This window comes from Lygodium microphyllum, unplaced genomic scaffold, assembly GCF_053477565.2.
Source record: "Lygodium microphyllum isolate KBCC unplaced genomic scaffold, Lygodium_microphyllum_v1.1.10 scaffold_48, whole genome shotgun sequence".
Lineage (NCBI taxonomy): Eukaryota > Viridiplantae > Streptophyta > Polypodiopsida > Schizaeales > Lygodiaceae > Lygodium > Lygodium microphyllum.
The window spans coordinates 177,901-249,989 of NW_028229531.1; the positions used below are offsets into that span (position 1 = coordinate 177,901).

The window sequence follows — 72,089 nt, forward strand, 5'->3', positions numbered from 1 at the left end:
GCAGCACGATTGTTTTTGAAAACTGCTTTCACTAATCATGGATTACCAAAAGTTATTATTTCTGATTGTGATTCTAGATTTTGTAATAATTTTTGGATTACTTTGTTTGCTAACCTAGGAACAAAGATTGATTTTTCATCTGCATTTCATCCTGAAACTAATGGTCAAACAGAAGCCACTAACAGTACTATTTTAGATCTTTTACGTGCTTACACTATTTCTAAACCACACACATGGAATACATATCTACAGTTTGCATACAACAATACACCACACACAGCTACAAAGAAAGCACCATTTGAAGTGATTTATGGTTATAGATTGTCAGCACCTGTTGCATCTTTATCAAATAGAATTCAAAGTGCTGATGATATTGCTTACATGCACACTACTATTTTTTATGAGGTTAAAGACATGATTGCCAAAGCCCAGCAATCATATACAAAACAAGCCAATAAGAAAAGACAGGCCATGAATTTCAAAGTTGATGACTATGTTTGGTTAAGAATAGAAAAACGTAGATTACAAAGTGTAGATAAACACCCAGTTGTGAAATTAGCACCTAGATTCTATGGACCATTTAAAATCATTCACAAAATCAATGACAATACATTTAAGTTAGAACTACCACCATATTGAAAAATTCACAACACATTTCACATTAGTTTATTATGACCCTTTAGAGGCCAATTACCTGTACACCTTGTTTATGAAAATCCACCTTTGCTAGATGAAGAGACTGAAATCCTTGAGCATGAAGGTATCATAGATACTGACTTTATGACCACTAGAACTGGCCGTAGATATTCTAGATATTTGGTCAAGTGTAAAAACCATTCTGTTGAAGAGGCCCAATGGATGCACGCTAGAGACTTAAATGCTTTCCCCACTCTGTTAGCTCCACATTGAGCTAATAGCAATTGAGGACAATTGCTATCCCACCCCGGGGGTATGATGCCATGAGGCATATTACACGGTGGATTTCGTGCCACGGTGGATTCCGTAAACTTTGTTTATCGGGGCTCATACACAAAGTGGATTCTTTGTGCGAGAAGTTGATGGGGACGCCTATCCTTTTCAGGCATTTTGTTAATTTAGTGTATACATGGGTGATTCCATAGCGGGTGATTCCGTAAAATACATATTAAATTAATAAACATTTATGTGTTTAGAGTGCGCACTCGTGATAAATTAAGGTTAGGATTGATTTCTAACCAATTGATTTATTTATGTAGCTGAAGACTACTAGGTATTCACTTTTGTCGATTTAATTGTATTATTTTACTAACGATTGTGAATGCTTCAGTTGATGTGTAGAGATAGCAACAGTGGCGGAGGAAAGCATTGGAGGATAGCGTGTATTCGAGTTATCACTTATAATTTGATGGGCGCATACCTTAGGCATGGCGCCTATATTTTGTCGCGCCTATTTATTAAGGCATTGGATATTTATTTATTATTTTGTATGCACATGGGCACACTATTATGATATTTGTATTTGGACATTGTATTGGGTATGCCTGACTCTTTGGGCACCCGCCCATTAGTTTTATTTCTATTTGGCACTAAAGCAAACTCAAAAGCCAAAATCGTGCTATTTTGTAATTTGGGCTATTATTTGAGCTTGAAGATGATTAATACATAAAATACATGCTTTGTGGAGCGCTCACACAAGGCATGGGGGGAGATTGCACCCAATTGGTCTCTTGTTCATGTCGTGCATGCTTTCTACCTTGAGTTTTGTGCAAAAAGTAGAGTTCTTTTGTTCTTGGGGACCTTCCGACGCTCACTATGCGAGCATACATCATCCGATCTGTGCACCAAAGGCCATATTTCCTATTGAGTTGGAAGTTCCTACTTTGTGCATTGCATTATCTAATTGCCTCAGAGAGTAAGAATCTCTTGCTACTCGATTACGTAAACTAGTTAAACTTGACAAAGATCATACATTTGTCTTACAGCGTATAGAAGCATGCTATAAATGACAAAAAGCTTAGTATGATAGATGCTTGAAGTGTAGGGACTTCTAAAAGAATGATTTAGTTTTGTTGTATGATAGTCATTATTATAAATTCCAGGGAAACTTTATATTCGATGGTTAGGTCCATTTCAAGTAAAGAAGTTTACGATAATGGTTCATTGGATATTCAATACTTAGAGGCAACACATGAAATCTTTCAAGTTAATGGTCTTCACTTGAAACCTTTTGTTAATTGAGAAGTATGAGTCAAATAGTATAGGTAAATAGCTAGTATGTTTCTTTTTCTTGCTCATTTTGGTGTTTTATTTTGTTTTATGGGGGGGGGGGATTCTTAATTGGATGAAAGTATGGAGATTCTACGAATGGATGCTCTTACCCCTCGCTAGACTTTGATAGTTCTAATCCTGCTCATGCCAAACCTTACAGTGTTCCATGATTTCAGATGCATGTCAGGTTTTTATATGCTCGGAGGGGTGAGGCATGTTGTGGTTCTTCTTTTATAGTCATTTCTTGTTTGTAGTACCATCCCCATCTTAGTTGTAGACCCTCTTAGCAACATCTTTATGTGTGCACACAATCGCTATGTTGGTAGTGCCATATTTATTTTCAATGTTATGGTAACACTACCATGCAGCAAACTATTGGGTACACTTATTAGCGCCATGACTATGATAGTGTATTTTTTCTTGATTGTGGCATTGCCCAGTATAGAATGGATTGAAAGCAGTAGGAGTTTGCTCAATAATGGACACTCAACAAGATATAAAAGATACTACTTTTTGAAGACAAAAAACTTATTTGACTGGTAGGGAAAAGATTGTACTTGCTCTATGGCACTCTTTTTGCATTCATTTGCCAATTCAAGAACTAACAACAGTTAAAGTGCTATCCACACCCCACGCATGAGAAAAACCATGAATATGTAATGCACCTAAATTGCTTGATAATATGATATAACTCTCTTTCATGAAGAATACAACTTAGGCCCATTACACACCTATCTAGATGGGTTAGTCTTTCCTAATAAAAATGAGCTATTTGGCTTTCATACTGTCTTGATAGCTACAAAATTTATTAAAAGCATTATGCCAACATATCTATTAGTGATTGGTGAGATAATAATGCAACAATCTCCTACCATGAAGGTCTTGAGTTCAACCATTGGTTGAGGTAATTATTGCTTTTTTTTTTCAAGGTGGGGAGGTCAAGTCAAGTGAAAATAACTAATGTGGACAACATTCTTCTTTCTCTTGCAATCAAGTCAACATGATGCCCCTATGCCATTTGCCCATTCGGGCATGTGTGTAACTTGCCTTAACTAGACTTAATTGCATGTCTCCTAGGTGTATACAAACGCTTAATTGCATTGCTTTGTGAAACCTCTCACATGGAACCACTCTTAGGCTGGTTACACACCAAATGGCAGACGCCCACTTTGTAACTATTAACCAATCAAAGTACTTCTTTAGGGGTTGGGCATCCATAATCCTTTACATATCGGAAAGTACATGACCTATTGTTTACCTCTTGAACAAGCGAACTCCGTGCCCCTTTGTAAAGTGATGGACAAGGGTGCACTTTTTGCATTTACAACCAATAAAAAAAACTATAAACATATTATATTTAACTCTTTTACACAGTGTGTCCTTTTGGCGTGTAAAGACTTTGTTCCCATGTCTGCACCCAATTTCAAAAATTGCGTGCCCACACTCTGGGGGCAAGGGTTGGACGTCCGTCATTGGTGTGTAACCAACCTTAGAAAGTGCAATGTGAATTTGTTTGGGAGGCTGCAAGTACGTTCACATGTGAAAAGTATGCGTTTTGGCTATGGTAGAAAACTAAATAGAAATATGCATATTTAATTACTTTAAGATTATTGGGAGAATTGGCTTAGGTACCGTCCCTAACCTTTGCGTCCATCGTTCACCATAGCCAAAGAAGCAGGACACCCCCCCTTAATGAGAGGCCATCTCCCCTTAATGAGAGGCCATCATCAATCCATCGTCTGAGAGAGGAAGTGAGTGATTCAATGTCTGCTTTACTCCAATTGATGATGACGGCAAAACCTCTCTCTAGGTAGGAAAGGGGTCTCTCTCTCTCTCTCTCTCTCTCTCTCATCCAAATTGCCATCTGCCATGCATTAATGCAAGTCATGCACCTTGAGCTTTCCTAAGGAGAAGTCCCCGCCTCACGTGTGGGCCATGGCAACTGACGCAGAGGAACATGCAGGGGAAGGAGGGGCCAAACAGGGGACTACCTTCTTGCCAGAATCAAAGGCGATCTCATCTAAGGAGGATTTGAGCACATCAAGGATTCATAGCAGGGACATGGGCTCTGAAGACAAGGCCCCGGATCAAGACCTTTTGGCGGCAAACAGAGCATGCTGGGAGAACAGAGCAGAGCACCTAGTAAAGAAAGAAGAAGATGAAGGGACAGAGGCAGAGGCAGGGGATGATGATGGGGTGAAGAGCATCAGCCCTTCTCTCCCATTAATTAAGACAGAAGAAGGCCAGCTCTCAGGGAATTCCTCCTTTGCTGGTGATGGGTCGCCCTCCTCCTCACGTGCCATGGACGTTGGTCAAGTGCCTCTTTGGATCAAGGTATCATCGTTTCTCTTTTGCTTGTTGGTTGCATAATCTGGCAAATGATCCAGGATTCCATCAATTAAATTTCATGCCTTTATGTGTGAATCTTTTAAATATATACAAAGGGGGTCCCTACCTGGAATATATTACAAAGTCCATGCGTCCCTGAAATAAATTGATTAGGGCATGGGTTGGTAGGTTAACAAGTGAATCCTTCATGAACGACCCAAAGAATCTTGTAAATCCTTTTGCAAAGCAAAGCAAGCTTCAAAAGCCTAAAATTTCTCTGATAATGCATGATCGATATCGTTGCTAGTAAATTGCATGGTACCGTTGACAGCTTTTAAGAACTAGGTCCTTCATTCCCTAGATTGCAACTCCGGTATGCCAAGAGCATTCCATTAAGAACTAGGTCCTTCATTCCCTAGATTGCAACTCCGGTATGCCAAGAGCATTCCATTAGAACCTTTATCTGTAATTTTTCATTGGTTTTCATAATGACTTGTAGTGTATCTTCCATCTTAGCAATGGCTACTTAAGTACTATTCTCAATATTTTCAATGAAATGTTGGTGTCAAGCAGTAGGCATCTCTTTTCATCACCTAAAGTACACTACTTAATTAAATATTGAGGAAAGTTTAGTGAATGCATTAGCGTGCTTTCACTTTAATTATTTACTTTTCTTACATTACTTCGTTTGCCATCGCCACAAACATTTTTCTAGCAGTGCCTTGTCCAGGTTCCTCTTATCCTCCTGCCACACTTGACATTTTGTTGGCAGATGGACATTGTTCATAATGTCCCACTCTTGTAGTAAGCTGGTCAAAAGAGTGCCATTTCATAAATACCTTATATGAGATGCACTGCGGCTCATTAAGAATTATGATTGATTGCAAGTTGCCTAGAACATGCTGTAGGGTTTTATGTGCAAACTGTAGCTTTACCCTGCCATAAAGCTTTGAAACCCCTTTTTTATTCCCTCCCTTGGGTTCTCCAGCGGAAAGTCACTCTTGTGCACGTCTATGTAAGCATGCATGTGAAACTTGCCATGCTGGAAGCATATGCAATACAAGCCTTCAAACATTGTTGGCAAATTACCAATGATCATAAACACAAAGAACTAATGCAACATCTATAGCCAGTTTGATCACAATTGCAGATGGTTCTGATGTTTCTTTAGGTGTTATGATATGTGCCACATCAAATAGCTAGATGGAGAATGTTCTAGAGAAACTAATTCTGTGACATCAGACGAGGCATGCACATGCTGGAGGCTGTCATCATTTTAGGCTTTGGATTTTAACTCAGTAACTTAAAAAATCCTCCCTAAGTAGTCATCACGAACCATTGGTGTAATGCAATATGATGAGAGATGGAGACTGGTTTGTGCACTCTGGCAGAGACATCTTCATGAAAGCAGCTGTTCTTGTGAGAGTGCGCAATGGAAGAAGAAAATGAACATGGAGCGAGAAGGGAAGAGAGAGACTGAAATAAATGCAAAGATGGAAGGCAAAAACTGCATTTATCTGAAAATGGAACGTTGACCGTGTAAGTTTAGGGTTAAGGTTTGGGGTCATCCGTAGGTCTGTAAAATAAGGCCCTAACTTGAAGTTCGCATATCACTCATCATTATCAATTTACACTCTGTTTTGTGTACGTGCAAGAATTCTTTTTTTTTGGTAATGTAATTGGTTTATTAAGATGCCAAGACCTCCTTTATGGGTGAGACAAGGCAAGATTGAGCTGTCCTAGGGAATCAAACTCAGGTTGAATGCATCCATCCTCCCGCGCCCCCGCGCCCCCCCCCCCCCCCCCCCCCCCCCCCCGCGAAAAGAAGAAAAAACCTCCTTGGAGTTCCATTTGCCATAGCTTGCTGGCCTTCTTTCGAGCTCCATACCCAACATGATTGAAACACAATGAACACAGACACTAACTAAAAAACATAAACTTCAAGAACGAAGACAATTGAATGAATGAAACATACTGAACAATGAATGAATGTGTATAAAATATGCAAGGGGTAAGAGCTGTCCGACAGTTGTTGGCTCTTGTGGGAGCGGGTTGAGGGAGGTGTCGGACTGTGTCATCCATTGGAGACTGATCACCACTAGTCACAGCTGAATCTGATGCAGCGGTGGGCAGGCAGCAAAAACACAACCTATTGGACTGTAGTTGGAGCAGGATGGCCATTAGGAGCAAGACAACAATACTGGGACCTAAGCTGAACCAAGATGCAGCTGTCCTCCAAGTGGATATCAGCAGGGTGGTAGCTGGAGAGGGTAGATTAGGTGCTGAAGATGTTGTTTGACAGATGCAATGAGTGACTAGAAATCAGCCGCTAGCTGGAACAGCAGAAACACAGACATAAAGTGGTTGTGATGATACTTGAACTGATGATGACAGTAGCTAAGGCAAAACACAGCTAGTAGGCCCTTTAGAATGGCAGGTGATAGCTGAGGATGGCCATTGCAAGATCTGGAAACTGGTGATAGCTGGCTGATGAGGCATGTAATCCAGTAGCGTCGAAAGGGCAGCCGAAGGATGTGCATGGCAACAATTGAATATTATGAGGAATGAGTGGGCAGCAGCACATGAACATTGAAACACAGTGAGTACATTTGAGTTTTGGGGCTGTTTAATGAGCTAATGAAGGTCCAATGTGTAATGTAGCTTTTTTAGTTTAATGCCCCCATTGAGGCCCAAAACTGGAACCAAGAGGGACTACCAAGCAAAGCTCACCCCATTTTACCCCAAGAGGTCTTGTCTCAAAGCAGCCAGGGCATTGGTCAATGGGTAGATGTTGTTAGCAATCTAGTTAGCTCATGTGTGAGTGTGGGATGTGCCAGGGATTTTTGTATTATTTGTGTAATTTTTAGTGGTCTTTTAGGAGATTATTTTGGCATTTTATGCTGGTCGACCAGCATTAAATGCTGGCCAACCCGATCATATTTATGGCACTATTTTGTCCTATTTAGTCTCGCTCCTCCTCCATACTCATTCATCCATCACTTGTAGATCTAGTGCATGCCTTGTGGAGAGAGGGAGTTGGTGCGAGTACCCATGTAGCCAATGACTCATTGTTGTACATGATTGTCTTGTATTTGGTATATGGATTCCATTTCCTGAGTGCATCTTCGAGTTCTCCTTTGCAGTTTTCGTGTGTTTTCTCTTTTCTCTCTCTTCTGTTTTTTGTTCAGCAATCTATTTCAGCTTTTTTTCATACTTCCATTGCTGCATCCACTTCTGACATGGTATTAGATTTCAGGATTGATGCTCTTGTTGCTGTTTTTTGCTTTGTTACAAGTCTTTCATCACTGTTCTTTGCTGATCCTTGGTCTCTTTTTGTTTGCTGGTGATTGGGTGACTTAATACTACTCCAAATCGGCCTGCTTTCAACCATCTACAGCTTGCGTTTTGTTTCAAGCAATCTATGTTAGTATTTTCTGTATTATTTTATTCTGGTATTGCTGCATTTAATGCATGTTTTGTCTGCGTTTTGGCTCCTATAGGCTGGTCAACTGTATTTTCAGGTTTTGCTGGCTGTAATCTTCACCTTCAGACTGTGTTTGATCAGCTTTTGTCCTTTTGCAGCCATTATTTTGTGATCAGCTCTCTCTACATGGTTGTAGTGTCTCTTTCCTCTTCTTTTCTTTATTTTCTCTTCTTATCCTCTCTAGATGGCTCCCCCTTGCTGTTCTATTGATGACAAATTTCATGCCCCTGATCACCTACACGGAGTGCTGTTATGAAACCATGGTTTGTGTAGAAGCGGTTATAGGGCATTGTTTCTGGAGCTTTTGAGTGACTTGAGTGCCCCACTCCCCTTCTAGTTGGTTTCAATGAAGACAGCTATGTATAAGTTGTGCTCACATGATATAATGATGAGGCATGCACATATTCTACTATTTTTTGATGGTCACCTCTTGTAGGATAGCTTTAGCGATATGGGTGAAGCTTCAGATGTTGTATAAGGCTCCCTCGACCATGCATGCAGTCATTATTTATGGACAGCTCTAGCAGATAAAGTTTGAGCCAAAGGATACTATCCATTCATTCTTGCTTCGTGTTACACAAGTACAAAACTAGCTTTGACACATGCAGTTCGCCCTTCCAAAGGGAGCTTGATGAAGTCATGAGTGGCCAATGCTTTGCGGTCCCAGGTGTCAATGAGCTTTATTCATATGATCTCAATGTTGCTTAAGCATGAGGCGTCTTTGCAGTTACAGGAGAGGCTTCCATCTCAGTATGGTGGCTCTAGTGAGACCTTTGTAGCTTCCAAGAGAGGTGACAAGAAAAAGAAGTCAAAGGTGCAGTGCTATCACTATGTTAAGAAGGGATATTTGTGTAAGGATTGCTGTTGGTTAGCAGCTTTGAGGAAGGAGGAGGAGAAGAAGAAGTAAGATATGGAGGACTCCGTCGAGTCATTCGCCTCCTTTGATTCCAACTCAGATTCTCTAGCCAAGACAAAGGCCAAGGCACAGAAAGGGTCATCTTCTTCAAAGTGTAGGAAGGGCTTGGTATCCCCCCTTCTTCTCCTTTCTAGTGTAGGTGATGCGGTCATCCTCGTGACTTTCGAGTGCCAAAGAGGGAGTGTGAGAGGGTGGTGAGGTGGGCTTGGTGAGCCTCATCTATATAGGTGTATGTGAGAGGTGAGAGGATACACAGAGATCGAAGCTCAGCTGAGAGTACAGTTGATAGTCAAGAGTGTATAAGAGTGAAGACACGACTCCCAATGTAATAATTAAAGAGTGTAATGTACAAGTACAAAGTACAATCCTTAAACCTTGGGGTTGCTAAAGTGTGTTTACACCCAAAAGGTGTAAAACATGATAAGTGCCCAAACTGTGTAACATAGACATATAAAATAAAAGAGAATAAATATGGGAAAAAAAATCTCTCGTAAAGGAGAGTAAAAAGTGTCCCAGTGTCCTACTGAGGATCACATACACTCCTATGAGTGTAAGCGTGAGTCAAAGCCAACAACCCCCCCTAGAGTGAAGAAAGATCAATATACAAGGATTATCCACCAAAGGAGATAAAATCTATAGTATTGTAGAATGCTTCAAATTTGTCACGAGGAAGAGCTTTGGTGAAGATGTTTGTCACATTATTGGTGGTAGGACAATAGACAAGGTTGATATCTCTTGTCAGTAAACAAAGAAGTAGGCTCCACGACAGATAATCTAAATTAGCCAACAAACATCGTAGCCATACATATTCAATTGTGGTAGTGATGGCTGCCTTGTATTCAGCTTCACATGACGATGTAGCAATAGTGGATTGTTTCTTGCTAAGCGAAGAGATGCAAGATGAGCCAAGAAAGAAACAATTACCACTCGTAGAATGACATGAATCAAAATCACGACCCCAATTTGAATCACTGTAAGCATGTAGTTGCAGTGGTCCTCCTTTTTGCATAAAGCAATCCAAGAGTCCTAGTACCTTGCAAGTAACGAAAAACACACTTCACATCTTGCCAATGTGACATACGTGGCTAGTGCATATATTTGCTTAGGGTTGAATGAAACCAGCCTTCCTTCCATGGATGGGTGGTAATTCCCTAATTACAACTTAGTTACAGCAGTAACATTTATTACAAAACTGAGAAATGCAAATTAACTTACAATCTTGGACAATGGACACCCTGTTGGTCCCAAAACTGGCGCCCCTTTCGGTATTTATTTAACTTAATTGAAGAAGTTGATGTACAATGGGATTCTCCCAATCCCTTTTGGTATTCCAACTCCCCTTGCTGTCCAAAATGACTAGCAAGTCTTTAATCTGATTTGCCCCTTGATTCGAACAGGCAATTGGCCTTTACTTGCTATGATAGAGATGGAAAATACCCCAAATTCATTGATTTGCTAGTTCCTCCACTTGAATTTGACTAAAAAAGGCTTTAGCCTTGTTGAATTCAAGTCTTGGAGCTTCCATTTTTTGGCATGCTTCTTGAGGCTACTACTAAACCTTGATTTCAGATGCAGATTAGGGTTTACAACAGAGAAATCTGAAATTTTTTAGCCTTTCGTGATCTCAATGCTGTAATCTTCGGAGCAAGGCTGTAGAAAGGTTGGGAGATGAGAGAGAATGCTGAGGAGAGAGAAAATTCAGACTTTCTTTGTAAAGAACTGAAGAAAATCAGTCATTTACTGCTGTTCCCTATCTCAATAGCTTGTAGATGCAAAGAACTGAAAAAAACTAGTCATTTATTGCTGTTGCCGTGTCTCAACAACGTGTAGATGCTGTCGCTTGCTTGTGATTGGTCTTCTCCTACCCCTGGCTACCTTAGAAGGTCCTCCAATGGTTAGGAATCAGAACAGTAGCATCTCCTCCCTCTCTCTTGCAGGCTCAATATACTAAAATGTCTCTCTCAAGCCTCTAAAGACGTTTTTCAGCTTGCATGGGCATTTTTGACAAGTGGCAACCTTCCCAAAAGGTTTTTCTAGTATTATCCATAGTTAAATATTAATTTTCAGTCTTTAAATAAAAAAATACTCCACTGCCTTAACCGTAGCATCAATACTTACTGCCCATCTAAATGACACATCCTTCTTACATTCCTTAGCATTCAGCTTATACCAAGCAGTCCACCTCAAATGTACTTGTCAATCAATTTGATGCAAACATTTGCTTGAATTGTATCCATGTTGCTCTACCTTGCATCAAAAGAGTGGACCACCATTGTAATGTATTTCATTTCAAGAAAGTGGCTGCCTTTCAAATCTTTGAGGACTCTGTGAAGTTCTCCACTGAATAGGTTGCATCAAATTACTGAATGAAAGTCAAAGCCTTCAGCCTATCTTGTACACCACTGAAGGACTCAAACTTCACTACTTTTCCACCCTTATCATAGTCTTTTGTTACCCCTTTGGATGTCAAGTTGTCATACACTGGCTATTGCAAAAAGGGTGCATTTGCTGAATTTACATCAAAACCAATCCTAAACGGAGCATTTACATGACCAACATTTATTCCTTGAGCCCCATAAGCATTCGGGGGTGCAGATGTAGTACCAAACATGTTACTTTGTGTCCGAGGTATCATGCCAATGTTGCTTTACATAGGGTTTTGCATATTTTTAGCCATACCCTTTCCATAACTTGGAGCAACCTATTTCCATAAAATGCATATTATATTATGATGACTTGAATCATTCATTGAAAAGGAACTTTTGACAAGTAGACATATTTTAACATCACCTTTATATACATTAAAGTGTACCCATCTATTGCTTTGAATCGGAAACTCAAATTTTAAGTTGTGATTTCTAACTATCTTGAGGTTAAGATTTGACTTCATAAGTGTTACAAATAACATGGATTTAACGGTTGCATGCTAGTGAAGTTTTTCTGGCATGATCTATATTGCGCTCCTCAAAGGACATGGAAATTGAATGCTAATAGGTTGTGTCCATTGGTGCTTGTCAAAAGATGTTGACAAATGATAGTAATACAAGTGATGTGTAGACAAAACTGACCTTTATAGTTATATTTACAAGAGACCAAGCACAATCATCACAAAGCCAAAGACATGTGTTATTGTTATTGCATCCTATTCTAAGGTACATAATGTTTGATATCAAATGATGAGTGACATCCTATCTTGCACACCATGCATTGGTTGCTGCATATCATAGAGATTTGTGCCATACATTCCCGTATGCGGTCCTTGTCCAACCATAAAATGAAAAATCATGCTTCCACCAAAATGTCCTGGCTGCCCCATCATAGCATGCATGCTTGGCTGTCCAAAATCCATTGGATTGGCACTTTTGTGATGGCGTTGCATTTGCATTCCTTGCCTCGTAGGAACCAACTCTTTTATTTCATTACATATTTGGGAGTTTCAAATGCATGGTTTGGCATTATCTTCTATGCATCATGCTGTCCGAAAGGTGTAAAAGATATCTTCTTTTTCTTGCATTTGCTTTCCTTCTTTGGAGCATTCAAAAATTGGGTAAATTGAGATCCTTTGCCAATTTAGCAAAGAGATTTGCTGTTGTCCTCATCGGATTCTTGAATTGGTCATCAAATTCCTCTTTGCTTTGCTGGTCATCAGCCTCCTTATGCCTTGAAATCTGTGCATCTTACCCAACAACAACATTTTCAGCTTGGTGTCTATGGTTTGAGCCTTGTCCAAGGTCAGGCAGTGCATTTCCTTCATTCCCATGTGAATGTTCATGTTGAGAGGCATCATTACTGCTTGAGTCCATCTTATTGTATGAAGACATATTGCTTTAATTTCTCAGCCGAGAGTAAAAATCAGCACTAGTACAAAGCTTTGGCTTGCAATCAGGTGCCTCGGGCCCATCAAATCAAAGGATTGAGTGGTAATCTAGGCAATGGAACCATGAAACTAGCCTTCCTTTTGTGGATGGGTGGTAAATCCCTAATTACAACTTAGTACAACAGTAACATTTATTACAAAATTGAGAAATGCAAATTAACTTACAATCTTGGACAATGGACACCCTGTTGGCCCCAAAACTAGGGCTCCTTTCAATATTTATTTAACTTAATTGAAGAAGAAGTTGATGTACAATGGGATTCTCCCAATCCCTTTTGGTATTTCAACTCCCCTTGCTGTCCAAAATGACAAGTAAGTTTTCAATCTGATTTGCCCCTTGATTTGGGCGGGCAATTGGCCTTTACTTGCTGTGATGGAGATGGAAAATACCCCAAATTCATTGATTTGTTGGTCCCTCCATTTGAATTTGACTAAAAAGGCTTTAGCCTTGTTGAATCCAAGTCTTGGAGCTTTCAATTTTTGGCACGCTTCTTGAGGCCGTTGCTAAACCTTGATTTCATATGTAGATTAGGGTTTATAGTAAAGAAATCTGAAATTTCTCAGCCTTTGGTGATCTCAATGCTGTAATCTTTGGAGCAAGGTTGTAGAAAGGTTGGGAGATGAGAGAGAATGCCGAGGAGAGAAAATTCAGACTTTCTTTGCAAAGAACTGAAGAAAATTAGTTATTTAATGCTGGTGCCATGTCTCAACAACGTGTAGATGCTGTCCTGCTGTAGATTGGTCTTCTCTTGCCCCTAGCTGCCTTAGAAGATCCTCCAATGGCTGCAAACCAGACCAGCAGCATCTTCTCCCTCTCTCTTGCAGGTTCAATACACTAAAATGCATCTCTCCAGCCTCTAAAGATGTGTTTTAGTCTTGCACGGGAATTTTTGACAAGTAGCCGCCTTCCATGGTTTTTTCAGCATTATTCATAATTAAATATTAATTTTCAGTCCTTAAAGACTGAAAATTAATGTAGTTTTGCTGAATTGGCAAAGGATCCCCAATTTACTTGATTCTTGAATGCCCCAAAGGAGGGCAGCAAAGGCAAAGAGAAGAAGACACCTTCTACAGCTTTGGGACAGCCACAAGAACCGAAGGAAATGCCTAAGCTTTCTTTAGAAGAGCCCAAAATGTCCGATGAGCACAAACAATTGGTATCCGTGGGGTAGCAAGTGCAAATGCATGGCCAACTTGGTAGTGCCAACAATCCATGGGAACATGGGCAACCCCCAGGGACTATTGAAGCACAAGGATTTGGTGCTGGTCATATAGGTGCTTTAGATAGTGCTGGTTTTAATGCAAATACAGCCAATGCACCCTTTTTGCAGCAGCCCATTTATGATAACTTGACTCTCATAGGTCCGCCGAAGGACTATGATGAAGGTGGCAAAAGCGTGAAGTTTGAGCCTTTTAGTGGTGCACAAGATAGACTGAAAGCACTTGTTTTTATTCAGTAGTTTGATGCAGCCTATTCTGGAGGTAACTTTACAAATTCATCTAAGATACACAAGGCAGCCACATTTTTTAAGGGAAATGTATTGCAGTGGTGGTCTACACTTCTTATTCAAGGGAAGTCACCTACCACTTGGGTCTAGTTCAAGCAAATGTTTGCTTCAAATTGGTTGATAAGTACTTTTGAAGTAGACATATTATGACAGCTTGGAATCAGTTGAATTCCAAAGATTGCAAGAACTTGGATCAATATAATAAGAAGTTTTGGGATGCATTGTTGCCAGTTACTTCTTATCGCATAGTACCCCTCTATGAGCAGGTGGAGAAGTATATTTGTGGTTTACCAAAGGATATTTGGGATTTTTGCATTAAGTCCACTATTTCCAGCATGTCTCAGCTTATAGAAAATACTACTACAGCCGACACATTGCTGCATGGAAAAGATGCAGGATTCCACAATGATGATGCCAAGTCATATGTCAAAGAGGCAAAGGCCGAGAAAAAGGGTAAACCTGAAAATAAAGCTGAAAATCAGGGCAGATCTGAAAATAGGGTTGGAAAGAGGAACAGATTGTAGAGAAAGAGTATGCGATTCAAAGATCACAGGATAAGCAAAAGAGAGCAGTTGATCGTTATAGGTGTGCTTTGCACTTTATAGAGGGTGATTATGTATTGTTGCGATTTGAAAAGACACGGCTGAAAAAGATAAAGGGCAAAGAGCGATTGTATCCAAAGCTGTCTATGAGATACTATGGGCCATTTCAAGTCTTGTAGAGGATCACTGATGCATGCTATAGGTTGAAATTGCCTCCACACTAGTGGATACACAATGCCTTTTATGTGAGCTTGCTTAGACCTTTTCATGGAGATGTGCCAGAGGATGTATTTATTGAAATGTAGCTGGGAAGAGCTCGATGAAATACTGGTACCTGAGTAAATTTTGGCACATAAGGAAAGAAAGGTCAAAGGTAATGTTTCCAAAAGGTACTTGGTGAAGTTTCAGAATTATTCACCAATGGATGCCAAATGGATGGAGGAGGATGACTTGGCAAACCATCCTCAATTGTTGTAGCTTTACCTTGATGCTTTCCAGTTAGAGCAGATTTTAGTTCAAGCTCAATCAGGTTCAGCAGAGCAGAGGTCCAGAGTATTACTTGATGCTTGTGAGGGAGCTAGCACCTCCGCTTCTTAGTAATGGACAGCTCTAGAAGTAGTGGATCTCGAATGTATTCAACATACATTCAGGGTATTGTAGCTGAACAGTATGTTTACCGGAAGATTACTATTCAGTGCACTAGTCACTATGTTTGGTATGTAGATCAGTATAGTTTTCACTGCAACTCTGAAATTGTACATTTGCATCCGTTATGCTCGGTGTGTAATGAGTTAAGCTTGATATGGCATTGGCTATGCTTGGTGTAGCATCAATTGATGATCATAAGGGGTTGATTATCGAATGTTGGTTTTCAGCGTATGATCATTAATATTCAATGGTATTCAGTTGGATTTGTGGATAGCAACATGTCTTAAGATGCCATTGATGTTTCAACCATGGGTTATACTTGGTTTTTGCTATGCTACGGTTTGGTTTTGCTAGATGAGTTGAGCTCATGAGAAATGGATATGCCACATGATAATCTGGCAATGTTTTTGAGATTCTTTGTGAGTCTTATGTTATGTTATGTTGATTGGTAATTTTCAATATATGTTGCGCATATGGAATGGTTGAATAGCAGTGCGTAATGTTGTGTTGACTATGATGACCCATGGAAATTCTAGTGTAGTACTTTGCTTTTTATGCATTTGGCAATGCAATCGAGGACGATTGTAAGGATTTTAAGGGGGAGGGTTGTCATGAGGACATGCATTTTTGAAACCTCACTTAACATGTGGATTAATTTTAAATCACATAGTTAAGTAAATGTTGCACATGTGAGGTGTTACAGCAATATGTCTTCATAGAGTGAGATGGACTCAAGCAGTGATGATATCTCTCAGTATGAACATTCACATGGGAATGAAGGAAATGCAATGCTTCGCCTTGGACAAGGCTCAGACCATGGAGAGCAAGCTGAAAATGTTGTTGTTGGGCAAGATGCACGGCCTTTAGGGCATAAGGAGGCTGATGATCAACAAAATGAAGAAGAATTTGACGACCAGTTCAAGAATCTGATGAGGACATCAGCAAATCTCTTTACGGAATTGGCAAAGGATTCTCAATTTACCCGATTTGTGAATGCTCCAAAGAAGAACAACAAAGGCAAGAAGAAGAAGACGCCTTCTACACCTTTGGGACAGCAAGATGCACCGAAGATAATGTTAAACCCTTCATTTGAAACTCCCAAAGATGCTAATGTAATAAAAGAGTTGGTTTCTATGGGGCAAGGAATGCAAATGCAAGGCCATCATGGAAGTGCCAATCCAATGGATTTTTGACAGCCAAGCATGCATGCTATGATGGGGCAGCCATGATATTTTGGTGGAAGCAGGATTTTTCATACTATGGTTGGACAAGGACCGCATACAGGAATGTATCACACAAATCCCTATCGTATGCAGCAACCAATGCATGGTGTGCAAGGTCCAATGTATTCGGGTATGGTTGGAAATATGCAAAACCCTATGTATGGCAGCATTGGCTTGATGCTTGGGCAATAAAGTAGCATGTTTGGTACTGCATCTGCACCCCTGAATGCTTATGGGGCTCAAGGAATGACTGTTGGTCATGCAAATGCTCCGTTTGGCGTTGGTTTTGATGTAAATTTAGGAAATGCACCCTTTTTGTGGTAGCCAGTGTATGACAACTTGACACCCAAAGGGTTAGCAAAAGACTATGATGAGTGTGGAAAAGCAGTGAAGTTTGAGTCCTTCAGTGGTGTACAAGATAGGCTGAAAGCTTTGACTTTCATTTAGGAGTTTGATGCAACCTATTTAGGGGGGAACTTCACGGAGTCCTTGAAGATTCAAAAGGCAGCCACATTCTTGAAAGGGAATACATTACAGTGGTGGTCCATTCTTTTGATGCAAGGTAGAGCACCGTCAACGTGGGTACAATTCAAGCAATGCTTGCATCGAATTGGTTGACAAGTTCCTTTTAGATGGACATCATTACAGCTTGGAATAAGCTGGATGCTAAGGAATGTAAGAATTTGGAGCAATATAATAAGAAGTTTTGGGATGCATTGCTGCCTATTACTTCTTATTGCCCCGTACCCCTTCATGAGCAAGTGGAAAAATATGTTTATGGGGTGCCTAAAGGAATCAGGGATTTTTACATTAGATCCACCATGTCTAGCATGTCTTAGTACGTAGAGACTGCTGCTATAGTCAATAGTTTGCTACATGGGAAGGATTCGGGCTTCCTAGAGAGCGGGGAGAAGTCGAATAAAAAGTTGTTTAAGGTTGAGAAAAGGGGCAGATCTGAAAATCAGCCCGAAAAGAGGCCAAAACAACAAAAAAAGGGCTAAAAAACATTGGCACAATGTAGGGAATTGATGGTTACAAATAAATGTTTTATTTGTGAACAGGAGGGTCACATTGCAAGAGACTGTCCCAATAGGCAGCAAGCTAGAAAATCAGAAAAGTAGGGAGATTCTAAAGGAAGGAAGCCCAAAACATTAGTGGGATTGGTGCCCGATGTTGTTAATGATCAGCCCAATGATGATGCTGCTAAGTTGTGCAGAGCATGGGGTAAAATTAGGGATCAGCATGCATTGATTTTCTTTGATAATGGTGCACGAGCCAACTTCATCTCTGTTGACATGGCTGCTCGTCTAAGCATCAGAGAGGATGAGATGGGACCCATGGGGGAAGTTGGAATGGCATGTAAAAGCCATGCAGAGTCCGTCACACCGCTCATTGGAAAGCTTTGGTTGCATATACAAGGATATGTGGATAGCGAAGAGTTCTTCATTGCCCCACTTGACGGTTGTGATGTATTACTTGGTATGCCATGGTGTCATCGTATGCATGCAATGATTGATTCTCGTGCAAAAAAAATCACTATTTAGCATAAGGGAAAGGTACTCACACTCGACGTAAAGTTGAAAGGTGAATCTATCCCTGTTGTATTTGCACTTGCCATTTCTAAAGTAATGAAAATTCATCTTTCAGCGTACTTGGTTTTTACTGAGGATAAAGATGATAGTGAGAATGTTGGGAACATGTCTAAGTTAGAGAAGGATTGCATGTCATTTTTAAAAATGTATGTTGATTGCTTCTCTTAGTCACTTCTAGGGCAGCTACCGCCTAAAAGGCCAAAAGATCATGGCATAGATCTTATTCCTGGAAGTAACCCACCTAGTAAGCTGCCCTACAGAGTCAGTGCAGCCCAACAAGAGGAGATTATGAGTCAGGTAAATGATATGGTAGAAAAATGGATAATTCAGCCCAACTTATCTCCTTTTTGTTCTCTAGTGCTTTTGGTGCAAAAAAAGGATGGTTCATGGCGTATGTGTATTGATTATCGCTCTGAACAAGATCACAATAAAGAATCGCTTTCCGATTTCTGAGATCGATGATGTTATGGATAGATTGCAAGGGGTATCCATATTTAGCCGTATAGATTTGAAAAGTGGGTATCATCATATATGCATTAGACCAGAAGATGTGCCTAAGACAGCTTTTAGGACATCTTTTGGATTGTATGAGTTTCTTGTTATGCCTTTTGGACTTACGAATGCTCCTACCACTTTTAATCGGATGATGGATTGTATCTTTAGGCCACATAGAGGATTTGTGGGCACTTTCTTTGATGACATGACTGTCTAGTCAAAGAATGAGATAGAGCATAGAAAACACTTGGACATTGTGTTCAATGAACTGCGTGAGCGTAAGTTGGTTATCAATGACAAGAAAGTGAATTCTTCTTGCATGAAATCCACTTTTTGGGGCATATTGTATCGACTGATGGTATTTGCATGGACCTTGTAAAGGCTGAGGCAATACGATCATGGCCACCTTTGAGGAATGTGCATGAGATCTATAGCTTCTTGGATTTATGTTCTTATTATAGGAAGTATGTACGTGGTTTTGTTGAAATTACATCTCCATTGCATGCGTTGCAGAAGAAGGGTGTGCCATTTAGATGGACAACAATGGAAATTTTAGCATTTGAAAAGTTGAAGGAAAATATGACTTCAGATCCTAAGCTTGTATTGCCCGATCTAAGGAAGTCATTCATAGTTCAATGTGATGCATAACAGACTGTTCTTATGCAGGACGACTGAGTTATGGATTATGAGAGTTGAATTCTCCACAGTGTAGAAAAGAATTTGCAGGTCTATGAGAAAGAGCTCTTGGTTGTAATTCATGCACTGTCTACATGAAAACGTTATTTATTGGGGGTTGCTTTTATAGTGCAGATAGACTATCAAACTTTGTGGTACTTTCTGACGCAGACAAAGTTGTTAGAGAAGCATATGAGATTGGCAAATTTTCTCTCTATGTTTCATTTTGAAATTGTACATCTTGATGGTAAAAAGAATGTTGTGGCTGATGCACTGTCACATAAGCCACAAATTGGAGTATAACCCAAATTTTTACGATTGGCTCATAACGAAGTAAAGCACAACAAGCATGCGCTTAATGCCCTTAACTCTTAATCCTCCAATCCTAGGAAGGATTTTCATCACTCCCGAGGGGTAGGGGATAGGGGGTAGGGTAGAAAAGAAATCATGACTTGAACTTCAGAACTTCAAACCGGAAAAGGTTCAAAAGCAATAAAGGACGAATAAAGGAAACTTGTACTTAAAGAAAATCTTTAATGGAATTCGTGCTTGGAATGTATGGATTGCTTGAAGTATAAAAAGTTTCCATTTTTTATTGACACATCATACCATTCCATAATGTTTGTTCTTAAACTTTTTTCTTTTTCACAAAAGGTACTCTCAAATGAGCTAATTGTAAGCAAGCTATTGTGCCATAACAGGGACTCAAAATGGTAGACCAACTTCCGTTCTTAGAGGAAGATCACAATAGGGACCAACTGGCCGCTGAAACGCAAGTCTACAACCAGTTGAAATATTGCAATGCTAGCAATTTGGGAGAGCTAGTAAACAAGGAAGAAGTGGTGAGACAAATAGTCAACCAGTGCAACCTTCGTAGCTATGTAGAGAATGTGGGCCAGAAGATTGACCACGACAGGTGCACGGAATTCTTGAGAACCTTCGATGCAAGGAAGAACAATGGCATGGTAATTGTTAGGAAGGAAGGCTCCCCTAAAAGGATAGAGGTTGTGCTTAGCCCAAAGATAGTGGAGAAGGTCTTAGGGTTGGCCAACACATAGGGGAAGAGACCGAAGAGGGACGTTTATAGCATGTTCAAGATGCTGAAGACAAAGGCTCACACCAATGACGGGGTCAGTCTAGCAGACATCTTTGACCTTGCTGTCCAGTTGCAGGCCAAGATGGTGCATGCCGTGTCCTCCAGTCAACTGATACAATACCCTCATGGCTAGGATTCTAGTATTGATGCTTGAAAGTATTGCAACAGGGGCTCTAGATGAAGTAAACTTGAATGTCTATGTCTGCAAGATGATTGAATCATTAGCCAAGGCATTATCATTGAGCTAGAGACTTGCAGGAGGAGAGTCACCAGTCACCACAGCCGAATCGGACTGAAAAACGTCTGCATGAAAAGCATCCTTGATAGGGTTTGGAAGGTTGTTGATGGCCATCATCCAAGAAGTCGTGGGAGAGATGGGAAGGGAAGAGGAAGTAGGGGAGACTCTAGAGAGATCTCCCATCCAAGAGTAGCACCTCTCCCCAATCCCATGAAGCCCATCAACATCTCCAAAAGCAAGAAAGGTGGGAAACAAAGAAGTGAGCAAGCCACAGAAAGAGAAGGCAGAGCGAGCCTCAAGAAAGAAGGGAAGTTTAACCTTGAGCTTAGCAGCAACAAGAGTCTAGTGAAAGGACCGTGAGTGAGCAAGGTGGGGAGGGTTCGGTCCCATTAAGCCAGGGGGAGTAGAAGAAAATCTTGCTGAAAATTCCAAGCAAGAAGAGGAAGCAGAAAGAAGAGGAGGAACACTTGCGGAAGGCAGAAGAAGAATCCCAAAGGATGGAGGAAGAATGAAGGAAGAAGCGACAAGAGTAGGAGAAAAGGCTAAGGAGAGAAGAGGAGGATCCAGAAGGAGCCTAGATAATGCGCATAGAACGAGCTCCGTAGAAGCAAAAGTGGCCAAAGGACGCATGGTAGAAGGCAAAGGGAAGGCCCCATTGGAACCTCCCTCGCCCATCATGGTCGCCATTGCTACTATCATCCAAGAAACCATGGATGCCACAGTGGACCAAAGCAAAGATGACGGCTCTGATGCAATGCCTAGTCAACATGGTGCAACATCTTGGACCAGCACCTAGTGGAGGAGCCCCCATACTAGGAACCAAGAGGCTTGCCGCTGTGGATGCTGAGTCTAAGAGACCCCAAGGAGGCCAAGGTGGAAGCCTCAACCATATCGTACCCTTGGCCATGCCAATGTCGATGTAGTACGATGAGTACGCCAAGGAACTACCAGGCTAGTTGGAAAGAATAAAAGAAGAGAGGAAGTCGGCACTGGCTGAGTTGGAAACAAAAAAGGAAACGTTCTCAGCTTCCAACTTGAAAAAACACGCCAAATACCCATCTGATAAAGACAAATAAGTGACTTGAGGAAAGAGTTGGAAGCCAGATAGGCAATAGAAGGGAAAACGGAGGAGAAAGTTGCAAAAGACCCCCATGGCGAGGAAGAAGGAGAACAGGTGATGTTGGAGGGGGACTTCTCGGTCCTCTTGCAGCAGAACGAGTAGATACAAGAGTACCTCGATTAGCTAAAGAGAATTGAAGACAAGCTCATTGAGAAGTTAGAAAGTGTTAGGACCCAAGCCCTATGCAAAGTGGAGAAAGGAGAAACAACAAAAGGAAGAGTTGCTCAAGGAATTGCATGAGGCCAAGGCACAAAGAGACAAAGTGGCAGCCAAAAAACTAATAGAGATGGAAAACCAACTTTAGGTGGCCCTCTTAAAACGAGAACGGCTGGCAGAGTAGCTGAACCACCTCAAACAACAGAAAGAGGAAATGCTCGGAATCTGGAAGGAGCAAGAGCAGACGGTCATGATGTTGTCTTAGTACCAGAATTAGGGTGTAGAGAGGATGAACGAAAAGGCCAAGGCGTGGGAGTAACAGATCGTTGGAAGCTTAGAGATCTCGCTGAATGCCTCGCCTTGGCAAAAAGCGAACGAATCATGGCGTTGGCAAGGGTAGAAGCAGTGGAGGCAGGTCTTGAGGTCCAATAGCAAGCCTTTCTGAACACAGTCTTACATGTGACCCAAGCCAAGGGTGAAGATACCATGGAAGAGCTGTGGAGAAAGCTAGAACTTACAAGATGAGCCCTAAGATTCAACCTCCATGAAAGAATAGTGAAAGAGAGCACCAGCCTAAGCTTGGAGTAACAACGATAATACTTGAAGTAGGCTGGGCTCTCGATGAAGGAGCTAGAGGAGTTAGGGGTTTGGAGAACTAGAACAACCAGCTCAACCACCCATTGCAGCTCCAACGGAACCACTAAGAGAAGAAGGTCTAGATTTCGAACAAGGCCAAGACGAATAAGAAGAATTGCAAGTGCCAAGCCCAGCATAACAGGTGCAAGTACACATGGAAGAGCAAGGTAAAGAAGTTGCCTCTGAGAGGATTGTGGAAAGAAAGCGCAGGTAGAAAGAGCAAGTAGAGCTGACACAAAGGAGACTCCAAGCAAGACTCCAAGCAAGGCCGCAACAAGTTCTTGAGATCCAGGTCCCACAAAGAGACGAATGCTACCTTGTAAACTGGGCCCAAGAAGTGGCTGTTTGGGAGTAATGGGAAAACCAAAGCCAACTCTTTGAGTTCTCCTTCCACTACCCTCATTCTTTAGATAGAGTTCTCTTTAAGGGTGGTGGAGCAGGTGATCAGGCCCGTGCAACGGTTGGGGAACAGGTGGACAGAGAAGAGAAGAAGACACCCCACAAGGTGGCTGTCATGAGGACATGTAATTTTGAAACCTCACTTAACGTGTGGATTAATTTTTAATCACATGATTAAGTAAATGTTGCACATGTGAGGTGCAATTGGGATTAGAGTAAATTTACGAGCCTGGGACCCGAGGAAATCATGGAATGTCAAAGGCAAAAGTTATTATAAGTTATGCTGCAGGGGTACTTGGTGGTATCTGGTGCCAGTTGTTGACCTAGGTCATTTATTTGGCCATAAGTGTCAGTTGTTGGCGACACTAGAGAAGTGGCGTTTAATGGTACCTAACACTAATCTAATGGTCAAAGATGGTGCAGAGACACTCGGAAATGGAAGTCAATTTAATTATTGGCCAGTCAGATTATTTTTCAAGGCACCAAAATAATTATTAGATTAGTTTTCAGTATTTAAAGATTGGAAATTAATATTTAATCATGGATAATGCTGGAAAAACCATTTGGAAAGGTTGCCACTTGTCAAATGCCCATGCAAGACTGAAAAACGACTTCAGAGATTGGAGAGAGGCATTTTTAGTGTATTCAGCCTGCTAGAGAGAGGAAGGAGAGGTTGTTGGTCTGATTTGCAGCGATTGGAGGCATAATGTAAATAGAATGGGAATAGGAAAAGAGGACCTAGGCTAAAATGGCTTGGTATGTAAAAAAGAGATGGGTGTCCAAAGGGGATTAGGGTTTTGTATAAAAGGCAAAAAGTGAACAAAGAAGCTCATTCTTGTGGGTGGCCAAAAAACTAGCTCTCTTCTTTTCTTCTGCTCCTTGTTCTTGCTTGCTTGAGCTTGAGCTTGAGTGTGTGTGTGTGTGAGGGAGTGAAAAAGTGAGTGTGTGAGGGTGAGGGACTGTGGTGGAGAAGCTCTCTATCTTTTCCTCTCTTCTTTTTCTTTTTTTTCTCTTCTCTTGTCTCGCGTGTGGCAATGGAGTGTGGAGTTTGAGGATCGAGCTTGCTTAAGCTTGCAACTTGGATTGTGGAGCTATTAGAGTGCTTGAGGGAGGAGGCAACTCTATCGAGCATGGAGGTAAGCTCACCACACTCGTAGGTATAAGAGCGTGTATGGCTATGTGAGAGGTAGCCATTGCACTTGGCTTGAAATGATTGAAACAATAAGTGCTCCATGGGTCTTGGCAGTTGAGTGAGAAGCTTCCACAATGTGGATGAAAATGATGAAACATCAAGGATAGAAGTCATTGCCATGATAGCATCAAGAGAGATGATGCATGATCCTCTGCGGGAGGGGAAGCCTCCATGCTAGTAGAAGAGCAAAACTCCAAGTAGATGGAACCATGAAAGGAATGGCGTGCATCTCCTGTCTCTAGCTCAGAAAGGACTGGTGTAAGCTTGCATGTTAGCCCTATACTAATATACAAAACCTTGCAAAAGAGATCAAAATCTACAAGTATAAATGTGAGTAGTGAGATGTTTCAAAAAATAAAACTCAAAATAAAATAAAAGAAAGCAAAGCTAAGTGCAATGCAATGAGTATATAAGTATGCAGCAGAAGTCTAAAAAGAGAAAGGCTAAGTGTGTGGCCACCATCACGTATGGCGAGGTGGGAAAATAGTTGTAGAAGGTGCAGTGGATGTCCTAGAAATGGATGTGTAAAGTGCAATAGGTGAGTTACTAGTAGACCAATTGGCCAATCCTTCAAAAGTAGTGAAGGAGATAAGTTGCCGAGGTTGTGCGCATGGCACAAATTCAGTAGCGGCTAGGGCAGATGGAGTAGATAATGCAACAGCGGGAGGTGTAGCTCCACTGGACTGGCCAGTTAGAGTGGAGGCAGTTGTATCAGTTTGTTGTGGTTTCTAGGAGGAAGACCTTGGACCTTGGTACGACACTCCTCGTCCACAAGGCTCGACCTCTGGCAGTGTATGCAAAACTTATATTTCTTAGGAATTTGCTATCAAAGGGATCATGTTTCTTTGTTTCTGTTGGAGGAAGTGGTCTCTCCCTTGTTTTGGCTTGCCTTCGCATCTTGCGAGTTCTTACCATTGTTGATTTTCCCTCCCGAAGAAGAGGCAACCAACCCTCGTCCCTCTGAATGGATGTGTGTGGAGTTCTTGTGGACTTGATCATGTAGCCTTGCGTAGTGCAAGAACTGACACTCAAACTTGTAGAAGGTTGGTAATCTTGATAGCGGGATAATTTGCTGGGTAAAATAGAAGAATTTGTCGAGCAACTTGTTCAAGAAGAACGTGACGTGATCGTCGTCTGACTTTGGGGAGCTAGTAGTAGTAAACTCAGCGAGTTACTGTTGATATTCAGCCAACTTGACTTTTAAATCATCCCCTTCCTTAATGGAAAACTCTTGAAGCTCAAAATCGAGATTGATACGTTGAGTGTGATCTAAGCCGCATAGTGGTCAATGAGATGACTCCAACACTCAGATGTGAGGTAAAAATGTTGTACTTGAGAGTGAAACTCAGGAAGCAGCCCCTGCATTAACTCAACATTGGCTCTAGCATGGCAGACTCTCCATTGATGGATGTGATGTGAGTGAGCTAATCGAGGATTTCAGTACCAACGATGAGGTCCCAAAGTCCTTGAGATTCGAGCACTTGTTGCATGAAGTGGTGAATTTTGACCCATTAAAATGAGTCTTATTTGTGAAGGCATTCTTGGCTGTTGCAAAAGGAGTGGTAGTGCTAGAAGATGGAGGTGTGTAATGGGGGTAGGGTGGATAGGGAGATGGAGAGGAGTACTCTTGGGAAGAAATTCTAGGGTGTGCACCATGCATATGAGAAGTGTGCATAGCAGATCCACATGTAGGCAAGGGCGGATTGGGTATGGGCATGGTAACCGCGTGTGGAGATTGTGTGGGGGTTTGTGTGTGTCTGGGGGTAGTGAGGGGAATGCCCATCACAGCCATCCCAGAGTGAAAGGATGGAGTAAAGTGGGGGTAGGTGGAAGATTCAGTGCTAAAGAATGGTGTTCCGCCTAATGATACACCAAGAGGTGTAGTGAATGGCGGATAGGTAGATGGTGGGATGGAGAAAGAGAAACTGCTAGGAGTGGAGATGGAAGATCCAACCCCTAGTGTGCTTTGAGCTGAAGTGGAATGTAATGCCAAATTTTGGAATGAAGATGTGAGTAGATCAAAATGTGGAGAAGATAGTGATGGGATGGGAGGGAGTTGAGAAGTGTGGTTTACTTGCTCAAATGAAATAGATGGTAGAGATATACTTGATGAAGGGTATTTGCTTCGAGAGCCTTCTCTATTTAAGTTAACATACTGAAAATCATCCAGCCCTTACACACCAAAAGGAGAAACCAAAGAGGGTTTTGGCTCATATGACTCAAAAGAGTTATATGAACTTGACATAAGGCTTGGTTGAGATAAAGGAGATGGATCGTGAGATGCACCAAATGTCGTAGTCCCTCCAAGATCAGAGAAATGGCTAGTCTCACTAGTTGGTCTAGACAGAGTAGTAGCACTCATTGGAAGAGTGTAAACCGAACTATACATGATGCATAAGTACTCCTTAAACTCTTCATTTGTAAGATGACCAAAACAAGAAGAAGAAGATGGTAAAGGTGTGTCTATCTTCTCCTTAAGACCATAATGTCTTCTCAGAGCCTCCAAGGATGGAGAAGCTTGACAGGGCATTATAGGATTTGAAGAAGAAGGTGCCCGAGACATTATGAGTCAAAATCGAGTCGTGTGTGTCTCTTGCACAAAGAATAGCCTCGACAATCACCGTAGGATACTCTTTAGAAGAGCACCGGCTTTGATACCATGTGAAGATATGCTAGGGTTTGCACTGAGAAAACACAACATGTACGACCAAGATTGAAACACAAAGACTCAGACAAAGTAAAACTCAAACCTTAAATGCAAAACGCAAAACTCAAATACAAAGACAAACATAGAGAGAAGAAACTCTAAAGTGAATGAATGCTGTAAACAAATGTAAGACTGTATAGAATGCCCAAGGGCAGAGCAATGCAATGTTGGAGAGCGACATCCACAGAAGACGGATCCCAAGTGTAGTGATCACCGGTCGAAGTGTCGGAGTGCGGGAAACACCAAATGCTGAACACTAGAGTGTCAAGGAACGGAGGCAACAATAGGAGAGGTGTTTACTAAAGTAGACGGCTTGTTGGATCGCAAAAACACTGGTATTGTAGTAGTTGCCTGGTGGGAGAGATGGCAACAGCCTATCACCTAGCACTAGATGCTGAAAACGTAGGTTGATCAGGTGCTATAATGACGTAGTAGATGGAGACCTCCAAATAGCAAGGTGATGGCTGAAAACAGGCCGCCTAGAGCTGGATAGTGATGGGCTGCAGTCAATGATGGTTGGACAGCAAATGGTAGGTGGCTGACAGCTGAAATCTGCACGATAGAGTGGGAAACCTGCACAAAGGATGAGGCTGAATGGTGGGCAGCTTGTCTATTTATAGATGTTGAAGGGTGTCCCAAAAAATTAGGGTTTTTGGGGGATTATTGAAACTCTCTTGAACTGCGCACCAAATTTGCGTTTTTCATTAATTAAGCTCGTTTTGGGGCTGTTTAAGAATGCCAATCGGCTGTAAAGCGTGTTTTAGCTCAACATCGATCACACACTTGGGTGGTGTGGGCTGGTAGTAAGATACGCTAGCCTTTGCAATGTGAACTTGGCTATTATGTTATTGATCCCGCAATTTGCGGGTAGGTCTACTCCAATTTTGAATAGGTTATGGATATTACTAGCAAGAGAACTAGGCATAGGGGACACATGTAAATAGGTGGTTAGTATGGTGAGTCATGGTAGTTGAGTGGATTGCGGGTAGGTCTACTCCAATTTTGAATAGGTTATGGATATTACTAGCAAGAGAACTAGGCACAGGGGACACATGTAAATAGGTGGTTAGTATGGTGAGTCATGGTAGTTGAGTGGATTGTGCGCCAAAGCCTCTCAGTTGCGTGTGAAGGTGGCTTTGGGGAGTTGTTGCTTGAATGCCATTGGCAAATTCTTCACCTGATTTGATATGCAGCAGCATGCACTAATAGGACCATTTTTGTTTGTCTTTGTTCTCACCCCCCTTTGTGTGCAGATTGCTAGTGGGAGGAGGAGGAAGGGGTCTATGAGACTTCTATAGAAATGGCATTCTTTGGCTTGTGGGATCTTCTTAGAGATTATTCTCCCAGATTTTGCTCCAAATTAGGGCTTTGTGCTCAGATTTGAGAGGGATAGTATATCCTGAGTACTTATCTTCAGCCCGTGAGCACCATGCTGAGCTAACGGAGGACGTAGGGCTTAGGATAGTTTTGGGTTTGCCACTTTGTGCCCACTGCCTCTATAAGTTGTGCATGTGTGTCCTACTTATAGCTATGTACAGGCAGTGGTAGTGCCAAGACATCTTAGCTGTCGTTCCTCTTGGATGAGTTTCTCTCTCTCATTACCCTCATCCTTGTGCCATTGCCCTCATAATTCGTTACTGTATGGATTCATTCATTGCCTTCAGAGCTTTCCCATCACAGGACCCACACATTTTTACACATGCCATTGTTCTTATGATTCATATCCATGTGGATGCATTTATTATCTTCAGAGCTTTCCCTTCATTACATACTTCCGGATGCACACATTTTGACACATACTTACTGCTCATTATTCCAAGTAATCTGATTAATGTTTCCATGTTCAATTCAATTATGGCAAGAGGGAGGGAGATGCTTTGGAATTTTTCATTCATTGTTTATTGATTTCTTAAGATGTTTACTTTCTTGAAATTGCTGCAGTGGCGTGGAAAGTGGCAGGCAGGTCTCCAGTGTAGCCTGGAAGACTGTCCTGCTGCAACTATCAAAGCTATGCCAACTTATGGTAAAAAGATGTATATTGTGGTATTTTTCCCAAGCAATCGTTCCTTTGCATGGACAGATTGGCAATTGGTTTGTTCCATATCAGAAACTCCAGAGCCATTGGCATTTGGCTCTCATGAGAGTGGTCAGAATTCTGTGGCTGACTTAAATGCTGCGAGACATTATATGTTGAAAAGAATCTCTACAGCTATGCTTGATATAAGTGATCGACTTCCTGTTCAGGTTTGAAAACTTTCAAACATAACTTGCTTTGCTGCTCTTTTCACGACTGGAACAATTTGATATCTTAAGAATTAGTATGCAATCACTTGTTTAGGCTGTTGTAGAGTGTGCTCGAGATGTGGGGTTCTGGAAGGAGTTTGCCAAGGAAGCAGCAAAAGCTTCCAAATATAGTGAACTTGGAACCATGCTTGTGACACTGAAAAATGTAAGCGTATTGTTACTTGAGTGCTTTAAATGTTCAGGGAAAATTCTTGACTTCTCTATGAACTTGAATGTTTTATCATTTTTAATAACTATACTTGCGTGCAGATGATTGTTTCTGATTTCCTTCATGCAACTTGGATGCAAAGTCGCTTTAATGAGTGGAAGCATCAATGTGAGACTGCTGAGAAAGCTGGCTCGATGGAGAAGCTTGTCAAGGTAGTATCTAGTGTGGTCCTTACAATTACTTAGTGATTTTAGTTTTCTTACTCATACTTTTACAAGTTGATTATTGGCCTTGTTTTAGTTCGTCAAGTCATATCTGCTGTGGATTGTGATATCTCGATGCTCAAGTGCAATATGCAGATGCAGATAGAACTCAATAAATTTTCTTTTGCACTAACAACGAGTTTGATGGGATGATACCCTGTTTATATCAATAGGAGTTAAGGAATGCAGTATTGTGGGATGAAGTAGGCAAACTCTGGGATCAACTGGAGCAAATGAATCTGGACTCTGAGTGGAAAACTTGGAAGGAATCTGGTCATTCTGACAGCTCCAAATCCCAGGCCTCAATGTTACGTACTAAATGTTCCCCTGTGAGTGTTACTGGTCGCCGGAGGACATTTGAGGCAATGGATCGTGAGTGGGATGGGACTGCAGGGTCCTTTGATGCAGGTGATTTGGACTCTGAGCAAGCTTCTAAACGTCTTAAAGGTGAGGAGCAAGACAAATTGATGGACTTATGTGATGGGAGCTCTGCTGATCAGACCAGAATTAAGCATACCAACACTCAATCTGCGGTCAAACCAAATGGCTCCCTGTCAACACAAAAGCTTCCAGCAAAACATGGGGAAGCAAGGTTTAATAGCACTATTGTCCGCTGCTCTGCATTTTCTGTAAAGAAGGGGAGGCAATGCAACAAGTATGCTAGTGGTGGGTCAACATTCTGCTTCAAGCATGAGCCGGGCAGTCACACTGATCTGCCAAAAAAGGCCAAAGTGTTAGTTTCTCATACTATTACAGATGATTCAAATACAGTAATCTGTAGTGGAACAACCATTTATGGAAGGAGGTGCACTCATAAAGCAAAAGATGGTTCTCAATTCTGTTTAAAGCACATGCTGCAAGATGCTGCTGATCCAAACAAAAGGACTGCTGTAGAAACCTCTGCATCAAGGGCCTCATTAAGTGGTGTGGATTCCAGATCACGTTTACACAGTTCAATGTCTAGCCGCAAGAGAAAACGTGATCGGATGAATGCAGGTCCATCTACTTCAAGAGATTCACGGTTATTAAAAGCTTCACTGCAGGCAAGGTCTCTTGCGAGGATGGCATCTCGAAATGTAGCATGGAAACGTTGCATTGGGTTATGTAGGGGTAGTGGTGGTCAATGCTCTCACCGTGCAAAACCAGGGTACTCACATTGTGAGAAACACTTACCAAGTCCTCGCCCAGATAAAAATTCTGCAGGAACATCCAAAACTTTGAATGGTGAAGTTGAGAAGGTTGTCATGAGATTGAAAAGGTTGGTTGATGAGTATTTGAAGGCGCGCTTGCTTAATGAAGCAGCTCAAGATGGTCAGTGCCAAACAAGCTGGCAAAAGCTCAAAGACCGCATTTTGTCAGAAGCTGCCAAGGATTTGGTGGTCTCAGAGTCACTGTATGATGTGCTAACAGCAGACATGGAAAGTTTAAAAAAGGTTTTCGATGAAAATAATGATTCAGAAGCTATGAGAGCTCTGGTTCCTTTTGTTCCTGGTCCTATAGTCAGTTCAGAAGCTACTGGGTCCTCCATCACTGGTGCAGAAACTCTTAAGTGCTCCATGGTTTCAGCAGATCCTGCTAGGTCCTTGAACACTGCAGTGGATGTTGCTGGGCCTTCTAAGCTTGTTGCAGATGCTACTGGGTCCTCTCTTGTTGGGGCAGATGCCACTGGGTCCTCTCTTGTTGTGGCAGATGCTACTGTATCACCTATTGCTTTTGGAATGAAATCAATGGAACAACCCACATCCAATCTTGAACTATTGAAACAGGTAATTTCAACAGCTAGTGCACAGATTCCAAGGTTTAAATGTAAGCTTTGTGCCCAAGAATTTGTTGAACTAGTAGTTCTAGGTCAACACTGGCGAGCTTGTCACAAAAAGGAGTCACAACAATACTTCAGAGGTTATATATGCCATCACTGCAGTCTTCCTTTCACAAATAAGAAGGGCCTTTACAGGCATCGCAATGCCCACCATCCAGGCACTGCATCTCAGTCGAAAACACCACTAATAGCTTTGTGTATTAGCTGTAGTGGACAATTTCCAACTTTTGAAGACCTCTGGCAGCACATAGTGCATTCTCATCCTGCACAGTTATGTGCTATCTGGCCCGTCATAGATCAAGGTGCAGCCACGGGGGCTCCTCCTGATCTCTTTTACCCAGGGAGTGGAGTGGATGAATCAAATAAATGCTCCCATTGTGAGCGTAGGTTTGTATCACCCTCAGAACTCCAGAGACATGTTGCTGTTTCCCATAGCACTCACCTGAGCTCTGCCATGACTTTGACTTTGGAAACCACAAAGAAACCAGTTGACAATACAAGTGAGTATAGGTACAAATGCAAAATTTGTGGTCTTCCATTTCGACTTCTGCCAGACTTGGGACGGCATCATCAAGCTCAACACAAGCCTGTCCAGGCTATGCGAATAAAGAATGCAAAGGAGGATGTATCAGGGCAGGTTCAGGAGCTAGGAATCCAGAAGGAGAGAAAAAAACTTCAGAAGCTTGATGTGCGACGGGCTCCATCTGGACAGATGAAGGAGGAAATACGCTATGGGGACCAGATTGCTACTCTTGCACTTCGAGATCCAGCTATTGCAGAGATAGAGAGTTACAGGGGACCAAAAGTTGCAGGTTTCCCAAGTAATAAAGACATTCTTGCTGCTGCAAGGATTTCCTGCTGCAAGAATAAGCTTAATATCATCTTACAGAGCAAATATTCTTCATTGCCTGATCGCTTGGCAGTAAAAGCTGCGAAGCTTTGTAGTGAAGCAAATGTTCGTATTCAGTTTCACCGTGAAGGTTATATATGCCCTAATGGGTGCAAGGAGTTGGCTTCTTCATTTGATATAAAGCCTAGCCTTGAAGTATCATCTACGAGTGGTAGTTTTGGTGGACTTCAGGTGCAAAATCCAACAAATCCTTGTAAAGAGAACTACTCAAACAAGGACATTGTTATAGATGATAACCATGTGGTGCTTACCTCTTTCTCTCGTATAGATGATAATAAACAAAGCAATAAAACCGTGCTTTGTGAGGATCTAAGCTTTGGGAAAGAAACTATTCCAATTCCATGTGTGATTGACAAAGATACCATGGGTCCATGCAGCTGTTCAACGTGTACTGATAATCAAAGCAATGACTCTGACATGCTCACACCTTGGGTCAATTTTTGCTACGTTACAAAAAGAATGCTGGATCCTTCTCTGGGGCTTGACACTGAGGTATGTTGCATTTTTCTGAAATTCGGTTTGGACTTTTTGGGCAATGATGATTGAAGAGTGCTCTGTGTTTTTTAGTTATTCATGCTTTGGCTTGATGCACGCAGAGCTCACAATTGGGGTGCAGCTGTCAAGGTGCATGCTGTTCTGCTGAGAAATGTGAACATGTATATCTGTTCGACAATGATAATACTGATGCACGGGATATTTATGGAAAGCCGATGACTGGAAGGTTCCCCTATGACAGTCATGGCTGCATTATTCTGGAGGTGAGGTCTGGATGCTTGTTGCTTGTGTTGATTGCAAGTTACTACTCATTTACACTTCTCTAAGGCCTTTATTTATTCGACAGGAAGGCTATCTAGTATACGAGTGTAATTCTAGCTGCCGTTGCCATGAGGATTGCCAGAATCGAGTATTACAGAAGGGTGTGCAAGTAAAACTGGAGGTTTATAAGACTCAACATAAGGTATATGAAGTGGTGAATGATGTTGCTGTGCTATTTTGCTGTGAGGATAGATGGGAATTCAGTAGAGCATTGGGATGCATATTGAATATGCTATTTAAAAATGATTTCAGGGTTGGGCAGTTAGAGCTGCACAGAAAATAGCTCGTGGAACTTTTGTTTGTGAGTACATAGGTGAGGTCCTTGATGATTGCGAGGCAAACAGACGTGGTGAAAGGTAATTGTTTAAAAGAAAAAGTTGTAACACTTTAGATATTTAACAAGGTTGAAATGTTTCAAAGGCCCTTTTATTTACATTATTGCAATATTAATCCTTATTGTGGAATTGTGAGGAGCTACATGAGTAAACATGTTATCGATGGTGGGACTGTTTATCAAGGGAACAAGTTTTGACCCCTTCTTGCCTCTTAAGAACGGATAAGAGCCAAGTATTGGGTAACAAGAAGCAATTCTGGACCTAGCAGTATTGGCTAACCATTACTTCCAATTGAGGGATGTGATAAGGCTCCCATTTTAGAATTTGAAGGAACATCTAGTATAAAGGATCTGGTGAATGAAAATGAATGAATGAGAATATGGATGATACAATCAGGGGTTCTTGAACCTTGGTGTCTTTGGGACCAGGCAGAGGTGTGAGAATGATGTTGGACTGTGTTGTCCTCGAGACGGATCTGGAAACAGAGCAGCAGGATTCCACAAGGATTGCGATGATGTCGGATGATGATTATGGTAGCAATGTACACAGATCTAGGAGGCTGAAAGCGCAGATGTGGCTGAGTTGATGATCATAACAGTCCTCCAAAAGGTGGCAGCATACTAGCGACTGCAGGGTGGCCTGCCAGATGGTCAAAACACACTGTAAACTGATGTTGCCTGTTGTAGAAGACCACAAATCAGTAAAATAAAGATGTTGTATGTAGATGACAGGCTAAATGGGTTTGAGAACAGTTGGGTGGCCACCGGAATGTCAAGACACAGCAGCTAGAGTGATGGAGACTAGGTTGCTTGCTGGTAGATAGTTCATCAGGCTGTTAAAGAGCTCCAGAACAGGTTGTGGACGTGTGACTGTTAGCAAATATGTCAGTTCATGGCTCAATCTGTGCATGTCAGTGGGCTAGGGCACCAGGATATTATCCTGATTATTTAGGCATTTTTCTTGGCATTTTATGATGGCCATTTTAGCATTTATTGCCGGCCAACCAGCATTAAATGCTAGCCGACCTTACATGATTTATGGCATTATTTTTGCCTATTTATTCAGGCTTCTCCTCCACATTCATCACTATGATCATTCATCGCTTGAGTGGTTCTGGTGGAGGGAGAGGAGCAGGTGCCAATGCCTTCACAGCCAATGACTCACATTGGTTATTTATTGTCTCATGTCTTGGTATATGGATTCCATTTCCCAAGTATCTCTTTGCTTTTGGGTTTCTTGTGCAGTGTTCTTTTCTTTTGTAGTATTTCTCTTTCACTTTCCTTGGTCTCTTGTGTACAACCCTACCTTCTTGTTTGCCATAGCCAGCTTGCACCTACCCTACTTGGAGCTCTCATATCTCTCTCTACAGGAAAAATCTCCCCGAGCTTCCTTTTGGAGACTTCTTACTGGACTCGTGACGCACCATCCTACCACCTTACAACTCGACATTGCGTGCTGTAGGAGCTGGCATTATAGAAATTCATCATCGCTGCCTGTTTTGCGTGTGGGTCCATTCATACGGCTTGCTCTCCCTACATGTGAAACTACCTTGCAATCATAGGGATTTTGAAGCCCACCTCATAGGCCTTCTACCCACCAAACATCTCCTGAAATGATTACCTGTACACGTTGCTGTCAATGAAAAACCAATCAGCCTGTCAAGCCTAAAACATGGCAGCCATAACCATTGACCTTCAAGCTCATAGTACACTTTATTTTCTCATTCCTCTTAGCTCACTCAAGTGTTTGTCACTCTAATCTAGTGCTCCACTCAGTTCCTAGCACTTCAAATCAGTAAGGAGGGGAGAAATCATCCAACAACATCAAGCTCAACATCAAGTTTTTCAAAGCATAGTATCCTTTGATACTCATTTTAGTGCTTCTTGGCACTTGTGTTTCTTGATACATCCAAGAACAACTCAGTTGATGGTTTTACTTCAGTTATTGCAATGACAAACATGAAGCTTTTTAATGTGGAATATCCAATTGATTAAATCCCTTATCTCATTGTAAAAGGGTAGACACTACCCGAGTATTCTCGTGGTGAGACCTCCTTCAAAATGTCTGAACTTGAGCAAATAGCCAAATTCAATGGTGAAGGCTTTCACGCCTGGAAAAAAAGACAATGTACCATCTCATCAGAAAATACCTCTGGATCTATTTGAGGATGATACATGAGATGCAGATGGCAAGAAGGAAGATGATGAAGATGGGTTCGTTGAAGAAGTCTCGCTCAAGACAAAAGAGTGGAAAAAGATTAACAACAAGGCTCTAGGTATCATTGCATGGGGACTATTTGATGATGTATTGCACCATTCTTTGGCATCAAAGATGCAAAAAAGGCATGGGATGAGCTTGACAGGATCTTTGAAACTTAAGCTAAAAACTCAAAAGTAAAATTATTCATGCAGTTCTATAAGCTAGATGTAAAAGATAGTTCTTCTATGACCATGCATATTAACAAGTTTAAGAGCCTAAAAAATCAACTTGCAACTTTAATGAAGAACATAGATGAGGATGAAGCCATAGCAGTGCTACTAGCAAATGTAAATCAAGAGCCATATGAGAACCTTGTGTTTACCCTAAGTAATGTTCCTAATCTCTCACTCAAAGACATTGAGCATTCTCTACTTGATGGAGAAAGTAAACTTCAAAATAAGGATGCAAAAGAAATCATCTCAAAGGACAACCCCTTGTACACGAAGGAAACTTATGGAGCAAAAGGACGTGGACAAGGATTCAACACCAACACCAAGGATCGGGTCACATGTCATTATTGTGGTAAGATTGGATATATGGCCAGTGAATGTTTCCACAAGAAAAAAGCACAACAGGTATAGAATGGTAACCATAAAAATCAGTTTATGAATGAAGCAGATGCTTTCGCTATTGACAACAACTCTGACAGATTGTTTTGAAGAATTTTTCATTGTATCTTTCCCATTATAGTGGATCTTGTGTTTTTCCATAGTGGAATTTGTTTCTCATAATGAATTTGCTTTGTAAAAAACCCTTGTCAAAGATGTAAAGTTTTAAGCTTTAACTTGACTAGGCTGCCTATGAGCTAGTCTCCCAGGCCATGTTATCATGTAGGGGGGGCAAAAGCTAGCAAGTGTAGAAACTCATCATTTGAGGGGGGGTGTTGAAAGATATGACAAATGATGTATGCTCTAGGAAGAGATATTCTGTATCCCATAAGCATAGTGAGGAGAGTGGAACAACCCAAAGGCTACATAAGCATGTATTTGGTTCTTATTTCAATGCAATGCTATTGTACTTTGTACTTCCAATATGTGTCCTTGTCATGTCCTACTCAAGATTGTGTTTATGAGTCCAAGCACTTAATCTTGGAACCTAATTCACTTAAGTAACAGTCATTGTCTCTTGTTTATGTCATCATGGTTTTAGTCTTGCCTTTTGACCTCCATAACCAACCATGCTCAAGATCCATGTTTTTCAATGGTGTTTTGATCTTGGTTAGTGTGACCAAACCATCTTCTAGAACTTTTCTGATAAAGTGGTACCACACGTCAATATGTTTGGTGCGAAAATGAAAGATGGTATTCTTAGCTAGGTACACAACACTTTGGCTATCACATCCCAACACTAGAGTACTCATAGACATGCTGAAATCTTTGGCAAAGTTTGCTCAACCAAATAGCTTCCTTGAAAGCTTCAATAGCTGAAATATATTCAACTTCAGTAGTACTCAATGCTACGATTTTCTGCAATTTGGAGCATCAAGAAATTGCTCCTCCGGCAATTGTAAAGACATATCCTCTAGTGGACTTGCGAGGATCCAAGTCACCTGCCATGTTTGCATCACAATATCCCTACAAACTCAATGCACCTTGCCAATAGCATATACACTTTCTTTGTGTACCCTTAAGATATCTGAAGATACACTTGGTAGCCTCCCAATGTGCTTTGCAAGGATTAGACATATAGCAACTAACAACTCCCACCGCATGAGAAATATGTGGATGAGTAGCAACCATAGCATACATAAGAGAGCCACAAACTAACGCATAAGGACCTTCCTTCATTGTACTTGCTTCCATCTCATCCTTGGGGCAGTCTACTTTGTTTAGTTTAACATATGGAGGCAAAGGGACTGCAAGAGACTTAGCTTCAACCATGTTAAACCTGTCAAGTACCTTTTCAATGTACTTTTCTTGTGATAAGAACAATGATTTCTGCTTTGTATCTTTGCTGATCCTCATGCCCAAAATGTGCTATGCATTTCTCAAATCCTTCATAGAGAAGGCTGATTTCAGCTAATCCTTGAAATCATCAAGACTAGTTTTTGTCTTCCTAGCTAGCAACATATCATCTACATAGAGAACAAGTATAATAGGGCTGCCATCAGTATCCTTCTTCGTATACAAACAGTGCTTTGCATGGCTGCGATTAAACCCATGAAAGAGCATAAAGGTATCAAACTTCTTGTACCATTGTCGTGGTGCTTGCTTTAGTCCATATAGGCTGTGTTTCAATTTGCATACCGACTGCTCTGTTAGGAACTACAAAGCCCTTAGGTTGTTTCATGTAGATCTCTTCATTTATATCACCATGCAGAAAAGCTATCTTCACATCCATCTGGTACAGCTCCAAGTCAAGCACTGTAGTGAGAGCAAATAGCACATGTAGAGTGGTCATCTTCACAACAGGAGAGAAGACCTCTTGGGAGTCAATACCTTCCTTCTATGCATAACCCTTGGCAACTAATCTTGCCTTGTACTTGGACTTCCCATAAACTATTTTTACCTAATGCATCCACTTATTTGGAAGAGCTTTCTTTCCTTTGGGTAGAGGCACAAGATCCCAAGTATCATTGGCATACATAGATTTCATTTCTTCCTACATTGCAAGCTCCCACTTACTACTGAATTTACATGACTTTGCCTCTCTATAAGCAAGAGGCTCACCCTCATTTGACAGCATAACATAATGCAAAGAGGGGTCAAATCTTAGTGGTTGCCTTCTAAAGCAAGTGGACCTGCATATCCAATGATTTACATTCTCTAGCATTGGCTCTACATTAGGAGGCACATAAAATTCAGAATTTTTTGGCTGTTGCAAACCATGTTCAGCATGCTGTTCATGTTGTTCAGTACCTCATCTTGTGGAGCAGCATCTACATCTTGCTGTCTAGCACCCTCATAAGCATCTCTTTGCTGTCCAACTTCCTTTGGCTCAAAGATAACCGGCTGATCATCAATTTTAGCCTGTAGTAAAGCATCATGAGGCTCCTTTTCTGACACAGTGGGTGGATGTACATGCTAAAATTTGACTCTCTTAAGAGTCTTCATTAGAGGCCAAAGCATTTTCAGCAACTTTGCCTCATTAAACACTACATCTCGGCTGCGAACAATTTTCTTGGATTGAGGTAAAACATATCCTATAGCCCATTTCACCTTCATCACCATAGCCCATAAAGGTACCCTTGGTGGACTTAGCATCAAGCTTACTTATCAGTTCATTCCTGATATGTACAAATGCATCACAACCGAAGACACGTAGATGGTCATATGAGGTCGGTTTGCTAGACCAAACCTCCTTAGGGATGCCATTCTTTAAGGACTTGTTAGGAGAACTGTTGCAAATGTGTACCGCGGTTTCTAATACCTCTCCCCAAAATTCACAAGGGAGATTAGCAGTGGATAGCATGCACCGCACTCTCTCGCATAATGTTTTGTTATATCTTTTTGCCACACCATTCGAAGAAGGGCTGTATGGAGCTGTAAGCTCCCTTTTGATACCATGGAAATCACAAAAGGACTTAAATTCAGCAAATGTGAACTCACCCCCATTATTTGTTCTGTGGCATTTTATCTTTTCTCTATTTGAGTGGTCATAAATGTATGAAATGACTTCAATGCAACGAATACATCACTTTTCTTTTTCAACAAAATACACCCAAATCTTTTTGGAACAGTCATCAATGAATGAAACAAAATATGCAACACCTCCCATAGATTTTACAGGCATGCTACACATTAGAATGCACCAAATCCAAAACATTTTGTTTGTGAGAGATACCAGAATAATAAGAATTTCTCACTTGCTTACCAAATTGACAATCATTATAAAAGTTGAGCTTTGAGCCCTTAGCATAAAGTCTTTTCAAAGAGGAAAGAACTTCAAGTTCTTTTTGGCTCATGTGACTCAATCTTTTATGCCAAAGCTCTAAATGAGAGCCAATTTCAGCAATAGAAAGAAATTTTCCAGGTAAGGCTTTGCACTGTAAGCAGCATAGTGTGCCCTTTTTGCAACCCTTTACAACAAGCATAGAGTCCTTCTTAAGTTTCCATAAACCACCACCAAACATTGTGGTGTAACTATGTAGATCTTTTTGTCCCACAAATAGCAAAATTTTCTTGATGCCAGGTACATATCTAACGTCTTGGAGCACAAGCTCTTGACCATTTTCCAAAGACAAATGTATGGTGCCAATCCCATCAATACTGCAAGCATGATTATTACCAAGGTAAACCTTGCCATAGCTGTGTGCATCAAAGGTAGCAAAGCACCCCAAGCATGGAGTCACATGAAATGAAGCACTAGAGTCTACTATCCATATCTGTGTTAGTCCATCATTGACTATTGGTAATGCATCAATAACATCTGCTTTGGTAATGTGCATGTCTGGAACGTGAAGTGCAAGGGCATCATTGATAGCACAAAGTATATCACCATCTCCATTAGACAGTTCTTCAATGATAACATTGGAGGTCACATTGACCTTCTCTTTGTCCTTCGAAGCCTCAAATGCATCAGCCTTGTTCTCTTTCTTTGTCTCTTGCACTCTTCTTTCTTTCCTATTCCTTCTTAAAGTACCTACAATTAGGCTCCTTGTGACCTTTACAGCCACATTGATAACATGTGACATCTTGCTGCTTTTCTTTCCCTCTACTCTTACGCTTCTTTGTCTTGCATTTGCATTCTTCTTATCAACTCTGCCTTTGACATTGTATGCTGAACTATTGTCTTCCCCATTGGATTTTAGTCTAATCTCTTCATCGAGAATAGATTCTCTCACACCATCATATGTGAGGCTAGGATTGTTGCTCAAAGAAACCACAAGTATTTCCCATGAGTTTGGCAGTGTCATGATCAAGAAAATAGTTCTCAGCTTATCATCAAAATCAAGATTTGCATCCTTCAGCTGATTCAGAATACTTGTAAATGCACTCAAGTGCTCAGAAGCCGGCTTGGACTCATCTAGCCACATATTCACCAACTTTCGCATCAGATGCACTTGCTTGACAGGTGTGGTGATCTCATATGTGGTCTTCAACTTGTGCCATATAGAATAACCTGTATTCAAGACTTTGATATCTGTAAGGATATCATCAGTGACACCCATTTTGATATAGGCCACGACTTTCTTGTTCACCTTGGCCCAATCTTCATCAGACATCGGTACATGCTTGTTTTGTTGCAAAGCATCTTCACAATCTTTCAAGAAAAGAATACCCTGCATACAATCTTTCCAAAGATTGAAACCCCGACCATCTAATCGTTTGATTTCCATCAAACCTTCTGTGTCAGAATTGGAAGAAGTTGTAACCATTTTGCCAAAATCACAGATATCAGCCAAAGTAATTGAAAATACCCAAGCTTAACCCCCAAATACACTTGCTGTCCTTGCTCTATCAGCAATAAACCAGTGCTGGTTATGCACAACCACCCAATACAAAGGCTGAACCAGCAAGTACACAGCTGTAGCTACCAAATACACAGCTGAAGCCGATCAGTGTGCTTAGTCAGAGTACCCAAAACTCAAGAAATTATTGTATTCTAGACAGTATATAGCTCGGGAAGAAAAATTTCTGTGACTTGGCTGTCATTTGAGTTTGGTGGGCCACTGGTGATGAATTCAGCAAGTAAATGCCAATACTTAGCCAACTTGATCGTGAAGTCTTCCTTCTTAGTGATTCTGTACTCTTGGAATTCATAGTTGAGTTTGACATGTCAAGTAGGATCATGAGTGCGGTTGACTAAATGTGCCCAACCCTTAAAATGCAAGGTTGGATTGTTGTAATTGTGAGTAAAACTCAGGTATGGGTTTTTGCATTAGCTCAACAATAGCTATGGGATCTTTGATCTTCCAACAACAGACTCCTTTATATGGGGATCCAACGAAGTTCAAGAATGAAATGGTATTGTATCTCAATGTGCTTTGACCGAGTATGGAATACGGGATTTTGTGCCAAAGCAATGCAACTCACTGTCGCAATGTAGTATAGTAGGACCTGTCTTAGGACAACCAAGCTCTTCTATCAACCGCCGAAGCCACACTGTCTCACATGTGGTAGAAGATGTCACTCGATACTTTGCCTTTGTAGATGATAGGGCAATAGTGGGCTGCTTGGGCTGCTTCTTACTACTCCAAGAGACAGCACTTGCACTCAAAGTGAAGCAATATCATGTTGTTGACCTGTTGTGGTCAACATCTCCAGTCTAATTGAAATCTGTCCAGCCCTACAGAACCAAGGTTGAATCTCGTGAACCTGTTGGATAATAAATACCTAGGTCAAGGCTTCCCCTGAGGAACCACAAAATCCTCATAGTAGCCTACAAATGGATCGGCTTGGGTTTAGGAGTGAATCTTGCAAGCAAACCTATAGGAAAACATAAAACAACTCGAGTATTAACAAGCCATATCAACGATCCAATCTATTGCCTATAGCGGGTAATATCCGTTGCTGGTGAATTTGTATGGGCCATAGCCTTCCAATTTAGGTCCATGGGAGTAGAAATAGCCTCACACCCCTCCATCTCAAAAGTCATTAAAAGATCTTGCACATATTGTTGGGAGATGAAAATTGCCCTTGGAGTTTGCCAAATCTCATGACCTAGAAAAAGGTAGAGAAGGACCATATCTGTCATCTTGAACATCTCGTATAGTGTCTTGTTGTTTGCTTGACCTTCTTGATATTGTACCTGCCAAAATGAGATCATCAACATAAAGTAAGAATAATGTGTGCCCTCCAGCTGAGGTGTGGACATACAACCGGGGATCGGCAAAAGAATGTAGATACCCTAAATTCCTTTGGAGGAACAAGTCTATCTTCTCATTACAAGCATGAGAAGCTTGTTTGAGGCCGTAAAAGGGCCTTCTTCAACTTGTACACTTTGCCATTGGGATGAGGGAAGGCCAGGAAGTTGCTCAATCTAGATCTTCTCCTTCAAATCTCCATTAATAAATGTAGACTTCACATCAAGCTGATAAACTAGACGTCTCCTATCGTTGGCTAAGGTAAGAATAGCCTTAATGGTAGCCATCCAAGCTGTAGGTGCAAACGTATTATGGAAATCCACCCTTGGTTGTTGTGTGAATCCTTTAGTAATGAGTCATGCCTTGTGCTTATCTAGAGTGCCATGACTATGGTATTGGATCTTAAAAAGCCACCTGCCTCCAATTACCTTGATCACAATGCGATTCTTTTGCTTCAATATGTCATTCTCACGAGGTTGGTTTGTGTTGACAAACTCTTGGTGAGTGCCATGATCTACACAATATTTGGCTAGCTTGTTGGAGACAAACTCCCCTCCTTTTTGGAATGTAGGGTCTTGAGTTTCTTACCAAACCTATTCTTCTCGAAGACCAACCAATCCTTCAAGTGTGAGAATGCTTTAGACTTAAGCTCCAAGAAATATGCCCAAGTCATTGGTGTGAAAATCAACAATAATTAGCATAAAGTATAAACTTTGTTTAAGGGACTTTGTCCTTATTGGTCCACGTAAGTCGGATCGAAACAAGCTCCAAGGGCACTTTAGCCCTACGCGAAGCCGTGTTGGGAATTACATTTGTATGCTGCTTGCTACGAATGCAAGACACACATGGCGGGTAGGCCATCCCAATCTTGGGTAATCCATGCACAGGTTGACTGCAAGCTGCCTTTTTAAGGTACTTGTGGTTGAGGTGGCCAAACCGAGCATGCCATAGCTTGCGTGAAGAAAAAAGAGGAGAAGTAAAGGTTGATGAAGATCACATATTGTAGACTCCATTTTCCTTGTGACTTGCACAAAGAACCTATTGAGAATTGCCATCAAGAACTCAACTTATTAAACTCAATCATGAGACCAAGAGCACAAATCTCACTTGTTGAAAGAAGATGATGACCCAAACTTGGCACATAGAGAATCTCTGATGTGTGAGAACCACCTTGCCCATGTGAAATCAACCGCATATCACCCTTGCCATTGATAGGGACTGCAAAGCTGTCATCTATGAGAATTTGCCCATGTGTCCAACTAATATAGGGAATATAATTTGTAGGAGTCGTGGCGGGAAGTGCCACTGTCCACAATCCACTCATAAGGTTTGGGGGACTAACATTGGTGCATTAGAGGTCATCGGAGAAGCATCCTCAATCACCTCGAAATGGAGGAAGGTGGCTGATGAAGGAGCAGCCATAGCTCCCGAGTCCTTGGTAGTTTTCTTCTCCTTGTCCTTGTTGGGATAATTCTTCTTCTTGTTGTCTTCCCCTTTTATTCGCAAGACTCTCCTTTCAACGCCTTCGACTTGGGAGTGTCTGACCTTTGAGTTGTTCCTCTAAATCCATGACCATCGGGACCAACTCCTCCCACTAAAAGGTATGTGTCCGCCTTGAAGCAATCAAGGCGGAGTAGAATGCACTAAATTGGGGCGGTAACTGCGAAAGAAGAGTTATCACCATGTTCTTTGAGATAATTGTCTTCTTTATATTCTGGACCTGCATTTAGAATTGTCAAAGTGAGTTTAAAAACCCATTTTGTGCCAATGGCCTTCTTGTCAAGTGGTAAATCCACAAGATCCCATATAGAGTTAGTGGCAATAGAGTCTAACTCATCCTACATGGGTTGCATCCAATGTACATCCTGTTGAGCTTTGTCCAAAGGAAGTAGACTCATCATCATCCAAGAGTGAACTCATAAATACATGCTCGTCACAATCATCTACTTTCGTAAAATCAAACAAATGGGCTTCCCCTGCATTATGTGCTGTGTGTCTAGCAACGCTTCTAGTGCGTTGAGCTAAAGGAGCATCCATTTTACTCTTCTGGAGAGGTTGTAATAGCCATCTTGGGACTGTTTTTACTGCATTTACAGCAGCCCTTTCATTCTATACTGCATCTTCCACTGCATGTGGCGAACCATCATCAATACCCTATCGTTTAGGCGTATATGGTGCAGCAATAGCTTGCTGTATTATGTTTGTCCAGCCATTTACAGCAGGCATGGACTCCAAAGAAAGTGGCAAGAGACCCTCAAAGACATCACCAATGTCATGGGTGGCTAGCATTTCAAACTAATCATGTGAAAATACAACATTTTCAGCAAATATGACATCCCTACTGACAAAAATTTTCTTTGTGCATGGATCATAGAGGCAGTGGCCCTTGCTTTCCAAATCGTAGCCAATAAATATGCATTTTACAGCCTCTTCATCAAGCTTCCCATGAAGCTCTTTCGGAACATGTGCATAGGCTATGTAACCAAACATTCGAAAGTAGTCAACCTTGGGTTTCTTGCCATGCCAAGCTTCAAACGGGGTGATCGTCTTTAGTCTCTTAGTGGGTGGACGATTCAACACATGATTTGCACACACTGAAGGCCTTCTAACCAAAATTTATGAGGCAGCCCCTTGCTTTTGAGCATATAATGAGTCTTCTCCATAAGAGCACGATTCTTCCTTTTAGCAACACCATTCTGTTGAGGAGTCATTCTAATAGTAGCTTGATGCGTAATGCCATGATCAAGCAAATATGTCTCAAAAGCACGAGACATGTATTCCCCCCCTCTATCTGTGCAAAGTGTTTGCACTTTTAAGCAAGTTTCAGCCTCAAGCTTTGCAACAAGATGTTTAAAATGCATAAATAGATCAGATTTTACTTTCAGCCCATACATCCATGTATAGGGAGAGTAGTCATCAATAAATGTAACAAAGTAAAGATGACATCCAAGTGCATGTGTCCTCATGGGACCACAGACATCAGAGTGAATAAGTTGCAATTTCCGGACAGCATGCGTTGCACCATCCTTTTTGAAGGAAAATCTGTGCATCTTGCCCAAAATACATTCCTTGCATACATGAGGAGGTGGAGTCTCCACTGGAGGCAATGCACCTACCATACGACACCTATGAAGGGTTATCAAACTCTCAAAACTCATATGTCCATAGCGGGCATGTCATAGCTCCGCATTTTGTATAGCATGTGATAGAGTAGTGATTGCTAGAGCATCATGAGATTGTGTATCATAGGTATCCAATAAAAACAAACCCTTATACAGGGTCCCAAATAGTCTAAGTCCATAATCCATCTCCCTGTCTTTGACAATGCATTTGTCATCCTTAAAGATGACTTGAAAGCCATGCTTGTTAAAAGCAGAGAAAGACAAGAAGTTCTTTGCAATGCAAAGCACAAACAAGACATCTAGAAGCATGAAGTCAGAACCATCTGCAACAGTAATAGTGACTGTCCCAATGCCACAAACATCATAATTGCTGCTGTTTGCACATGTAAAACGCTTCCCAGCAAGGTTTGAATGCAAGGAGGAAAGCAAACACTTCCTAGAAGTGAGGTGCTTTGAAGCTCCGCTGTTAAAACACCATGTTTGTTGCATTTTAGCAACATTAAATGTTGAATCAGCCATTGAATAATCATAATTGCAAGTTAGAAATGCATAGTCCTTCTGCACAAAGTTGGCTAAAGCATCACCATTAGTAGAATTGCTGGCTGATGTCTCTTGGATAGTCAAATTGGAGTCTTTTTTCATCTCTTTGGCTAATCTTTTACGGCATTCATTAATATAGTAACATGGCTTCTTGCAATAATGACATTTTCCCTTCTTTTTAGACTTTTCTATGTCTTGGACAACCTTATTTGATAGCTGTCTAGCATCACTCTTTTGCTGATTTTTTGCATTTTGCTTGACTTTTCCTTTGCCTTTGAACTTGGAAAGCATAGCCACATCTGGTGAACGCAATGCAATATTCTTCCAAGTCAGTTTGTCGTGCAACAAGAGGCCTTCCAATTCCACAAATATAAGGGGCCATTGCTCTTTCTACCTATCCCCTCTCCCTCCCCTTTCTTTCAAAGACAGCATCAAAGAGGTGTGGAAACCAAGATACGACTCTAGAAGAGTTCAATGTGATGTTACCAATTCAACATCTTGAATGATTTAATCCACATTGAGCAACTGCTTGTGCAAATCCTGTATATGAGTAAGGTGATTTGTTATGCTATCGCACTTATCCATGTTTACATTGGCCAACTCTCTACAGAGATAAGATATTTTGGCCTCGTTACGTATTGCAAAGATATGCTGAAGTACAACCCATGTTGATTTTGAGGTCTTACAAGATCGAATGTATGGAATGATGGATCTTTTCACTGATAAGGTAATCAAAGAATGTGCCTGTGCATCTTTTGAGTCCCATCTCCTTTGATCCTCGGTAGGAGGGGGAGGAGGGGTAGCAGCACTAGCAGCCTTCCCTCTAGCGTTACGCCGAGGTCTTTGAGGTGGAAGACATCTTAGTTGCCACAAATCACTCGTAAGATAGTCCCACAAGTCCTTCACCACAAGAAGGTCATGGACCATAAAACTCCACAACGAGTAGTTTGATCCATCAAGTTTGTTCTCTTGAGTGAGGACACCAAGGATGTTGCTTTGATCATTAGTTCCTTGACATGCCATGTTGTTAGTAATGGACAAAAATCTATAGCCAAGAAATATACATTGTACTCCTTAGAGTACCAAAAATTCTCTTGGGATTATGCAACAAGTACCAAATTGTCATATAAATGTCAAAGTGTGCCCAATTTGACTCAAATTAATACCCAACCAAGAAAAAACAGCAATGCACTGCTATACCACACTTGCCTTAGAATGTGTGTCCTCAAAAGTACAAAATACAACTTAATGTCGATTCTTACCAAAAATTTCAAATTTTTTTTGCTCAATCTGATTGTAATATCAATTAAATGGTGCTGTACCACTTGGTTACGGCCTTGGAATGCCTGCCAAGCAAAAGCCCTAAAAATTTTCCTAAAATATTAAAGAAATTTGTACCTTACACCTTGAAATTCTGCAGCAACATCACCTCGGGGTGCGTATTAACAACAAACAACAACTGGAATCTACCTTGTGATGCGTGTTGAAGCCTCTAGGACAAAAAGACCCAAATTTCTTGCACAACTGTTGATGAAATTGTGCAAGGTCAGTGTTTCCAATGAAGATTCGCATGTGGGACTGCAAATTGGGAAAAAGCCCCAAAATTTTTGGTAGGGGAATGTCAAAGAAATTGTGAAATTTCTTCGAATTGGTTGTCAATTTGAACTTTGGGAGTGAAAATTGACAAAAACCCCAAATTTTAGGCAGCATGAGCTGAGATTCAGAAAGAGATGGCCAAAATGGATAGGAAATTGCAGAAATTTCGAAAATACCCTAAATTTGAAAATTGGGGTTTTTTCACTTTTTAGGGTTTGCAAAAAGTCGCAGGCAGGACCGAGAATATGGCGGACATAGGTGAGAAAATAAGAGGCAGAGCTGAAAAGAGTAGTAGCTCCTCCAAACAGTAGCTCCTTGGGTTGTGTATGGGATTGTGTGTAGGGTTGCGCGCAGGCTGAAAATAGTAGCAGTTTGTCCTTCTCTTCCTTGGGCAAAGAGCTGGCTGACAGCAACAGGACCTTAGGTGGGGCAGTATCTATTGACAATGGCTGAACTGAATTCGCGCATAGAACCTTGCTTTGATGCCAAATGTTGCAAAATGACAACTAGCTATGAAGGAGAGAAAATAGAGACAATGAGAGTGTGCTGAAGCAAAAGTATAGAGTGTAGTTGCTAAATTGAAAGAATGAGAATGAAAGGTACAAGATAGGTCTTAAGATAGACCTAGCTCTAACTCAACTAGAGTTAATTGACTCTAACTCTAACTCTAACTCTTAAGAGTGGTGTTATAAAGACTAAAACATTGGGCACTGCCCATAGAATTGGCAAATTCTAACAGGGTCAATAGAGGTTGGGAACCACTCTAGGTTGCAAATGGCCTAGCCAACTTAATTATGGATGGGCACATTTCATTTTGGGTAGGGTTAGAAGGGCCAAAAATTAATTTTCAAGATTATTCAATTTTGAAAATGAATTAAATGGTTAGATAATGCTAGAAAATGGGTTTAGAAGGTTGCCACTTGGTAGAAATGGCCATGCAAACCGAGAAAACGTTTTTGGGGGTTGGGTCTCAATCATTCACTTAGTTAACAACTTGGGAGAGAGGGAGCTATTGGTCCATTTTTTGATCAGAGAACAACAATTTGCTGCAAAAGATAGCCATCTGGGGGCCTCAACAGACAAGGGATAGCAGGGAGACACCTTCCAAGGATTGGCAACAACATTGGTGATTAGGTGACAGCATTTTGGAGGTGCCTGGCAGTAGTTAGGTGACTACATTAAATGCAGATTGGAGTAGGCAGCAAGTAGATTTTAGGGTTTTTTCACGAAGAAAATCAGATTTCTTTCTTATCTTGGCTTTCTTTCACCTTCTCCTGTAATTTCTCAAAAGATCTCATCACTTGTTAGCCATTCTCAATAGATCTCAGCGAGATGTGGTGGATAACAAGAGGATTTCTGCTGTAAGCCCTAAATTTTTGCAAAAATTAGGGTTTGACAGCCACCTTGAGACTTGTGCCAATAGGAGAAGGCATCATACACTGAAATCAGCACTTGAAATTCATGGAATTGATAGGGATTTCAGATGCCAGTCCATCCATTGTAAATTGGGGCAGCATTTGGCCAATTGGTGGTTCCATTTGTGCAAGTCTTGGGTGAAAATCAAGGGGCAATTGGCCCAAATTGCTTGCTGATTGTATGTACAACAAGGGGCTTTTAGATCAGCAAAGAAGATTGTGGAATCTCAACTTATACACTGTCCATTAGCAATCAAAGTTAAAGAAATACCAAAAGGGGCACTAGTTTTGAGGCGAAGTGTGTGTCTATTGTCCAACATTGTTCAGGTGATGTGTGCATTTCAGTTTATGCTCAGTTATTAATTGTTGTAATTAAGTGCTTGATCAGGTTTTACCACCCTATCCGAAGAGGAAGGCTGGTTTCAATGGTACTAATTAGACTAAGTTTGATGCTACATCCGGTGAAGAAAAATTGTATATATAATTTTAATATTTATGCTTAATGTTGCGACTCAAAATAATACACTTTAAACATTTAGAGACTTTATGCCAAGAGTTTACATATTTAGAGCTTGAGGATAGAGAGGATGGTCAACAGAGAGCTTGAAAGTGGAGGTAGGGTGGAGATATGGCGAAGGAGAGCTTGAGGGAGTGGGGTTAGAGAGCATGAGGAGATAGTGTTTGAGAATAGAGAGCTTGAAAGTTGAGCTTGAAATTTGAATTTGAAGAGAGAGAGAGAGAGGGGGGGGGGGATATAAATGTACGAGTGTATTGTGGAGAGGAAGCCTAAACAGCAGCTACAAATTACCCCAAAAGTAACCCCAACCGGTACAAATAGGCACTTTGAAATAGTTGGACAGTTTCCATCAAGACATGATCGGACGTCTTGTATTGAACAGGACAGATCGGATGATTTGGCCCTTTTGTCAGATGTGGACAATTGGGGTGACACGTCACGTGATGCTCTCAGGATCCTGAGAGTGCTGGGTCTCAATCTTTGGATATTTCATTGATTTTGTTGACCGAGGACTCCAAGGTTGGGTATACCGTATGTTGATTGCAAGGTACATCTGTGTGAAGGCATCATGCTGGTTGAATGAAGAGATGAAGGAAATGACAAAGCTATCACAATGTGAGTTAGGCAATCGAGACATGTCACATGATGCTATCAGGATCCTGAGGTGTTATGATCTTAGTCTTTGGACATCTTATCGATTTTTGGCAACGGAGGACTACAAGACTGCGTGCCTTTATTGGACACGTGCTTATATTTGTGAGTGTTTGAATATATGGCTAATATCTACTCTCTTCATACTTCAAGTTTCCGTCTTACAATGCAGCATTCCCTTACTCCCACTATCTTGTGCTTCTGGTTCTGCTGCTACCTTTCTTTGACTTAAACACAGAAGTATTGCACTAGAGAGACTAAAGCCTAACTACATCCTTCCTAGTTGCTTATAACTCAGCATAGTGACTGCCTATTTAGATGTTTCCTTCTCAAGTTTTGTGATGTGTGCAATAGAAATTTAATTAGGTGTTTTTATTATATGAAAAGTGTAGAGGCCTATAGAGAGATGCTAGAGAGCACGGAAGGAAGGCTTACAAGTTGAGGGTGTAAAGGCAGCTCAGAGGGTAGGCAGAAGCAAGATGCTGATGTTCATTGAAATCTATTTGATTTTGCAAAAGTCATCCCCTGCCCTGATAGAGCTATGAGATTCCTCTGGCTGTGCGTTGCAGCTTCCACCTTCAGGCATGCACTCCCATAGATGCCACACTTGGCTATCTATTCTTGGAGCAGCTATGCATCCCAATGATTTAAATTTATTGATTTTGCAAAGTCGTCTGCTGACCTAATAGAGCTACAAGATTCCTCTGGCTGTGCATTCGCAGCTTCTGCCTTTGGTTTGGCTCTCCCATAGATGCTGTAATTGGCAAACTATTCTTGGAGCACTTACACTTCCCAATGATTTCAGAACAAGTTATGCATTCTTCTAGTATTTCAGATCCTGATAATATTGATATTGTTGTTTCATGTTTAATAGGCACAAAGGGTTTCCATTACGTTCAAATCATAGAAAAGACTAGTTCTACAGCGTCGTTCTGTACCAACAGTGGTGCAAATTTACACACATGAAAATTTTACTTGCATAGTCCTAGGTGAACGATTTTCATGACCTTGGATGGTAGTTTGCTGAGATATTGACTGACATATGTGACCTGAATCAGGTATGACAAGGAAGGATGTAGCTATCTATATGATATTGATGCACACATAGACACAGGACGACGCAGAAGAACAAAACCCTTTGTCATTGATGCCACACGGTTTGGCAATGTTGCAAGATTTATCAACCACAGGTAAAATGGGTGCGAGTATGCACTTCTTTAATTGTGATGCTGACAGCTGGGTAAATGCGAGTTTGTATGGCTAAGTCTCGTCATGTTCTTCTCTAGTTGCTCTCCAAATCTGGTGAATTACCAAGTGTTGGTGGAGAGTATGGATTGCCAACTTGCCCACATTGGTTTATATGCAACTCGAGATGTGAGTATGAGAAACTGATCTTATTAGTTAGAATTGTCTTTGGAAAGTTTCTGCTAATATAGAGGACCTAGGCTTTTGGAAGGATACACAAATACAGGAGTTGAACTGGAATCAGACAAGCTGTAGAGACTTGTTTCTTATATGCACCGTAACTTATATGCGCATATATGTGCTCATCTATATCAACTTTGAATCATGCAAGTTGAAGAGAGATGTTTGCTTATAAGCACCATAACGTATAAGCACATGTGTGCACTCATCTATATCATCTATTACAAGTTTTCATGATAATACGAGAGCCTAAAATACCCACCCAACTCCATGTTTGCACTAAACTTGTTTACTGCATTTGCAGATTGAAGTTGGAGAAGAGTTAGCATATGATTATAGATATAAATTGCTACCTGGAAAGGGATGCCCTTGCCATTGTGGTGCAAAGGATTGCAGAGGAAGACTCTACTAATCATTTGCCATGTATAGGAGTTGACAGTGCGAGGCAGGACTGCTAGACGAGGGGTAAGTGTTCTAATGCTTTTTGTCAAAAACTTGCTATCACTGCTTGTGACAGTGCCAACTGTATTGGGTCTGGTTCAATTGCTCTGCTAGAGCTTGTGCTGGGGGAAAGGTCAAACAGATATCAACAGGGTGTAATGTGTTGTAAATCATGCGAGACACGTCCTTGTCACCTGGGTTGTGGTTGCATTCTGTGCATGTGAGCTATGTTTTGTATATCATTTTTTTTGCATTCTGCACATGCGAGCAAAGGGTACAAAAATTATGGAGTCAACTCAACAATGCCAGTGTCTGCCATTTATAAGTGACACACTGGAGTTTGTACTAATTATGTAATATTTGCTGCATAGCAAGATTAGATCCTTGGATATAAAGGAGAAAGCAAACATTTATAGCCTGACCATATATAATGATGTCTCTGTTCGTTGTGTGTGACATGTCAAGTGTCAGTTTTTTAAAAGCTACGTCACAACAATTGTGTGATGAGGAATAGCAGCCTGTCATTCGGTGCGTGCAGATTTGGATTCTTCTAGTATGTGCAACGATGCTTGCCAACTTGCTTCATACTCTTTTAGTTGTTCCAAGTAGCTGTCTCAATTCAATGGGCCAAGCATTGTGTACTTGATTTAACAATGACCACTTGTAATACTTAACAGTGCTTGATTAGATATGTACTTGTGCCGCGAAGCTTCATCCAATCATGGTGACTTATTTAGTATTTTACTATTAGTTTTGTATTTTCCTTGCTTTTTATGGAGTTTTAGGTGGTGTATTAAGGGGCTTGATTTATCCATATGTGCAAGGGGGGAGTCATTTTTCTATTCAAGATTTAATGTGTTTATTTCATCTTGAGGCGTCTTCTGTAAGGATGGTGGCCTCTATGTCCGAGTTCATCATAATTCCTCTTGCCGCTATCATATCCAGGTTACCATGAGGTTCAAAACTAGCTTATTGACAGCAATAGGTGATTCCATGTTTCATTCATTGTTATATGTGGTGTGTGCATCTCGAATTAGTAGTTGTGTCCTAGAGAAAGTTGAAAATTGAGTAGGATACTTAGCTTAAAAATCTATTTATATTGAATTTCTACTTTTACAAGCAATTCACGAAAGACTCTACAAGCTATCACCAATATACATGCGCAAATGGAAAAAAAAAGGTAGAAGATGAGCAATTGCAAAAATACAATGTGCACAAAGATAATAACAAATGGTAGAAGTTCTTGACATTTCTAGAGAGAAAATTGCAACCACTTAAATAAGAGTCGAGAACCAAAAAAAGTTAAAGCAATCAAACTATATACAAATTTGACAATTTGCAAAACCATGTTGAATGGCACAAGTACTTACTCAATTAAGGAGAAGTGATACCTAGAGGTCCCTTAAAGTTTGAAACAACATAAAAGACATTGAATTTCAAGGTTGATCAACTTCCCACGAATGCTCTCTTGTATCACACTAGATCTCTAGTAGGAAGATTAGATATGCTCTTTCTTCATGTTTATAGTAACAATTGACAAATCCCATTATGCAAAGCTAGTTTATACCAATGATTGGGTTAATGAGTTGATTCAATTTGTTTATCACTTTTTTCGAATAACCGAGTAGAAATAAACACTTTAGAATACTTGTATCCCGTTATTTGTATGGGCTTGTCACTTTTTTGGAATGTATCATGTCACTTGTTGCTGTAGGAGATGAGATTAAAATCATCTTGAAGGTATGCCATGATGAGCTATGTGGTGGATATTTTGAGGGAGAAATAATAGCCATGAAAGCTTTACTTGTAGGATACTTGTGGAAAATTCTCCACAAAGAGATATATATATATATGATTATTGCAAGTATTATGTTGCTTGTCAACAGTGGGAAAGCCCACAAAAACCAGTGCCATGCCATTACAACCTATTCTTCTCTTAAAGCCATTTAAGAAATGGGACATTGACTTTGTGGGTCCAATTGACCCTCTAACCAAAAGAAAGAGAATAAATATTCTAGTATATAATGGGTATGTGACGAAGCTTTGTTCTCAAGTGAGATGATAGCAACAATATGGCTTTGTTTTTGTATAAGAATATTATCACTCGCTTTGGTAGTACCTTAGAGTTGGTAAGTAATTGTGGCACTCACTTCTTGAATAAGATAATGGAAGAGCTAACATAGATTTACAAGATTTGCCATCATAAGTCCACACCTTACTATCCCAAAGTCAACAACCAAGTTAAAGTCACCAATCACATCCTCTGTTCGATCTTGATCAGGACAGCTGCCACACATCGTTCTGATTGGGATGATAGACTTGTAGAAGCTCTCTACATGTACAATCTTCCATGCCACAACAAGATAGATACCTTTCTAGTTGGTCTAGGGTATAGATGTCATCTTTCTTATTAAGTTGAAATTACCTTCTCTCTGAGTGGCCATCAGAGAGTGCATAGAAGATACCAAGTTCCTGTAATACTCTCTTGCACTTAGAATGTTTGGATGAGACTCGAAGGTTGGCCTTACAATGCATGGAAGCCATATATGCTAAGTGTAAAGCTTACTATGCTTTGATATGTTTCTTGGAAAGCTTCAACAATGTTGGATGGGCTCTTACAAGGTACTTGCAGTCAATCATAATGGCTTTGTGTGCATATACAAGCCATAGATGTCTCTGGTGATCCTTTTCTGATCAATAGCTATTTCTTTAAAAAATATTATCCCCTTTGTAAATCTCGATAATCACAAAAAATAGCACATATTCCTCTTTGGTATCGCTTAATTTTTCTCATGTGGATTCTGTTGACAAAGTGGATGATTTTTACTATGCCTTCTATTGTAGCTTCTACTCCTATTAGGTTTCTTTTCCTTCCAATCCAATAGATGGGAGTGGCTATTCTTGAACATGGGTATTCTTGCATTTAAAAAAAAAAATAGAGAACAAATATAGATATGGGAGAAAGGGACTTCGATCCCTACCATGCCGATCTATTTTTTGAGAAAAGGTGACAATACCCTCGAGAGTAGAGAGAAAAAAGAAAGAATTTTAAATAAACAATTTGTTGTGGGAGAAACTGAAGAATTTATCTATCGAAACACAAGCAAATGTGCGAAACACCCTTGCATGAGAAGTTAGTAGTGGAAAAGATGGCGACACTTTGTAGTCTAGATATCTTATCTCTCTTGATGATCTTTCCAAGATACACTTTTGAAGCCACCTCCCTTGGTGCATTGTATCCCTATTACTTTAGCACACGTCTGACTCCTACAATAGACATAAGATCTTTATGTAACCCACATTTCTAATTTATCAGCTATCTCCTTGGGTACGCCTCTTCTTTAGCAAATATTTGATATTCTCGACAAGATCTTCATCAACAATCATTGAGAGTGATGTGAGATTTCATTCTAACAGCATGGGGATGTGAGTATGGGCTGATCTGTATATTCATCAACAAAGAGTGAGATGAAGGGTAGGCCAAGCGACCATTCTTTTTCTCTTAAATTTAAACGAGAGGTGAGTGGTGTGAATGGAGTGTTGCATGCATAGGTTGGGCCTCCCAATGCATACATCACAATATGTCATGTGATGGCACTATAAGGCTCCATGGCTTTCCTTTTTGCAATGTATACCGTCGTAAGGTGGGATGCACGACTGCACCATCAATTGTATACAAGGCATATACCCTTCACTTAAGTGATCGTGAGGATAATATTAATGTGTGTTAGAAATTGGGCTATCCTATATCTATCAATGGAAAGTGAGATAGAGGGGGGCAAAGTGAGTGACTCACCTTTTGTTTTCACCAAAACAGAGAGGAGAGGATTGGTAGATATTACAATTGGCGAATAGGTACATTTTTGTTTTCCTCTACACACATGGGACGAGCTTGTGCTACCACAATAGAATATGTTACTTTGTTCTATGCACTGCACTACTACAAGGCTACTTGGCTTTCCTTCTCACACCTTCTAGCCGAGTTGGGCTGCATTGATGCACCGTTGATTATCATGCTGGCATAATCTCTCTTGTATATTTTTAAATCAGGTGTATGCTATGGGTTTTTCAACTCCTCTTCGAGTGATGTGAGCCATGGGGCGAAAGACTAATCTATCATTCCAACATGAGTGATTGTTGATGAGCGGAGTGCTATATTCTTTGTCCATGATAAACGGATGATCTTCATCGATAATGCTACCTCCCTATGTGCTGCTCAATGGTTCTTGCCATGATTGGAGTATGTTGTGCCAAGCCATGGAACCTCTTGCCATTGACTCTAACCATTCGGTGCATGCCAATAATCATTTTCGACAATTAACAAAATGGATTAAGTGTTCCTAACCTTACTCTGGCGTATATATGTGTATGTTATGTCTTAAGTGTAGGGACGTAAGGCTCCAGTCGTCTATCTATGTATAGGCCTTCTTGGTCATCTTTATCTGATCTGGTTAGGTCATAATTATAGGGATGTATCCCTGCACATCCATCTTGCATAAGTCCATGCGAACATCCTTTCTACTTGCCCGATTGATAACATTTCTTTTCTAAATTCTATTGGGGTTCCTAGCTTCCCCATCTATGATGTTACACTTGGCACATGAGGGTCTTCCCCTTTCTCTTTTATTCTTTTCTTATTTTGTACGTTTCCCAAGTGAAATGCTCCTTATGTTCACTCGAAATGAAATCTAATGTCACAATCTTGTTTTGGCCCTTTGAACCGGCTGCTTATCCCTTTTATAGCTCTTTCTTCCAAGCAATGGTTCATAAGTTATTAAGTTTTACAGGATTTTATATGAATTAGATGTATTTTCATGAGAATGTGCTTCTTTTGCATCCAACAGAGATTTGACATGACATCCTTGCCCTTTCCATTTCCTTGACCTTTTTTTTTTTGAATTGTCCATTATTCTAGTGCACGAATTCTTTTGGCGTATTTGAGAAAGAAAATTTAATGTATTTTTTGCTCTTTTTCCATGTGAATATCCTCTTTTCTCATTGAAATTGTGTTTTAACTTAATAGCTCTCTACAACACATCAAACTAGATCTTTTTCCTTTTTTTTTGGCCCTTGCTTCAACACAAGGATTTCTTATTAACACTTTTTGATTGTGTTTTTACTATTTTTTTCATGTTAACATGTGCCTTGTCCACCAGAATTGCGTTGTGATTTGACAACGTGTCAATCAGTTCTACCTTGATATCTTTCCTTTTCATTGCATCCTGTTTTGACTCACACATTTCCTCGAATTAGTTTTTGATAGTCGTGTGGCTTATCACCTTGGCTATTTTTTCTTTTTACCGCCCTTTGTTTCGACAAACAAATCTCTAGATATTAGTTTTTATGCACTTGTTTGTGTGCATTTTTTACCTATTTTCCATGGAAATGTCCCTTTTTGATATCGAATACCTCGTTCGATCGATAATTTTGTTCTCGCTCTTGCCTTGCCCACTTTTTCTTTTTCTTTTTTGCATCTTCATCACATAGTTGGATTTTTTGGAATTACTTTTTTGGTGCTTTCTCATGATTCGATCTCTCCATGTGTCCATGTGAATGCCATTTTTTGTCTCTTGCCATGCGCCATCGTGTTAGCAACATGTTGTGTTTGCTTGTTCGTGCTCCCACGCATCCAGTTTGCTTTCATCAGTGCAAATGTTTTTACTGCATCTCACTGTGTGTTTGCGATGTAGGGGTGCACATCCATTTCTCTATTTTATTTATTTATTTATTAATTTATTAAAAAAAGTAACTATCCTCTTCCCCTCTCTCATCTTTTTACTTGTCTTTTTTATTTAAAATTTGAAATGTTTTTCTAAAATTTTTCTTACCACCCTCTCTCTCTCTCTCTCTCTCTCTCTCTCTTCCCACCTCCCTCCTTTCTTCTTCTTCCCCTCCCTTTCTCCTCCCTCCTCCTTGTCCCCTTCCAAATAGACTACTATTGATCAATTGTAAAAGAAACCCACACCATTGCACGAGGACATTGCACTCTAACTCCACTTAATTATAAAAAAATTTAAAATAAACCCTCAGTCACATGTGCATCGCATATGCGCTACAGACACATTAATCATTAATAAAATAAACCTCTGTTGTCACACATGCATGCGCCTTGGATCAAACATAATCTAATTGTAAAAAGAAATTGCATTTGTAGAGACCTCTGTTGAGTCAAAGCCAGAGTGGGGTTGGATTGTGAAACTCAATTTACCTTGTATTAATGGGCTTAATTAAAATTAACTATTATATAAATATGTAACTCATAAAAGGAACACAAACAACAATCACCCACTTATCTCACCACACCATAGGTTGATGAAATACATTTACAAGAATGGGGTTATTGATCCGTGTTGGCCTTATTAGTCCCTATCTTTTCTTTTGTCAATTTATGGTCCCATTATGAGTTTGTTGTCCTTTGTATTTGGTCACTTGTTAGTGTTAGGGTTGTAGTATGCCTGATCTTTGATTTTCTTTTGTATGCCTGACTACAGGGTTTTCAAGTGCTTGTATGTTGCTATGTTGCATATCATGAAGCTATTGGTCGCATGTGTATGTTAGGTCATGTTGAATTTTTCTTACGTAGGTTGTGGATTGTTTGGGGGTTGATCTGATCTACTCCTATTGGTTTGTGTTATTTCATTATTTTCTCTTAGTTGTAGTCATTATGTTGGTTTTGCAAGAATTCCCTTTATTGTTTTCTCGCTTTTGTGTGTGTCTCGTATATCATGTATAGTAGTTTGAATTGCGCCCCCATCGATAGTGGTTCATCATGTCCTGCTACCAAATCACGACTACTTCTTGTTGCTGAATGTAGATTGTATTCATTGAGTTGGTCTCCATTATTTTGTTGCTATCACATTTCCCCTTGTGGATACTAACTCTATTACTTATTCCTTTCTAAAATATTATAGAAAGCATTCCATCTTGGTGTATGGTCGTAGCTTCTGTTTATCTTCTACGAACATCAATGAAGTTCTATTTTTATCCCTTTCTACTTCTCTTGTTCCTAGTGGCAAACATCTGTTATTATCAAGTGAGGAGATTGTTTCGTTTCTTTTGAAAGAGACTTCCACCCCCTTTGGTGGCCAATAAAGTCATTACCAATTCAAGGATATTAGTGGCTAGTATCCACTTTCCTATCTAGAAGCAATTATGTCAATTTCTCTAGGATTTGGCCTTGACAAAGATGGATCAACATTTTCAAGAAGTTCAAAAAGGACATCTTAGTAATGTTTCTTATGGGGCTATCCTTCTTCCAGAGGTGATTACTTTTAGACCTTTCCATGGTGGCATTCTTGTTCCTCATTTTGATGGTACTCCTGTGCAACGTCCACCTATAGTTCCTTCCCCTCCTGCAATGCAAGAAAGTTTTGATGAGGAAGATGAACCTCCTACCAGGGTGACTAGTAGCAAATGCTCTCACCTATAGACTCCTTTCTATTATGTTCATGATCCTCATCCTTGTTCCATACATGCTCTTTTGTCTACTATTTCTACTAGTTTCCTTCCTACATTCCTTTCTTGTATCAATCTACTTGCAACACAATGAGCTACGAAACTTCATCCTCAAACTCTGCCATTTTTTGAAACAATAGTTTTTGGGCCCATGCTTTCCTAGATGGTGTCTAATATCCAGGCAACACTAGAAACAACAATGTATTATTCTCTCCAAGCTTTGTATACATGAGTTTATACATCTTTACATGAAAAGCTGGATTCCTTTACTAGTCAATTGAGTAAAGCTTTAGAGGATTTAACATTAAAAAAAGCCACTCTTAGTGATATTCACAATGAGATGACCAAAGCTACAAATTTGTTGGAAGGCCAAAAAGAAACCATTGCTTTGATGACAAATAAGTTAGTTGCTACTAAAGATATTCAAGCCTCCTTGGCACATGAGTGCGATTCTACCCTCTCTGAGATGGTGGCTTTAGCTTCTAAGTTGGGTACTTGTGAGGGTGAGTTGTAGCATTTCAATGAAATTGTTACAGTACAACAAAAGATAATTGAGGAGTTAAAATATAAAGTAAGTGAACTCTCTATTCCTCCCCCTGCTCATGTAGGCTCTTTTGTTCAATCTTTCATAGAGGAGTTGGAAAGCCTAAAGCAACAAGCCAAATAATTAAGTTATGCTCTTTCTACTAAGGTGGACTGTATTTATCAATGTATTGATTATTTGCATCAAGACTTTCATTGCTTTGCTGTTCTTGTATCGCATTCCTTTACCTTTTAGGTTAAATACCAACATTGTAAGTTTTCCCTCTATATGTCTCTTAGCATTATTGACTTGGAAACACTAGAAGAGGGGTGGCATATTCTTTGGTTTGTGGATATACTAAAATCAGTATTTGATCGTGCTATTGATGACCTATTTTGCCACGAGATACGGTTATTGTCCTTCATGTATATCATAGGAGATTTATAGATTCGTGATGAGGAGGATATCAATTAAGATGTTATTCTAGAAGCAGCCATGTATGTTCATTCAATGGAGCTTATCCTTTCAGATGAATTGTAGACCTATGTCCAGAAGACTTCATGGTGTAAAGGATATGCTCGGTATCCACCTTTAGAGGAGGACATGCTGGTCCACTGTTGACAATAGAGTACATTTTTTAAATATGATATCCAACTCTTACACTCACAAGTTCTTTCTTATATTACATAACATCATTTATTTACATGCATTTTCTTTTAAGCCTTTACCTATTGATCTTTTGTTCAATTGGTCCAATTGATCTCCTTTCTTATCAAAAGATTGCTCAACACGTTCCTATTTATATCTTTTTTCTTAACACTAATCTTGATTCCATTCCTATGCTTACTTTTTACCCTGCATTATCTCCTCATATCCCTATATTTACCCCTTGCCCATTTATCACTGAACCTACTGTTATGCCTATTCCTCTTGTTGCTCAACATATTCCATCTACTTTTTCCATCGAATCTCTTCATATTTTCTTATTTTCTTTCTCTCCTTTTTCAACATCCCTATCACTTAATATTTTCAATTTTCTACGATTTATCATATTCCCCTCTCCATTTTTGGATATTAATTACCTTACCTCAACCTTCTGGTTATATAAACCTTCCTCCACCATCACTTATGGACACCAGTGGATTTGACACTGATATACTCCATCATCTAGCAATGGACTTTATAGGATTCTTTAACTGTACTAGTTTTTAATTGGCCTATTATTTTAGGATCATGGGAGACTTCGTATGCGTTTTCACATTCCTATCTTTAGTTTGTTTAGACATATGCTCTCTGAAGATATTTATGTGAGATTGGCTACTCACTTTTGTTGGTATTTAGCTTTATGTATCAATAGTCACACCTATATACAAGGAAGTCTATCTCTCCTTTTCTTATCAATCCATATACTATTTTTGTTCAAGCTTTTCCTACGATATTTGTTGTCATGATGGAAAGGATGTGATGTCTCTAATTTCTTTAGAATTTTCCTATCTATTTTATGGATAAGAGTAGATCATTAGAGATATTGAAGCTTAGTATGCAATTTAAAAAGAAATATCTTCATCCTCATAAGCAAGTGGATTATCTTTCTCATGTATCTTGAATTTTAATGAAAAAACTAATTTGTTCTCTCCATTTTTCGAGGGCATATGCCATTCAAACTACATTTTCTAGTGAATGTGAGTTCAATGTTTTGTGGATGTTTTATTTATGTGGATTGTGTATATGCATGTGAGTTATCCTCATCATAAGGAGATGAAGTTGGAGTTGAAGATGATCAAAGCTAGATGCTAATTGAAGATAAAGCTATGGATTTAGTGCAGATGAGAAAGAAAAGCCATTATATCCTTTAATAGTTTCTTGAATTATTTATTTTGCTAAGTTAAAAGATTGGTTAATATTGGGTTATGGTTTTCCTTTCATATATTTGTTCAGACTCAAGTTAATTTGTGGCTTAGATGAAATTAGAGCTGATGGATTGAAGCTGATGATTGGAGCGATTAATTGTTTAGAGTTTTTATTATTCTTTTTCCAAGGTCACGTAAGGATGCTCCCTTAGCTAAGTGTAAAGATATATCGAGTGTTGAAATGATTGTATTTTTAGCTATTTTTAATTGGATTTTGGGTGATTTTTGATCAATTTTGTGGTTTATTAATTAGTTTTTGGATGGTTTGAAAGCGTTTTGGAGTGTGTTGGAATGGGTTGAGTAGGTTTTAAAAGCTCATGATGGTTTTTGATTGAGTTATGATGTGTTATTTGGTTATGATAGTAGGCGTGTTTTGCTTATGTTTTGATTTGTTTTCTTTCTATTTGAGAGGTTATGATTTTGGATGAGTGCTTTGGAGAATGATTGGGAGTGAGTTGGATGGTTTTTAATGGTTTGGATTGGTTTTAATTTAAGCTCAACAGAAGCTTAAATTAAAACCAATCCAGCTTCTATGGATCTTCTCTTGTCTTCTATATATGCTCGTGTGATTGTTCTATTTTATGGATGTTTAGCTTGAGGGAGTTTTCTAATCTTGAAAATGGAATAATATTAGCTAAAAAAAGTTCAAAGAAGTGAAGAAAGTAGCCACTGAGGTCTTGAAGTGAGGATTGAAGTGATAGTGATAGTAGTGACCCTTGAGAGGTTACTATAGTGTCTCTGGTAACCCTTCATATCAAAAATACGCCTTGAGAGGTGTATCAACTACCAATAGATGATTCTTGAGTGTGTTTCTTTGTTATTCTCATGTACTATTGAGTCAGATCATGTGAGAGAGAGCGTGTGTAAGAGAGATAGATAATTTTTATGAAGAAACATTGCATCTATATGTGAGAAATTAAGAGAAAGACTATGAAGACTATGAAATATGAATACTATGTGATGAATTCCATTCCAATTTGAGAATTTCTTTGTGTTCCTTTGGTTCTTTGATGGTTTTTATGAAGAATATGTTGAATTTTTGTTATGATATATACATGGGAGATTTATTATATGATGTTGTACACAAAGTTCCCTTGTTTGTGGTGTTATTTATCCTTCTTGTGGTTTCTAGAGCATAAACTACATGCTTGCTAGTTAGACAAGATAGATTTTCTTGTAGTAGTTTTCCAATTCTCTTGGTGTTCCACTTGGGGCTCTAAGAAGAGGAAGAGGTAGAAGCAACTTCTATTCCATGCAATGTTTTAAATGCTCAAGGTATGGACCTCTTGCTTAGGATTGCAAGACAACAAAGTTTATTGGGAAGGAAAATTAGCCAACTACATGTATGGAGAAGATGGAGGAGGAAGCTCACAATGCTTTCAAGATTAATAAGACTCTTGGAAATGTCCTCTTGGTACCATCACTTACCAACAAGAACTTACATTTAGTTGGATCTATGGTAGAGAAAAACCTCAAAGTTGAGTTTAATGGCAACCAATGCCTCATTTTGGATCCAAAGAATCACTACAAGGTGATTGCTAAGGAAAGAAGCAAAGGATTTTCGCCACAACACTCAGCCCAATCCCACTCAAGCTTGGCTAATGGTCTTCTCTATAGCTAGCCAATCACAATAAAACCATACAAAATATATGAGAAACAGGAGTGCACGAGTCAAAGCATACCATTTCCTTGACTCCTAGAAAGTGATTACAAACTAATGTACAGCGCGGTTCTTTAAACCACTTAGCAAACTACTACAAAATTGCTTTTAAGTGTTCCCAGCTCTACTTGAACGTGCTTTGATAAGTACTCTAAGCTAATATAAAAGACTTGCTCAATCTAAACAAGTATCATTATGACTGTAAATTTCTTTTGGGTACTTTCATAGAACCACTTAAATTACTTGGCAAGTGCTTGACAAGTTGCTTAAGTGCTTTACCAAGCACCTGGGATATGACCTAAATGACTACAAAGAAACGAGCTCAACAAGCTTAGATATGACTTCTTTCTACAATTTGTGAGTGTGTTGTGTAAGCACCCATCCATCTTGTTTCAATTGCTTATGAGTTAGAGCTCTTTTGATCATTGTGCTACCATCTCCATCATGTTCTCCCTTGCTGTGACCCAATGCAAATAAATTATGCATCATCTCAAAACTGATCATATTGAAGTACTAGGCAACAAAAATGAGATGGACTCCTTGCTTTGAGATGTAGTAGCACCATCAAAGTACACCTAGTAAAACCACTCACGTTGTGCCAAAGAAAACAATGTTGCACAAAGTGTCATGGGTCTTATCATCTGAAATGTAGAAATGTGTCATCTTCCAAATGTTACCATGCATTAAACAGGCATATGTGATGTGCACCAGAATTGTGACTTGAGACAAATACCAATGCATTGATTGAATGTCGTTTTGTGCACCTTGAAGGAGTAGTTCTCTATGAAATCTAGTATAGAGACTGCTACGTCGTGGGGAAAGTTCTCTAAACAATCCTTGAATTGCTAAGTTTGCCATCTATACTTGTAATTATGTTTAATAAAAGTGGTCAGTTTGTTTTAAAACATGGAAGTGAAACTCTTGGGGCTTACCTGCCGAAGCACAAAACCATTTTTGTTCTTGATTTGGCCTTCCTTGTCCATCTTCTGCATATCTACATCGACAAAAACCTTAACAATCACTACAGAGATATCATCGCACTCTTAACTTGGGCACAGCTTGAGCTTGTCAATGCCACATTGCTCACATGTACCCAAAAGTCATTTCTTGCTTATGAAAATCAAAGCCAATGGGTTTGGGACACAATATAGACTCCTAGAGGCTTGTTAAGCTTCGGAATGTTGCATTGGATACCATGCATAGAAAATCTCCATGATGAAAACAAGAAATTCCATAAACACAACTGCATGTGTGGCCATGATGTTTATATATTCCCTAATGCATTTGATTGAAGGCTTCTCTGAAGTACACAAGCTACATGTGATATTCGCAGTAGCAAGTAATGTGGTCCCTTAACTTGCACATAAAGTATAGCTTTAGACTCTTAGGGCGTTTGAGGTTGGCCTTTATATTAGGATGTGGCACCTGGAACTACATATAAAATTCCCTCTGAGACACAAAACAACACACTTAGAATTGGTACGGCCACTTTACATGTACATACTAAAAGCACTTCAAAGAACATCATTAATAGCACTTTGAAGAATTACCAAGCATTGCTAAGCGCACTAGAAGGCATTGTTAAGCGTTGTGACGCACTACCAAGCACTGCTAGGCACTGTCAGGCACCGCTAAGTACTCATAACTAATATGAACACACTTTCAACCCTACTTAAGCATCTAACAACACACTTCAAAGAACTTTCAAGATTTCCCGAGTATTTCCAAGCACTATGAAGCACTTCCAAGCATTACCACACACTACCAAGCCCTTCTAAGCATTGCCAAGCACTTCCAACCACTATGATGCATTGGAAAGCACTATGAAGGAATGTCAGGCACTTCTAAGTGTTTCCAAGAACTATGAGGCACTATCAAGCTCTTCCAAGAACTTCCAAGCAACATTAGGCACTATCAAGCCATGCTAAATACTTTGAGGCACTGGCAAGCACATTGCTAAGAGAATCGCCAAGCACCACCAACAAGCACTAGGAGGCACTACCAAGCATTGTGATGCATTGGCAAGCAAAGCCAAGCACATCTAATCACTTCCAAGCATTGCCAAGTAGTCTAAGGCACTACCAAGCATTACCAAGAACTATGAAGCACTCCCCAAAAACACCAAGCACTGCTAATTAGTTGGAATTTTTGCCAAGCAAGAAGTATAAGGCACTGCCAAGCATTGTCAAGTGCTATGAAGCACTTCCAAGCATTGTAAAGCACTTCAATCACAACAATTATGTCATCAATAACAAATTTCAAGCACTTTCTAGTGCATCGAAGCACCTTGTCTACCACATTGCAAGCACTATCAAACTCAGTTAAGGAGTTTGGCACATTGTCAAACACTGCCAAGAACACTAAGCACTACCAATCACTTCCAAGCATTGCCAAGCACTTCCAAGCATTGTTAAGCACTCATAAGAACTTGTAAGCACTACGTATTGTTTCCAAAGCATTGCCAAGTAGTTAGAAGCACTTTGATGCATTGTGAATGATTTGCATGCACTGGACAACACAATTCGAGCACCTTGAGGCATTGTAATTCACTTTGAAATCCACTTCAACACTAGTAGCATAGATGAAAGTAGTAGTTGATATTGCAAAGTATGTGCTTCATTGAGATGTTATACCTTAGGCAAATCTAGTAGATGCAATGGTTGCATGACAAGGGCACTCGTGCCTCTCCTTTTTCTGACTACATCTTTTTTGTTTGGAGAGATCTGTTTGACTAACCAAAATTGAAACACAATTTCCTTGAATTTGCTTGTGATGCTGCTTGTTTGATACACTTGATGGTTACTTTGCACTAGAAGATTTCTTATACTCTTTAAAGAAATCTTTTAAGCCCCTCTCCCCTCAAAAAAGGGAGAGAATCCTTAAAATGTGCCCCTTTCATTAATATTCGAAAAGTTACAAATGGGACCTTCGGGTTAGAAATGTAACTAAAAGTGTATCACTTATTAACTCCATGGAAGGACCATTGACTGTACATGTATACCTTGCACCACTAGAGATTGCTTAGAAAGGGTTTAGGGTTCACAAATTTGCTATATGAGTGTTTGGAATTAGATATGGATGCCGATCTTTAAGGGCCCCTTATTGCATATCATATATTGCTCATGCCATTACAATAGCGGTCCAAAATCTACACAATTTAAATCCTTACCGCAAAGAATAAATTTTTTGGTGGATGAAAGGAAGGATTCCTATAGAGCCACTGTCTCCAATAGTGTCAACACCACTTATACAACTACCAACCTCGAAGGATGAGCATGATGAATACGATAAAATGCTGGCAAAGAAGATAAAATTATTCTCTTTGAGCCCACATAGCCCCATGAAAAGCTTTGATTATCAGCTCTTTAAGCCCCATCACTGGCCTTATCTCTATTTATAGCCAGCCATTGTAAAAACTTTTCATTCACACATGAGTTATTGTATGCTTCTTGTCTCTTTTATTTTGATCTTTGTAATGGAAGAGATATGTCCATGTTTTGGCATATCCTCTTTGCTTCTTTTGATCTTGTTATGTACCAAATTAATCTACAAAACTAATGAAAAACTTTGAGTAGGCTATTGGCCTTTTGTGTGCATCACCAGTGTGTCTTATATGTGTGGAGTATTTGGTCCTTGCTTAGTTATGAGACTTCTCCATTCCTTAGGTAGACAAAATTGATAAACTCCCCATACTATCTCACGAACTAAGGACCATGATTATAAATAATATTTTGTTCGTAAAAAAAGAGATAGGTAAGTTAAGAGCTAAACAATAAGTTCAAGGCATAAAAACCAAATATGAAGTTTCTTATCATATAGTATGTGAGATTATTCACTCCCCGTGCATCCTTCATGGAGGTTCTACATTTTTTAAGGGTCTTCTTGAAGGCCAGGAGCTCCTCCTTGGACCAAGTGTTTTATCACAATACAAGAACATTGTATCCAATGTCTCCTAGACTTTGGCCTTATTATTTCTTACTCGATCAAGATATATAAAAGAGAAAACATGAACTTCCATTGGAAAGGAAGAATTCTTGAGTTCAAAATCTAAGATAAAAAGTGATTTGCGAAAATCCAACATGTATATGCTATGGAAGATCTTAACTTTGTGCCTTCCATGCAACACCACTTCCCATCTCATTGTAAGTTTTGCATTCTTGTTTTATCTTAAAACGCTTTCTTAGAGCTTAACGACTAAGTTTCAATTTATGTAGACACACTTTCATCGTCAAGTGTGGGGGGGTGACCATTGTTGGAGTCATTGACAAGTACACTATATGCATGGTGAACTTAGAAACCTAACTAACCATATGTAATATTTCCGTACAAATAAAATTTAGTAGTAAAGTTAGTTGGTCAATTTATAAGTTAGTAAAGTTAGTTAGTCTATAAGTTAGTAAGGTTCGTTATTATGAGCTAGTTACTTAGTTAGCTTATACAATAGTAAGGTTAATAGTTAGTAAGTCAACAATTAAGTAAGGTTACTAACTAAAGTAAAACTATATAACCTTAATGAAAAAAAACATTAAAAAAACTAATGTTATAAATTAACAAAGGGGGGCCCGTCAAATTGAAGACCGCCGCTATAAAGGGTACCCCCCCTAATCGTCATCATCATCATCATCTTCTTTGTTGTTGTCGTAATCATCATCATCATCTTCGTCATCATTATCTTCTTTACCATAAAAATATCATCTACCTCAAAAATAGGCATCGACCAGCCTCACGACTTTCCCCTTTTCTTCACTAATAAAAATAAACTAATAAAATAAAAAAGAAAGAGAGAAAGAAGCTCCCCACTCTGAGTGGAGGAGCTATCTTTACACAAAGAGGGCAGAAAGAGAGGGGAAGGGAGAGGCAACATGCACTCCCTTCTGCCTATATAAAGGAATTCCCTCTACTAGTTAGGGGAGGCACAAGAAGATCATGAGAGGCTCCCAGAGGGAAGTAGAGAGAGAGAGAGAGAGAGAGAGAGAGAGAGAGAGAGAGAGAGGTAGAAGGATACCCCCCCTTGAGGAAGGATGCGAGAGGGAGCTAGAGAGGGAGTGAGTTAGAGAGAGAGGGAAGAAGATCCTCAGAGGCTGTGAGAGAGGGTTAGAGAGGAAAAGAATTAACTCAACCTCCCCCTGACTCGGTCTTCATCTCGGCAATCGTTTCTCACGCTCTCCCATCCTAAATTCATTCCACCTTCTCTATCTCTCGAACCCGCTTGCGAACAATGGCTCCAAAGCAAGGAGGTGGGAAGACCATGAGATCCACCACAACCAGTCAAAGAATGGCTGTTGCCAGAGAAATGGGAGTGCCCGAGGTTGCTGGATGACTTGCCCACTACCAACGGAACAACAAGTGTGGCGAACGTAAGTGCAAGCAAAGATGAAATTCCCAATGTTGTTGTATAAAACCAAGTTGTTCACAACTCAGAAATAGGCTATTGTTTTTATATCCCCACATAAAATAATAAGGTTTTTGCCAAAATTTTACATAGAATGTTAGCTTTTGCATTTAATGGTACAAGAACTACTCATTAGATTACATGGATAGCATCCATATAAAAATTAAGTACAAAAAATATTAGCTTTCATATTTACACTTACATGAAATAACAATATCATCTAGAGTGTATTGATATACGCATAAATGGTTAACTATTATGTATTATTTGTAGTTAGATTAATCAAGACTATAATTCGTAGAATCATGATGGAAATTGTTGCAGGAGGTTATTACATGAAATGAGTAAATGACTTTATGTGCACAAGAGATCAGTAAAATAACTCAATATTTTTATTGCCAAACGCGACAATGGTTAAGAGTTGATTAATACTTAAAAAGTAAAAGTCCCTATTGAAAGGTCTTATAAATCACCTTGTTAAATTAGTGTCACAATATTTTTCTAAGTACCAACTAAAGGAAATTCACTTATGTTGGGTAAGTTAGCCCTAAATGGGAAATTCATGTCTTTCTTAACAAAGTTTATAGAATTATACTCAAAACTTCTTTATGGGGAGGATAATCCTTGTTGGAATGTAAGGTTACCTTAGGTTAAGGATCTACCTTGACTATGTGAAGCTGTGAATTGCACGATGGTGTGATTGCCATTGTTTGAAAGGATTGTTAGTGTTTACTAGAATCTAGATCTCTGATTAAGAACATTGACAAATAGGATAGAAGGAAAGATCATGCTAGGCTACCCCCAAGCTAGTTGTGGAACCCTACTCCAAGGGGGTCATGATTATCACTTCGAGAGGCTTAGACCGGTTTCGTAGTGGAAAGGCATGTCCGTAGGGATAGTCTCGAACAGTAGGAAATGTGGATACCATGGGCGACTCTGGCCGTAAATTCTACATTACTCCTAGAATTTGATGAGCTCCTTCATGAGCCAGGATGGGATCCTGGAACCCTAATACTAGTTAGAAGTGAGGAATCTTGGTGGGTAGAATACCCTCGTGGAATTCTCTATATCTTCCATAGGAGTGAAAAGATGGAAATTGTAATAAAATTCCAATATAATAAAGGAATTTATTTTTATTCAAGGGTTATTTGAATTGATAAATTATGTGAAGGAACGTGTGATTCAATTAACTAATTAAGGAAGCTAGTTGTATATGTTTCAATAAATGTGGTGTAGGTAATTAAAGAAACTAAAGATGATACCATCATGAAAGGAAAGCAGGTGGACGTGAGCTCTGATGGCTTTGTCCAATTGTAGGGTGGTCCTGGCTAGCTAGGAGCTTTTTCTAAGTCGACGATAGAAACAAGAAGATGATAAATTGACAAACTAGTCACTAGGTAGAGTCAACTTGCATTGTTTTAGGGGGTTGGAATGGGATTTTACCTTATGGGTAGGAGGGTTGGTGTACCGCACTCCTCTTTGTCTCCCATTCTCTTTTAACCAAGTGCAATGGCAAGTCCGCTTCAGTTCGAGTAATCCTGTAGGAAGTGGGAAGTTGAAATTATTGACACTAGTTGGATGTTAGGAGGCTCGACTGATTTTAGGAACCCGAAAATTCAGGTTGATCCTAGTGGGTTTGGTTGGAACTCTTCTATTGCGATGTGGAATCATTAGGGCCTAAGTGACAAACCGCGTGATACTCCAAGGGAGCATTGTGTAGTGTCATTTGGAAAACCTAGTGATAGACTACTAAAAGGTGCACCTTGGATTGAGCCTGACAGACATCTCAGAGTTGGTATCAGAGCACACGTTAGTATAGAATATGACACAAGCTTAAGAATTTTTTTTTGATTATAAAAAAAGCTAGGCAGTGTTTTCTTATCTTTAATAATGTATGTTTTTGAATTATGACATAGTAATGAATCTTAGAAATGATTCTTGATCTTCCGAGTGATGTTTATGTCAGCTATGCATTCATCCAATCTTGCCTAGAGGAATAAGTCGATGCAGATATTAGATCAATTGTACAACCCCTCGGCTCTATATCATGAAAGACAATGGATAATTAATAGAGGATACTGCTATATCAATGCAAGCCGTCTAGCTTATCTTCAGAATAATCTGAAAAGGGTGAAATGAATGGAAGATCTTAAAGTTGTCAAGATCTATCTATTTTGTGAAGCAGTGTAAACTCAACCCTATATACTAGGGGAAAGAAGATCAAACTAAACCGGTATATCTATGAGGAAGTTAAAAAGATCCTTCTAGCTTGATAGAATAAAAGTGATAGGTCGATCTAGCCACCGCAACCACGAAAAGGATGGATTTCCTGATCTCCCTAAAAAATATAGATTCCTAGATATCAACTCTTAGAACCCAAGTTACTTCATAAGGGATGTATTAGAGTGTCATGCTTATATTGTAGTAGGGAATCCTTTTTAAAAAAAAGATGAACCTATGAGCTATCTGAATAATGTATTTATTCCCATTTGATTACCTTGTACATCCGTTGTAATAAGAATTGATTGATACTTTATCAATCAGAGAAATAATGGAACCTTACTTTTCCCTTGGAACCTCTAAAATTGTAGTTTAACTTTAGCAATGGAAAAATATTTTTATTTGAAATTGTTTCAATAAATCAAGCGAGAAACAATTTGAGTATCAAACTCTAATATTAACGCTATATGAATTTTGTAAAGTTTAACTTGGGAATTATTGAAAATTTCCTGAAATCTCGCACCCACAGTAATTCCAGACAAAG

At 40.0% G+C, this 72,089-nt stretch overlaps 1 protein-coding gene across 2 annotated transcripts; it reads left to right on the forward strand.

Annotated features, from left to right (window-relative positions):
• Positions 1–3,885: 3,885 nt before the first annotated feature.
• Positions 3,886–53,106, forward strand: LOC148008905 (histone-lysine N-methyltransferase SUVR5-like). 2 transcript variants are annotated; one of them, XM_087673923.1, is made up of 11 exons: positions 3,886–4,581; positions 29,021–29,323; positions 29,418–29,528; positions 29,633–29,743; positions 29,968–33,015; positions 33,120–33,281; positions 33,365–33,481; positions 33,592–33,695; positions 51,578–51,709; positions 51,806–51,893; positions 52,249–53,106. In XM_087673923.1, exons 1-11 carry the CDS (start codon positions 4,183–4,185, stop codon positions 52,354–52,356), a joined length of 4,683 nt encoding a protein of 1,560 aa, XP_087530049.1. In that variant the 5' UTR covers positions 3,886–4,182; the 3' UTR covers positions 52,357–53,106. The 2 variants fall into 2 exon arrangements, with proteins under 2 accessions (XP_087530049.1, XP_087530051.1); XM_087673925.1 differs by lacking the exon at positions 3,886–4,581 and having other exon boundaries at positions 29,195–29,323; positions 29,428–29,528.
• Positions 53,107–72,089: the final 18,983 nt, after the last annotated feature.

Coding starts and splice junctions, on each gene's coding strand:
- LOC148008905 (XM_087673923.1), top strand. CDS start 4,183: ATGGCAACTGACGCAGAGGAACATGCAGGGGAAGGAGGGGCCAAACAG. Junction 29,744..29,967: donor CGATGGAGAAGCTTGTCAAG/GTAGTATCTAGT, acceptor TTATATCAATAG/GAGTTAAGGAATGCAGTATT. Junction 33,482..33,591: donor TTTATAAGACTCAACATAAG/GTATATGAAGTG, acceptor AAATGATTTCAG/GGTTGGGCAGTTAGAGCTGC.